This window comes from Sorex fumeus, unplaced genomic scaffold (assembly GCF_029834395.1).
Source record: "Sorex fumeus unplaced genomic scaffold, SorFum_2.1 ptg000161l, whole genome shotgun sequence".
NCBI lineage: Eukaryota > Metazoa > Chordata > Mammalia > Eulipotyphla > Soricidae > Sorex > Sorex fumeus.
In genome coordinates, this window is record NW_026606218.1 from 767,794 (window position 1) to 828,741 (window position 60,948).

General features: G+C 57.2%; 2 protein-coding genes across 2 annotated transcripts; both read left to right on the forward strand.

Moving 5' to 3' along the window:
- The first annotated feature begins 2,689 nt into the window (after positions 1-2,689).
- Positions 2,690-31,063, forward strand: TDRD5 (tudor domain containing 5). The gene is made up of 16 exons (XM_056107332.1): positions 2,690-2,921; positions 6,289-6,696; positions 7,886-8,064; positions 9,852-9,935; positions 10,867-10,923; positions 12,498-12,648; positions 13,556-13,746; positions 15,424-15,644; positions 17,996-18,208; positions 20,446-20,512; positions 21,924-22,124; positions 22,822-22,980; positions 24,727-24,876; positions 26,025-26,189; positions 29,749-29,938; positions 30,813-31,063. The coding sequence occupies exons 1-16, from the start codon at positions 2,690-2,692 to the stop codon at positions 31,061-31,063; spliced, it is 2,919 nt and encodes a 972-aa protein (XP_055963307.1).
- A 6,101-nt stretch (positions 31,064-37,164) lies between these two features.
- Positions 37,165-60,138, forward strand: LOC130016606 (protein FAM163A). Its single transcript, XM_056107315.1, has 4 exons — positions 37,165-37,370; positions 57,251-57,350; positions 58,060-58,173; positions 59,759-60,138. Exons 3-4 carry the CDS (start codon positions 58,081-58,083, stop codon positions 60,122-60,124), a joined length of 459 nt encoding a protein of 152 aa, XP_055963290.1. The 5' UTR covers positions 37,165-37,370; positions 57,251-57,350; positions 58,060-58,080; the 3' UTR covers positions 60,125-60,138.
- The last annotated feature ends 810 nt before the right edge of the window (positions 60,139-60,948 follow it).

The following is a 60,948-nucleotide window of genomic DNA, read 5'->3' on the forward strand; positions in this document are numbered from 1 at the left end:
CAATTTTCTTTGAGTTAAGAGTCGCAATCTTTGATCAGTTTTCTCACTTGATTTTGGGAAGCAAAAAATTTGGTTTGGGGGGAGGAGATTTACTCAGCCATGTGGGGGAAAGAGGCAGAGAGGAATGTGCAGTTAAGTGAGGAACGTGGGCTTCTACGGAATGGAAGAAGCCCACAAGAGGGAGGGAGGGAGGGAGGGAGGGAGAGGGAGAGGGGGAGAGGGAGAGAGAGAGAGAGATGCATGTTGAGCGTTGAGAAGGGGGGGGGATGGTGTGTGTTTGTGTGTGTGTGTGTGTGTGTGTTTGTGATGTTGAGGAGTGAGAGAAGGAACAGGTGGGGGGTGCGTCCGTATTTTCAAACCCGGAACCCTCATCATGTGCTGCCTGGGAATAATTGAGCATAAATTGAAGCCCCATCATCAGCGCTGGAGAAACCTGTATCCTGTTATCTCGGCTAATTGGGGACGAGAGCCTACGCTGAGCTCAATTTTTTGTGTGCAGAAGCTCTTCTCAGGCCCTGTAGAGGAGAACGCTGAACTTTCTAGAATGTTCGAATGGCCTGCTTGTGCCCCTTCTTCGTCCAGGGCTGCTTTTTTTTTTTCTTTTTGGGTCCCACCTGGCGATGCTCAGGGCTGACTCCTGGCTCTGCACTCAGGGATCACTCCTGGTGGTGCTCGGGGGACCCTAGGGGTTGCCGGGGATCGAACCCCGGGTCAGTCGCATGCAAGGCCAATGCCCTCCCTGCTGTGCTATTGCTCCAACCCCCTTCCCTTTTTATTTATTATCATTATTATTAATATTATTTTTATTATTATTATTTGACTTTTTGGGTCCCCCCCTCCCCCGTCCCCGGTGATGCTCAGAGTTGACTCCCGGCTCGGAATCACTCCTGGCAGTGCTCGGGGACCCTATGGGATGCCGAGGATCGAACCCAGGTCAGCCGCGTGCAAGGCAAACGCCCTCCCCGCTGTGCTGTCGCTCCAGCCCCCTCGAGGGCTGCCTTTTGCCCTGCTGGGGAGCAGGGTCCGAGGACGTGCGTTTCCCGCCGCCCGTGGTCGTTTTTATTCCCAGGCGTGGACGGCACTGCCCCCTAGTGGACGGCCCGGGGAGGGTCGGGGCGGCTGCTGCGACTTGGGGACAACTTAGGGACCGTTTTTTATTTTTATAAGGGGGGGGTCGGCATTCGCTTTCCAAGAGCGCGGTGGCCCCTGGACCTGTGCAGACCCCTTTCATGCCCCCCAAGGACCCTGTCACGGTCCCCAGGCGCGTTCTTCTCCGGGGCATCCTTTCTGCCCACCCCCGGGGGTCCTCGGACCCGGGACCCCCACCCTTACCCCAGCCCGCCGCCCCTTCCTCCGACCCCCTCACCCCTGCCTCGGGCCCTGGCCTCCTTGCCCCCCCCCCCCGCTCGCTGCCCCTTGTCCTCTGACCCCGCCGGGAGAGGGGACGGGGACGCCGGGGCCCCGCCCCAGGGGCCCAACGGTCCCACCGGCCGCCCCAGGGGGCTCCCCGCAGGCCTGGCCGCTGCGCAGGCGCGGACGCTGCTGGTCGCCGCTGTCCCCCCCTCCCTGGACCCTGGGCGACTCCCCACAACGGCCAGGTGAGGGGCGCCCCGCTGCCCCCAGCCTCGCCCCCGTGGGCCCCTTTCACGCTCCTTTTCACGCCCCGGAGGACCCCTGCCCGCTCCGCTGGGGGGGTCTAAGAGGCGTTGGGGGCGGGGTAAGGGGCGGAGCCCGCGCCCCCCAGAGTGGGGTGGGGGTGGGGTGGGCCGCCAATGACCCCCAGGCGGCCCTGGGACCCCCGTACTCGCCCCTGGGGAGTCCTGGAGACCATCACAGCTTGGTCCCTGGGCACTGGTGGGGAGGTCAGGGTCGGATGGGGGGTTGAGGGTCCCCCCCACTCTTACCCTTTATCCACCAGGGTTTGTTTTGACTGGGGGGGGCGTGGTCACGCGCTGTCAGGCCCGGGGTCACGGCCAGGAGAGGGGTCACTTGAGGTCACCAGTCGGGGGGTACACGGGGACCTGCCTCATCACCGACACCCCCCGCCCCTGCTGGACAGTTTTGTCTGTTTTCTTGTCTCCTTGCTTTGGATTTGGGGCCGCACTTGGCTGTGCTCAGGGATCGCTCGTGCCGGTGTTTCGGGGACCAAATGCTGTGCCAGGGACCGAACCCCGGGCGGCCGCGAGCAAGGCCCGCGCCTTACCGGCTGTACCATCTCTTCGGCCCCCAGAGGGAAGGTCAGAGATTTTTTTTTAATTGTTGTTTTTTTTTGTTTGTTTGTTTGCTTGCTTGCTTGGGGGCCATACCCAGCGGTGCTCAGGACTTACTCCAGGCTCTGTGCTCAGGAATCCCTCTCGGAAGTGCTCGGGGGACCCCATGCTGTGCTGGGATCGGACCTGGGTCAACTGTGTGCAAGGCAAGCGCCTCTCCCCTCCCCACCCTGTCCGACCTCGCAGGGCCCCTGACTTGGATTTGGGGGTTCCCAGCCGTGTTTAGGGGTCACCCCTGGGGGGGTGGTCTGGGGATCATACCATGCTGGGGATGGCATGCATCCCTCCCCCCCCCCCACACACACACGGGTCTCCTTCATGTTGTGCCCACACCCCATCTTGACCTTGCCCCCCCCCCGTCCTCACCCCTGCGTGCTCGGCTCTGCCTCCCCCTGCCCCCCTCCCCCCCGCAGGGCGCCATGTCTGAGCAGGAGCGCGTGCAGGAGTCGGTGCGCAAGGAGATCCGGGCCCTGCTCATCTCGGCCAAGGACGGCCTGAGCCTGCCCCAGCTGGAGAAGGAGTACCTGCTGATGATGGGCGGCCACCTGCCACTGCGCGCCCTGGGCTACCGCTCCACCATGGAGCTGCTGCTGGACATGCCCGACGTGGTCAGCATCTGCCCCTGCCGCGACGGCAACGTCATCCTCAAAGGTGGGCTCGGGGACGCGCCCCACCTCCGCTGCCAAGCATGGCTCCGGCGTCGCAGGAAGCACAGCGGGGAGGGGGAGGTTGGCGGGGGCAGCCCCAGGGAGGCAGACGTGCAGAGGGCCCGCAAGCGAGAGGCCGGAGTGAGGGGACAGGGGGCTGACAGGGGGAGCTGTTGCTGCGCTCACTCCATAGTCATGGCTCTAGACCAACAGTCACTCACTTCCGGTCTTCATTGCTCTACACCAACAGTCACGCTCCGTAGACACAGCTCTAGACCAACAGTCCCTCATGGCTCAAACCAACAGTCACTCGCTCTCCACAGTCATGGCTCTAGCCAACAGTCACCCACTCTCCATAGTCACAGCTCTAGACCAACAGTCATTCTATAGTCAGGCTCTAGACAGGCTCTAGACCAACAGTCCCTACTCCATAGTCAAGACTCTAGGCCAGCAGTCGCTCATCTCTCCATAATCAGGGTTCTAGACCAATAGTCTCTCTCCATAGTCACAGCTCTAGACCAATAGTCACTCTCCACAGTCATGGCTCTAGACCAACAGTCACGCTTCATAGTCACAGCTCTAGACCAACAGTCACTCACTCTCCATAAGCAGGGTTCTAGACCAACAGTCACTCACTCCATAGTCATGGCTCTAGACCAACAGTCACTCACTTCCGGTCTTCATTGCTCTAGACCAACAGTCACGCTCCATAGACGCGGCTCTAGACCAACAGTCCCTCACGGCTCAAACCAACAATCACTCGCTCTCCATAGTCACAGCTCTAGACCAACAGTCACTCTCCACAGTCATGGACCTAGACCAGCAGTCACTCATCTCTCCATAATCAGGGTTCTAGACCAACAGTCACTCTCCATAGTCATGGTTCTAGACCAACAATCACTCTCTACAATCATGGCTCTAGACCAATAGTCACACTTCGTAGTCACAGCTCTAGACCAACAGTCACTCACTCTCCAAAATCAGGGTTCTAGACCAGCAGTCGCTCTCCACAGCCACAGCTCTAGACCAACAGTCACTCACTCCATAGTCATGGCTCTAGACCAACAAGTCACTTCTGGTATTCATTGCTCCAGACCAATAGTCACGCTCCGTAGACACGGCTCTAGACCAACAGTCCCTCATGGCTCAAACCAACAGTCACTCGCTCTCCACAGTCATGGCTCTAGACCAACAGTCACCCACTCTCCATAGTCACGGCTCTAGACCAACAGTCATTCTATAGTCAGGCTCTAGACCAACACTTACTCCATATCAGGGCTCTAGACCAACTGTCACTCACCCTCCATAGTCAGGCTCTAGACCAGCAGTCACTCTCTGGTCACAGCTCTAGACCAACAGTCACCAACAGTCACTCGCTTCCCATATCCATTGCTGCCGCTCAGTATTCTTCGCTCTAGCCCAGCAGTGTTAGGAGAACCTGGGCGTTGTCTCAGTTTTTACATATGGAAGGGCGCCTGCAGCTTTGGGGCTGAGGTCTCTAACCTCTGTAAGCCCTTAGCTTACAGATCCCAGAGAAACACCCCCCCCCCCAGCTGCCCCTCTGCCTTTCCCTGGGGGAGGGGAGGGCTGTGGGCAGGGCTGGGCCGGCAGCAGCTGGGTGGGAGACTCAGACCTGCGCACGCCCGGGACAGCGTCTTCAGCATCTTCAGAAGCATCGGAAAGGGGTCTTGATTTATTTTGGGTGGGGGGAGAGCCTGGGAGCTCAAGGACTGCTCCTGGCTCTGTACTCATGGTCTGCCCAGGCCTGTGGCATCGACGATCGAGCCCGGGGCCTCCCATGGGAACTCCGAGCTGTTGAACGCTTGCTCTCGCTCTCTCTCTCTGTGTCTCTTCCTCCCTCTCTGTCTCTCTCTTTCTTGCTCTCTCTGTCTCTGTCTCTTGCTCTCGCTCTCTCTCTGTCTCTCTTGCTCACTCCGTCTTTCTCTTGTGTCTCTCTCCCTGTCTCTTCGTCTCTCTTGATCTCTGTCTCTCTTCCTCTCTCTGTCTGTCTCGTTTCCATCTCTCTCCCTCTCTCTGTCTCTGTTTCCATCTCTCTCCCTTTCTCTGTCTCTGTCTCTCCCGCTCTCTCTGACTGTCTCTTTCTTGCTCTCCTCTCTCTCCCTCTCTCTCTTTCCCTCTCTCTCTTTCTCTTTCTCACTGTCTCACTCACTCTCTCTCTGCCTGTCGCTGTCTCTTGCTCTCTCTCTCTCTCTCCCTCTCTTGCTCTTCTTGGACACTCTGTCTCTGTCTCTCTGTCTCTCTCCATCTCTACCCCCCTCTCCCTCTCTCGCTCTTTCTCTCCATCTTTTCATCACTCCATCCCTCCATCCCGGTGATGGGAATGGTGACTTCCTGTGGTTTTCTGGCCAGGACTGGGCTGTGTTCAGGGCTCACTCCTGGCAGGGCTCGGGGTACTGTGTGCAGTGCTGGGGATTGAACCTGGGCCAGCCAGGTGCCAGGCAAGTGCCTCCTCCACACTATACTCTCTCCAGGGCCGTAATGGGACCTTAAAATGGTCCTTGCAGGATTTGAGAGCCTGATGCACATGGACCCCGTAGGGCAGACCAGTCCGTCCAAAAGGTTCAGGGTCTTTTTGTTTTGTTTTGTTTTTTTGCTTTTTGGTTTTTGGGTCACACCTGGTGATGCTCAGGGGTTCCTTCTGGCTCTGCTCCAGGAATCACTCCTGGCGCTGCTTGGGGGACCCAATGGGATGCTGGGAATCGAACCCGGGTCGGCCGTGTGCAAGGCAGACACCCTACCTGCTGTGCTATCGCTCCAGCCCGGGTTCAGGGTCTTTGAAGAGGGAGTGCTCCGTGATGATCTTGACCTTTTTGTTTTGTTTTCCTTTGGGGGGCCACACCCGGCGATGCTCAGGGCTGACTCCTGACCCTGCACTCAGGGATCACTCCTGGCAGTGCTCAGGGGGACCCTAGGGGATGCCGGGGATCGAACTTGCGTCGGCCGCGTGCAAAGCCAGCGCCCTCCCCGCTGTGCTGTCTCTCTGGCTCCACAATCTGTTCTTTTGTTCCCGTGTCGGCCGCAGAAGCTGACAGCTTCTCACATGCTCCCAAGCGGTCACCAGGCCCCATCCCTGCAAGGAACGGAGGCCGCAAAGGTCCACCCTTCCCCCAACACCCGGCTCTCCGTGGAGAGTTCGAGACTGCCCAGGGTTCGAGAGAGCGCAATAGGAAGGGGTCTTGGCTTTGTGCCCCTCCCCCCCACGGTCCCCCGAACCCCGCCAGGAGGGATTCCCGAGTGCAGAGCCAGGAGGCCCCCCCCCCCCGAGCATCTGCAGGTGTGGCCACCACCCCTCCCCCCCAGAGGTCCCCAGGGCTCTGCACCGAGTGAGAGTGTGTCCCGCCTCTCCGCAGCCATCCCCGATGAGGCCACCAAAGGGATGGCGAGCTTGGTGTCCCGACAGCGGAGCAGCCACAAAGTCCGCAGCTCTGTGCAGAGGGCCCGGGCCAGCATGTGCCCGGGGCCCGGCCTGCCGCGACGCCTGCCGTATCGGGGCCGCGTGCCCCCCATCCTCCCCGCCGTGGTGAAGAGCGAGCTCAAGGACCTCCTGGCGCTCTCGCCCGTCTTGCTGTCGGATTTTGAGGTGGCGTTTGCCAAGCGCTTCGGCCGCTCCTTCCAGTACGTGCAGTATGGCTTCCTGTCCATGTTCGAAGTGCTCAGCGCCGCCTCCGACGTCATCTCCGTGGAGCAGACGCGGGCCGGGTCGCTGCTGATGCTGAAGAAGGGTGTGTTGGAGGAGAGACACCGCCGGTGGCCGGCAGGTGGGCGCGGCTGGGGGGCAGGGGTGAGGGGCGCCGATCGTGGGTCCACACTCTCTCTCTGTTTTCCTGTTTGTTTTGGGGGGGTCACACCCGGCGGTGCTCAGGGATCACTCCTGGTGGTGCTTGGGGGACCCTATGGGATGCCGGGGATCGAACCCGGGTCAGCCGCGTGCCAGGTAAACGCCCTCCCTGCTGGACTATCACTCTGTTTTCCTGTTTTTTTGGGGGGGTTCATACCCATCGGTGCTCAGGGATCACTCATGGCAGTGCTCCGGGGACTCTAGGAGGTGCAGAGGATCGAACCTAGGTCAGCCCTGTGCCAAGCAAATGCCCTGCACCCTGGACTATCGCTCTGTTTTCCTGTTTGTTTTGGGGTTCACACCCGGCGGTGGTCAGGGATCACTCCTGGCAGTGCTCAGAGCACCCCAGGGGATGCCAGGGGTTGAACCCGGGTCAGCCATGTGCCAGGCAAATGCCTTCCCCGCTGGACTATCCCTCTTTTCCTGTTTGTTTGGGGGTTCATACCCGGCGGTGCTCAGGGATCACTCCTGAGAGTGCTTGGGGGACCCTAGGGGATGATGGGGATCGAACCCAGGTCGGCCATGTGCCAGGAAAACGCCTTCCCTACTAGACTGTCTCTCCCGCCCCTATTTGCTTCTGCCCTAATGTAAATTTTCCCAGCGTCAGAAGGGCCCGTCATCTTCATTTTACTTTTTTTTGGTGGGGGGGCCACACCCAGCCAGTGCTCAGGGCTGACTCCTGGCTCTGCACTCAGGAATCCCTCCTGTCAGTGCTCAGAAGACCCTAGGGGATGCCGGGGATCAAACCTGGGTTGGCTGCATGCAAGGCCAACGCCCTCCCCGCTGTACCATCGCTCGGACCCCTATTTCATTTTGAATTCAAAAGTCGGGGCTGGGGGGCTGGAGTGATAGCACAGCGGGTAGGGCGTTTGCCTTGCACGCGGCTGACCCAGGTTCGATTGCCAGCATCCCATAGGGTCCCCTGAGCACCGCCAGGGGTAATTCCTGAGTGCAGAGCCAGGAATAACCCCTGAGCATCGCTGGGTATGACCCAAAAAGCAAAAACGAAAAAAAAAGTCAGGGCTGGGCCTCTGCAGGTCTGACTGTCAGAGATATAACCGAGACGCTGCCTGTGACAATTTTCCTGTCTTCTTCTCTCCTCCGGGAAGGCAAAATCTTCGCCCAGCCCTTCCGGATGAAGCCGGGGCCGTACCTGAGCGGCGGGCCCATGGCCAAGGGCCGCTACCCCCCGTCCGAGGCGCCCCGGCAAATCCTGGGGTTGGACAGAACTGCCAAGTCGAACGCGGGGGACTCCTCCAGGCTGAGTCATGCGGAGAAATTAAACCAGGTGAGTGGTTGGGAGAACAGTTTGGAGTCCCGCTAGAGGTTGACCTCTGAGCGGGTGATGTCGCCCATTCCTGTGACGCTTAATTGAGCGTTTCCCTCTGCTCCGTGGGTTCGTTAGAAGCCAGAGGCTTCGGGGGAGATGACAGTCGCCTCCACTCCCCCGGGTGACCGTCTCTGCTTCGTGCTGGTCACCAGCGGTTGGACACAGGCCCGCCGCCGTTGTGTCCTCATGAATAGCGTCCCCTGCCTGGCTGGCCCCAAGGGCCACAAGCCTGGGATTGTTCTAGGACTGCGATGATGAAGGACAGTGGATGAAAGCGGCGAGACAGTCCCACACAGGCCTCTGAGGCGGCAGCTTGCGTAGTGCCCAGAATAACACGACGGGGGCCGGAGCCACAGGACATCAGGGAGGGCACTGGCAATGCACACACTGACCAGCCGCCTCAGAGGGTTCCCAGAGACCTCCTGGGGCCAGGACTCAGCCTGAGCACTGCCGAGGGCCATCTGTTACGAGGCCACCAGCTAGTAGCCGCCTGCTGGCCCAGCATCCCACAGGGACCCCCGAGCACCGCCAGGAGTGATTCCTGAGTGCAGAGCCAGGAGGAACCCCTGAGCATCGCCGGGTGTGATCCAAAAAAGAAAAAGAAAGAAAAACCGACCAGGTTAGGGGTCAGGAAATATCTGTACAGAATCACAGTCGGACACCGAGAAGGGGCCAGCATTGCATCAGTACCCAAGTCGTCTCCTTCGAGCACCTCTCCTCAGCAACACCGGCATCGCATCGCCCCTTTGTTGTGCATTTGGCCTCATTAAGTATCTGCTTAATAATCACCTAATAACGGGCTGGGGATAGTACAGCAGGGAGGGCGTTTGCCTTGCACACGGCCGACCCGGGTTCGATCTCCGGCATCCCATAGGGTCCCCCATGCATCACCAGGAGTGATTCCTGAGCACAGAGCCAGGATTAACCACTGAGCATCACTGAGTATGACCCCCGCATCCCCCCAAAAATCACCTAATATCTCTCAGAAAAAGAAGAATATTGATCAGAAAAATTCCTTCCAAAGAAGAGTATGGAGTAATTAGATAAAAGAGTATCTATCATCAGTATAGATCAGGAGTTCCACATCTTTTACAGCTCTCAGCTGGCCCTGACTCGTGGCCCTGTGGTAGAGAGAATGTTGATTATTATTTATTGATTTATCTATTTTTGCTTTTTGGGTCACACCCGGCGATGCTCAGGTGTTACTCCTGGCTCATGCACTCAGGAATTACTCCTGGCAGTGCTCGGGGGACCATGTGGGATGCTGGGAATCGAACCCGGGTCGGCCATGTTGTCTGTGTGCAAGGCAAATCCCCTACCTGCTGTGCTATCGCTCCAGCCCCAGAGAGAATGTTGATTATCCTGGAAAAATCCAAAACGTTCCTTTTCATGAAAGTTTCATCTATCCTGGACGTGGCATGGTATGAAATGCCGTAGGACTTGATCTCTCTTTTGTTCTAGTTTTGGGGCCCCGCACGCAACAATGCTCAGGGCTGACTCCTGGCTCTGCACTCAGAAATCACTCTTGGCGGTGCTCGGGGGACCCCATGGGATGCCGGGGATTGAATCAGGGCTGGCTGCGTGCAAGGCCAACGCCCTCCCTGCTGTGCATCATTCCAGCCCCAGTACTTGATCTCTTTGATTGAAATAGATTTCCTCGGATGCTTCCTGTCTGTGCTATTTAGATTGATCTTGTGTTTCTTCTCATGCTCTCACTTGAGATTTTTCCCTTCCTCCTTTCATAGTTGGAGAACACATTCAAATCCGTCATTGCACAGATGGGACCAGGGAGCACTGTCAGTTCGGAACTGAAGCACAAGATCAAGTTCGTAAGTGTGTTCTGCTTCGGGGAGTCAGAATACTTGGTGGCACTTTCAGATATCGTGTTAAGACAGTTTGTGTTTGGGGCTGGAGCCATAGCACAGTGGGGAGGGCATTCGCCTTGCCCGTGGGCGACCCGGGTTCGATTCTCAGCATCCCATAGGGTCCCCCGAGCACCGCCAGGAGTGATTCCTGAGTGAAGAGCCCGGAGGAACCTCTGTGCATTGCCGGGTGTGACCCAAAAAAGCAAAAAAAAAGCAATAAAATATGAAATTTATCTTATGTGCATATGAAAAACAGTAGGTAATATATGTGGGTGTTTTCTTTTTTGTTTTTTTGAACGTGTTTTTTGGGGGAGTCTCACTTGACAGTTGTTATTATGACCTTTTAAAACTGTGACTACAGGGGCTGGAGTGATAGCACAGTGGGTAGGGCGTTTGCCTTGCATGCAGCCAACATGGCCAACCCTGGTTCGATTCCCAGCATCCCATATCGTCCCCTGAGCACCGCCAGGAGTGATTCCTGAGTGCAGAGCCAGGAGTAACCCCTGAGCCTCACCGGGTGTGACCCAAAAAAGCAAAAAAATTAAAAAAAAATAAAACTGTGACAACAGTTCCCTGGATGGTCATGTCATCACCTACCTTTGTGACTGAGTTTACAGGGTCTCACTTGGATATTTCTGTGGTCTTATTTTGATATTTTTTTTCTTTTTGGGTCACACCCAGTGTGGCTCAGGGCTGACTCCTGGCTCTACACTCAGGAATGACTCCTGGCAGTGCTTGGGGGACCCTATGGGATGCTGGGAATCGAACCCGAGTCGGCCACGTGCAAGGCAAAAGCCCTACCCACTGTGCTATCGCTCTGGTCCCTATTTTGATATTCTTCCCCCAGCCTTCCAGTGGGTGTTTCTCTGTTGTGCTCATTTTCCCCTGTTATTAGGTCGTGTCCAAATTCCCGGACGGTCTGCTCCTGTCTAAACTGCTGGGGGAGTTTGAGGTGAGTGTGTTGCTTTTTGTGGGGTTGCTGGCTTGGCTTTGGACTCAGCATACACAGATGTTTTGTGGCCACATCTCAGACCCCGGCCCCTCCTCCGCCCCACCCCACCCCCACCCCAGGTCTCCGCTCTAGAACCGACACATTTGGGTTTGCACTTTTGTGGAGTTTTCCTTCACCAGAAGCATGAAGGCACATGGTCCTTATCAAAAGACTCTAGACGCTGGTACGATAGCACAGTGAGGAGGGCGTTTGCCTTGCACGCGGCCGACCCAAGTTCAATTCCCAGCATCCCATAGGGTCCCCCAAGCACCACCAGGAATGATTCCTGAGTGCAGAGCCAGGAGTAACCCCTGAGTGTCGCCAGGTGTGACCCCAAAAAGCCAAAAAAATAAAACCCGAAAGACTCTCGTATTCTAGGGAGGGTGTTGCTAGCACTCAGCCCCTCCATCAGTAGAATAAATACCGACCCAGTGGCCAGCCTGGTTCAGGCCTCAGCTCTGCATGGACATCGCCAGGGTTTGTCCCGAAGTACGGACTCAGGAATGGCCACGTGACTCCCCAGAACCCCCAATTAAGATAAAGCATTGGTTAAATGACCCACCCTAACTCGGGAATGTCAGGTAACTCATAAAATAAAAAAAAATGGTGTCTATTATGTGCAGGAAGTCATAGAGAATCCTTTTCTCTGAAAATAGAGAAACACCAACCATTTTACGATGATTTCTATATCCGGTGTGCACCCTCCTATCTTTGGAGAAGAAAAAAGATTTTGCTTTATGTTTTTAGAATGAGGGCTGGAGCAATAGCACAGTGGGCAGGCCGTCTGCCTTACAAGCGGCCAACATGGGCGACCCGAGTTCGATTCCTCCCCGTCTCTCAGAGAGCCCCACAAGGCACCAAGAGTATCTTGCCCGCACGGCAAAGCCTGGCAAGCTCCCCGTGACGAATTTGATATGCCAAACACAGTAACAAGTGTCACAGTGGAGATGTTACTGGGCCCATTCGAGAAAATCCATGAACAACGGGAGGACAGTGACAGTGACAGTTTAGAATGAAAAATAAAACGCCCCCTCGTTTCCGCTTTGATTTGCCAGGGTGGGTCGATTGCCTTAAAGGAACTTGAAGGGGGCCTAGAAGCCTTGGGTGGGGGGTCGGGGGGAACAAGGGTGCTCCTGATCTGTCCTAGACCTACCTGGAATCAGTCTGGCCTGTAGAACCTGAGCTCATGGAACCTTCCAGATCAGTTGGGCTGAGACAGTCTCAGATGTCCCAGGGCATCTGTGTACGTTTTCATGGATGTGCTCTATGTTTTGTTTCATGTTACCGGTGTGTGTGTGTGTGTGTGTGTGTGTGTGTGTGTGTTTGTGTGTGTAGCAGATGATTTTTTATGGGTTTGTTTTCTTTTGGGGACACACCTGGTGGTGCTCAGGGCTGTCTCCTGACTCCTGACTCTGTGCTCAGGCATCACTCCTGGTGAGGCTCAAGGACTCTATGGGATGCCGGGGATCGAACCCAGATCTGCGGTGTGCAAGGCAAATGCCCTACCCACTGCACTATCTCTTCGGCCCCTATAGATGACTTTCAAAGAGCAACTTTCACCCAAAACCTTGGGCTTCTTGAACGTGACGGAACTCGTGGGAGCCCTCAGCGACATTCTGCGGGTGGAGTTCCGGGAAGGGGAGCAGGACCTGCTGGTGTTTGATGCCGACGTGAAGCCACTGCCCAGTGGTGAGTGGACCCCGTGGGCCCCAAGCCTGCCTCTCATCAGGGTCCCCGGAGGGGTCAGGAGAGAGACTGCGTTGGCTCTGTAGCACCGCCTCCTGGGTGCTGTCTGTGTCCATAGGGCTTAGTAAGAACCAAGACTGTGGGGCTGGAGCGATAGCACAGCAGGGAGGACATTTGTCTTGCACATGGCTGACCCGGGTTCGATCCCCGGCATCCCCTAGGGTCCCCCGAGCACTGCCAGGAGTGATTCCTGAGTGCAGAGCCAGGAGTCAGCCCTGAGCATCGCCGGGTGTGACCCAAAAAGCAAAAAATAAATAAAAATAAAACGAAGAATGGGAGGAAGGGAGGGAGGCAGGAAGGATGGAAGGAAGGAAAAGGAGGAAGAAGGAAGGGAGGGAGGGAGGAAGGAGGGAGGGGGGAAGGGAGGAAGGAAGGAAGGAGGGAGGAAGGGAGGGAGGAGGGAGGGAGTGAAGGAGGGAGGAAGGGAGGAAGGAAGGAAGGAGGGAGGAAGGGAGGGAGGGAGGAAGGAGGGAGGGGGAAGGGAGGGAGTGAAGGAGGGAGGAAGGGAGGAAGGAAGGAAGGAAGGAGGGAGGAAGGGAGGGAGGGAGTGAAGGAGGGAGGGAGGAAGGAGGGAAGGGAAGGAGGGAGGGAGGGAAGGAGGGAGGGAGGGAGGGAGGAAGGGAGGGGTTGGTCCAGACTGCCCGCCCCACCCGCTCCCACGCGCAGGTCCTGTGTGATCTGTGTGTTGCGCTTCTCCGTGGTCGGTGTGTGCTGAGGCTTGAGGCTCTGGCGTCCGCATCTGTCCCTGTGTCCCCCACACTTGGCACCCGTGCCCAGTACCCCAGAAGCTTCCGGGTTTCCCTCCCGGAGCCCACAGACCGCCCCGTTTTGACCCTTTCAGATGGAGCCGCCCCTTCCACCCAGGGCCAGGCCGAGCAGAAGCCAGAGGCCAAAGCTCCCGTGGCCAGCCCTCCCCGCGCCCCGCTGCCCGCCGCGGCCACCAAGGGCACCCCGTGGGATTGCTCTTCCAAGCCCCCCCGGGAGCCCGAGACTAGGGTCTGCAAGAAGCCGAACCTGGTGGTGAAGCCTTTGCAGCTGGTGAGTAGGGGACCGGGGATGTGTGGGGGGGTCAGGCTGGTGGGGGGTCAGTGACACGCAAGGCAAGCTGTCTGTCCGCCTATGAACCAGAATTCTGTACAGACAGACAGTCTCCGGGAGAGTGGACCCGGGGCCGCGGTGGCCCCCCACCCCCACCCCCGTCTTTCACTCGGGGTTCCTCGAGAGAAGGAACCGGGTCCTGGGAGTCTGCGGAGGGTCCCTGTGGGGTCTCAGGGTGTCGCCTCAGGATGTCAGCCCGCCTCGCGGCCAGGGAGGGCTGCGTGTCCCTACCCCGGGGACGGGCTCGCTGGCCATCTCTGCTTTGTCCTTCAGGCAGGCGCCTCTGTTCCCATGGCTCCAGAAAACTCCCTGCCCGCCCCCTCCCCCCCCCTCCTACTTTCCCACTGTCTCCCTCCCTCCCTCCCTCCTTCCTGCCCTCCCTCCTTCCCTCTTTCCCTTCTTCTTTCCATCATTCCTCCCTCCCTCCTTCCTTCCCTCCCTCCCTTCCTCCTTCCTTTCTTCCCTCCTCCTTTCCTTCCTTCCTCCCTTCCTCCCTCCTTCACTCCCTCCCTTCCCCCTCCCTCCTTTCTCCCTCCCTCCCTTCCTTCTTCCTCCTTTTCCTTCCTTCCTGCCTCCCTCCCTTCCTCCCATTCTTCGTTTTATTTTTATTTATTTTTTGCTTTTTGGGTCACACCCAGCGATGCTCAGGGGTTCCTCCTGGCTCATGCACTCAGGAATCACTCCTGGAAGTGCTCGGGGGAGCCTATGGGATGCCGGGGATCAAACCCGGGTCAGCCATGTGCAAGACAAATGTCCTCCCTGCTGTGCTATCGCTCCAGCCCCACAGTCTTGGTTCTTAATAAGTATTCCTTCCTTCCCTCCTCCTCTACTTCCTTCCCTCCTTCCTCCCTTCCTTCTTTCCTTCCTTCTCTCCCTCCCTCCCTCCCTTCTGGCTCCCTCCTGACCGTGAGGCTGGTGTGAGATGGAAACTGTTCCCCAAGGTTTCCTGGGCCGGAGGGTTTGAGGCTCCCAGCCCTCACACGATCAGAGAAACTTCGTACTCAGACTGCAAGAATAAATGACCACGAGGGGTCTGAAGCCCCTGGTTTGCATTTGCAGAGAATAGTCGTATAAGATCCGAACTCAGGGGCTGCAGTGATAGCCCAGCAGGGAGGGTGTTGGCCTTGCAAGCGGCCAAACCCGGGTTCGATCCTCGGCATCCCATAAGGTCCCCCGAGCACCTCCAGGAGTGATCCCTGAGTGCAGAGGCAGGAGTCAGCCCTGAGCATCGCTGGGTGTGGTCCCCCAAATAAGACCAGAACTCAATGTAAGGGGCAGTTTTCCCAGTTGAACCAAAGGAAGGGCCCACCCGGGGTGTCTCTTTTTGGTGCTTTGGACTTGGGGCTGTACCTGGGACTTCTCCCTTTGTGGTGAAGAGGGGGGGTGCTGGCTGTGCTCTGGGGACCTGGTGGTGAAGGGATTGAGCCCCAACATCATGGGCATGTGTGCACGCAACCCACTGAGCCATCTCACTGGCCCCCTGAGGAGGCGTTTGGAAAACGCCCGATCATGGTCCTCATCGGGGAGAAAGGCTGAGAGTGTGTAGTAGCAGAGTCTGAGGATGGTGGCCCCGATCTGGACCGGCCTCCCGGGAATCACAGTGTCTCTCTACCCTAGCAAGAAGAAGCCAACAAACCCCAGGTGAGCCGGGTCGCACCCATCCCGGACATCCCCCCTGACGCAGTGCGGGACAAAAAGCTGAGTCGGCTGCCCCCGCTGGACACCAGCACGCTGGTGGGGGTCTTCGTGGAGTACATCATCTCCCCCAGCCAGTTCTACGTCCGCATCTACAGCCGCGACTCCTCGGAACTGCTGGAGGACATGATGATCGAGATGAGGTAGGTCGGGCCTGGCCTCCCACTTCCCGCTCATCAGCGAAAACAGTTAACTCCCCACGGGGCCGGAGTGGTAGCACAGCAGGAAGGGCGCTGGCCTAGCACGCAGCCGGCCCGGGTTCGAATCCCGGCATCCCATAGGGTCCCTCGAGCACCGCCAGGAGTGATCCCTGAGTGCAGAGCCAGGAGTTGGCCCTGAGCATCGCTGGACACGGCCCCTAAAGCAACAAACAAACCCAAGAAAAGAACTCGCGGGGCTGGAGCGATAGCATAGCGGGTAGGGCGTTTGCCTTGCATGCGACCGACCCGGGTTCGATTCCCAGCATCCCATATGGTCCCCTGAGCACTGCCAGGCGTAACTCCTGAGCGCAGGGCCAGGAGTAACCCCTGTGCATCGCCGAGTGTGACCCAAAAAGCAAAAGATAAATAATTTTTTTTAAAAAGTAAAAAAAGAACTCACCAGGGTCACTGTTAGACATTTATGCTAATCAGCTTTAATCTTTTGCTTAATTACGGAGAAAATTGTCTTTTCATCGTACCCGCTCTCTCTCTCATCTGTTGCAAGATACCACGTTCGTAAAAGTGTTTAAAGACGTCTGGCTGGGTACCACACGGAACCTAAGGGGACTTTCTTCCTCTCTGTGTGGGGCTGGTTCCCGGGCCTCAGACGCCTGAAGCCTGGGTTTGGCCTGTTGATGTCAAGCCTTGGTGAATACATTCAGTTAGAAATTTCTTTCTCTGGGCTTTTTTTGGGGGGAATGGGTGGGAAATGTCTCCCACGCAGTACTGGGGGCCAGGCATGGGGGCGGCTAGGACGCTGTGGTGTGGGGACCCTTGGGGCCGCTGTGAGGTACTGGGGGTCTGTGGCTCATCCTGGCTGTGTGCTGGGATCAAGCTGGGGCCGCGCGCTCCTAGACCCTCTGCTGGCCTTTTTCCCTGTCTGCAACATCTAAATCAGGGCATCATAAAGAGTTTAGGGAGGGGCTGAACCATAGTAAAGTGGGCAGGGTGTTTTTCTTGCATGTGGCCGACCTGGGTTCAATTCCTGGCATCCCATAGAATTCCCCCGAGTACCACCAGAATCCTAAGTGCAGAGCCAGGAATAACCCCTCAGCTTCGCCAGGTGGGACCCCAAAAATCAAAAAAAGCAAAATAATAATAGTAAGAGTTTGGGGAGTGGGAGAGACTCCCTTGGTGGTGCTGGAGCTCTCCTGTCACCGTGCCCAGACTTCCTGTGCGTACTTGGGGCCGAGCTCACTGCACATGAGACATGAGGGCGCCTCCTGGCTCTGTGCCTGGAACTGCACCTGGAAGTGATGGGGGGGTCGCGCACTGCTGGGGGTAAGGCCAGGGCCATTCCACCCCAGAAGCCTGCGTTCAGTCCACCCAGCTGTCTCAGTGCCCACATGCACAGACTTTGACCGAGACTGGCCCACGTCCCTCCCTGCACAAGGAGATCCCAGAGAGTGAGAGGCTGAGGTAGGATTTGAACCTGGTTTGCTGGGTTGAAGTCCCAGCGCTTATTTGGTTTATCCAGGAGAGGGCGCCCGAGAGCCAGCCATCGAGGACAGAGGAATACTTCCAGGAGGGGCGGAGGAAACGAGCTGGGAGGGCAGTGCAGGGCCCTCGCTCAAAGCCAAGGCTCACAGCTGCTGTTTGTTTGGGAATCAGCAACTCATGCCTTACAAATGTCCATTAGGAAGGGCTGGGCTGGGCGGAGTGATAGCACAGCGGAGAGGGCGTTGGCCTTGCATGCAGCTGACCCAGGTTCGACCCTCGGCATCCCATAAGGTCCCCCGAGCACCATCAGGTGTGATTCCTGAGTGCAGAGCCAGGAGGAACCCCTGGGCATCACCAGGTGTGATCCAAAAAGCAAAATAAATAAAAAGTGCTGGGGTGTGAGGCTGAATTACAGTCTTCACAGCAGAGAATGTGAGCAAGAATGAAGGTTCGAATTACCACGTGAAAGAATGTCGGGTAGGGCGTTTGCCTTGCATAGCCGACCCAGGTTCGATTCCCAGCATCCCATGGGGTCCGCCAAGCACCGCCAGGAGTAATTCCTGAGTGCATGAGCCAGGAGGAATCCCTGTACATCGCTGGGAGTGACCCAAAAAGCAAAAAAAAAAAAAAAAAACCCACAAAAATAACAAAAAAAAAATAAAAGAAAAAAGATGTTTGTTGATGAAGAGAAGTGATTTGAATAAGCAAAAAGCAAATAAACCTACTCGACATTCATAAATAGGCCTTGGCAGACCAGGAGAGAGAGGATTTTTTTTTCTCCGTTAGCCTTCGCTGCCCCTCACCGAGGTATCGGGTGGTCTCTGCTCTTTCCTGTCCCTCCCGGCCCATCCCAGGCGCTGCTACTCCAACCAGCTGGTTTCCGATCGCTACTCCATGCCGGAACGCTACATCCAGCCGGGCCATCTGTGTTGCGTCAGGATTTCCGAGGACAAGTGGTGGTACCGTGTCATCATCCATCGGGTGCTTGGCAAGCAGGAGGTGGAAGTGTTCTACCCCGACTTCGGGAATATCGGCGCCGTCCAGACGTCCTCCCTGAGGTTCCTCAAGTGAGTCGGCGCTGGGCAGGGTTGGGGGGGGGTCCCACCTGGTGATGCTCGGGGCCAACTCCCGGCTCTGCGCTCAGGAATCACTCCTGGTGGGGCTCGAGGGACCCTTTGGGATGTTGGGGATCGAACCCGGGTCAGCCAGGTGCTAGGCCAACGCCCTTTCTGCTGTGCTGTCACTCCAGCCCTATTATTATTATTTTGATCACCGTGAGATACAGTTACAAAGCTTTCCTGTTTGAGTTCCAGTCATACAATGATCAAACACCCATCCTCCACCAGTGCACATCCTCCACCACCAATGTCCCCAGGAAGCCCCCCATCCCACCTCTCCCCCCGCCTCTACAGCAGACAATCTCTCAGGGATCTTTTTTTTTCTTTTTGGGTCATACTGGCGATTGTCGGGTTATTCCTGGCTCATGCACTCAGGCATCACTCCTGGGGACCCTATGGGATGCTGGGGATCGAACCCGGGTGGGCAGCATGCAAGACGTGCAAGGCAAACTCCCTCCCCGCTGTGCTATCTCTCAGCAGCCCCGATCTATTTCATTTCCTTTTTTTGGAGGGGTTCTTCCTGGCTCTGTACTGAGGAATCACTCCTGGCGGGGCTCAGGGAACCCTAGGGGATGCCGGGGATCGAACTCGGGTTGGCCGCGTGCAACACCCTCCCTGCTGTGCTGTCTCCAGCCCCAGAGTTTCAGTGTTTAGGGGGTTCAATAGGCTCCAGATCAGAATGTGGGAGTTCTGTGGGGTCAGGAGCTTTCTTTGGTCCTGCCTTTCCCCCCTCTCGTTCCTGCCTTTCCATCCTTTTTTCTTCTGAGTACAGACATGGCAAATTGTCATTCAGTTTTACAGATAAGTTATAATCTCTCTGCCTGCCTTCATGTGGTCACTGTCACTGTCCTCCCATTGTTCATCGATTTGCTCGAGCGGGCCCAGTAACGTCTCCATCATGAGACTTGTTGTTACTGTGTTTGGCATATTGAATACGTCACGGGGAGCTTGCCAGGCTCTGCCGTGCGGGCGAGATACTCTCGGTACCTTGCCTTCATGTGGTAATATCCTGAATAGACCTTGACAATAATTGCAGTCTCTCTCTCTCCCTCTCTCTTCTTGATTTCCCTCTTTCCCTCTCTCTCTGTCTGTCTCTGAGTGTCTCTCTCTCTCTCCTTCTCTGTTTTTTTGAGCAGGGCTCAGGGCTTGTTCCTGGCTCTGTGCTCAGGGATCACTCCTGGTGGGGCTCAGGGGACCTGTATGGGGGGCTGGGGATGGAACCTGGGTGAGCTGTTTACAAGGTAGGTGCTTTCCTGCTGTGCTATGGCTCCGACCCTGTTGCAGTTTCTCAGTGCGGGAAATATTTATGGGATCATGGTAGAAGTTATAGTGAGAAGCACAAAGGTCAGACTCCTTACATATTTATTTTTTAAAAATGTGATTTTGGGGAGGGCTGGAGCAATAGCACAGCGGTAGAGCGTTTGCCTTGCACACAGCCAGCCTGGCAGAGCCGGGTTCGATTCCTCCGCCCCTCTCGGAGAGCCTGGCAAGCTACCAGGCTTGTATCTCGCCCCCCATGGCAAAACCTGGCAAGCTCCCCGTGGCGTATTCGAGATGCCAAACACAGTCACAACAAGTCTCACAACGGAGACGTTCCTGGGCCCGCTCGAGCAAGTCGATGAACAACAGGAGGACAGTGCTTAGTGCAGTGATTTTTGGGAAACTCCTGGCAGTGCTCAGGGATCATTCCTGAGTCTGTACTCAGGGCTTCCACCTGGCAGGACTCAAGAGTGCTCAGGAGTAATTCATTCCCTACCTCTGTAGGGTGGCGAATGGCACCAGGGTCAGCTGTGTGCAAGGCAAGAGCCTTACTTGCTGGACTTTCTCTCTAGCCCAGAACATCAGCTTTAACAGCGCATGAAGTAAAAGGCCCGAAATGACACGAATAGGGGCCAGAAAGATAGTTCAGTGGGTAGGGCACTGGCCTTGCATGCAGCCGACCAGGGTTCCAACCCCGGCATGCCGTGTGGTCCCCAGAGCACCACCAGAGTAACAGAGCCAGGAGGAACCTCTGAGCACATCGCCATGACCCCTCCCTCCCTCACCCTTCTCCACACACACACACACACACACACACACACACACACACACTTTGAAATCACGTGACTAGCCCAAATCAAGAAGTGAGTTTACGGTGGTTCTGAAGGGACCGAAACGCCCTTGTCTCTGCCTCTCACCCTTCACAGGTGCTGCTACACGAAGCTTCCAGCCCAGGCCATCCCTTGCTCGCTGGCGTGGGTCCGGCCGGTCGAGGTATGTTGGCTCATGTCCCAGGTTCTTGGGGCACACAGAGGCACCGTGGCCGGCAGCCCCGGACAGTGTGGCGGGGAACGCGGAGACATGGTGCTGGTGCTCAGTGGGGGCTGCCAAGGGAGTGTTCGTAGCGCCGTGTGGAAGGAGACGCCGTGCCTGTGGCCAGCGGGGCCCCAGCTCACAGAGGAGGTGATGGAGGGGAGCCCAGAAAGATCTGGAATGTGACAGGACACAGAATTCATCCCAGGTTGGGGGCTGGAGTGATAGCACAGCGGTGAGGGCATTTGCCTGGCACGCAGGTGACCCGGGTTCGATTCCCAGCATCCCATAGGGTCCCCTGAGCACCACCAGGAGTGATTCCTGAGAGCAGAGCCAGGAGTCAGCCCTGAGCATCGCCGGGTGGGACCCAAAAAGAAAAAAAAATCCATCCCGGGCAAAGGGGCTTTGAGAGAGGCTGAGGGTGGGGGAGCACTGTGGGAAGTGATGTGAGCCGGAGACCCCAGAAGTCAAAACCTGGGGCCCCACTCAGGAGCCGAGAGAACGGGCAGAGTTCTCCGGCGTTTCATCCGTACCAGGCTTGTCTGTAGTGTCGCCATTATGCACCTAATTGTGCATTTCTCTTGGGATTTTTTTTTGTTTGGGGACACACCTAGCAGTGCTCAGAGTTTGCTCCTAGCTCTGTGCTCAGGGGTCACTCCTGGCAGTGCTTGGGGTGCTGGGGATAAAATCAGGGTCCACCACGTGCAAGGCGAGTGCCTTGCCTGCCATTCTCTTTCCAGCTCTCGTTTTTCTTTCTTTCTTTCTTTTTTTTTTTGCTTTTTGGGTTACACCTGGCGATGCTCAGGGGTTTACACCTGGCCCCGCACTCAGGAATCACTCCTGACGGTGCCTGGGGGACTCTATGGGATGCCGGGAATTGAACCTGGGTCGGCCGCATATAAGGCAAACGCCCTACCTGTTGTACTATCTCTCCGTCCCCTCTTTTTTTTTTTCTTTTTTGGGTCACACCCAGCAATGCACAGGAGTTACTCCTGGTTCATGCACTCGGGAATCTCTTCTGGTGGTGCTCGGGGGACCATATGGGATGCTGGGAATCGAACCTGGGTCTGCCACGTGCAAGGCAAATGCCCTGCTCGCCGTGCTATTGCTCCAGCCCCTCGTTTTTCTTTTTGATTCTGGCTTTTTTCATCCTCAAATCTCAATATCCTTCAGAGTGTTGTCATTCCCCCGCTCCCTTGAATTCCTAGCCCACCAGCAGTTGTATTGCCATGGTAACTGCAGTGTCTGAGGCTGGGATGGAGCTCGGGGTGGAGGGCTGCATGTGTGAGCTCCTGGGCTCAACCCCCAGGGTTGCACCACCAACAGACAGTGAACACGACCTCCCACATCTAATTCCTCGGCTCCGTTGCAGGAACACTGGACAGCCAAGGCCATTTTGCAGTTCCAGAAGCTGTGCGGCTTGAAGCCGTTGGTCGGGGTGGTGGACGAGTACGTGGACGGGATCCTGAACATCTTCCTGTGTGACACGTCCTCCAACGAGGACGTCTATTTCCATCACGTGCTGAGAACCGAGGGCCACGCCATCGTCTGCCGGGAGAACGTCCCCTCCAAGGTGCAGTTGGCGCACACAGCTCCGTTGTGTGCAGTTCACTCTGCGCTCCCGGGGAGAAGCAGTTCTGACATGGAGGGCGTTCGGTTTCCTCGTGGACCTCAGACGTCCCAGATTGTCACCTTGGAGGCTGGAGGAGCCGGGACAAGCGCGCTCCACCGCTGAGCCACACCCTGTGCCCAGGGCTCCTGTCTTTGTCCCCTTTTGCTTTTGGGGGGTGGAGGCACCACACCCAGAAGGTCTCAGGGCCTGGGGTGCTGGCCTTGAACCAGGCCCCCTGCCCACTGTGTTTGCTTCCCGCCAGATGCCTGCCCGCTCCATGCAGAGTTCTCTCTCTTGACGTCAGCCACCCAGACTGGGCACTGTTGGTCTTTTAGACTGAGAGGGTTGGGGCTGGAGCAATCACACAGCGTTTGCCTGGCACGCGGCCGACCCGGGTTCGATCCCCGGCATCCCCTAGGGTCCCCCGAGCACCGCCAGGAGTGATCCCTGTGTGCAGAGCCAGAAGTCAGCCCTGAGCATCGCCGGGTGGGACCCAAAAAGCAAAACAAAACAAAACAAAACAGAAAAACTCACTGTGGAGATGTTTCTCGCTAGGATCTCTGAAGATAATAGTGCTGCGACCACACTTGAAAGCGCCGAAGAGCTTTTTCCCCCACTTGAGCCTGTGGCTGACGCCTCCTTCTCTTCACCCCCGCAGGGCTTCCGCGAGCTCAACCCCTTAGCTCTGTACACTAAAGCCAGCTCCGGACCCGAGGCTGCTGCTGTGACAGAACTGGGTCACCTGTCCCTGCAGCACTACTTCGGCGAAGACGGGGAGGTCAGCGCGCAGCCCAAGGAGGGCGAGTCCTGTGCCCCGGTAGGAGCTTTGCTGATATTACCTTTATGTTATTATTATTATTATTATTATTATTGTCATTTTTTCCCTTCTTGACAGGATAGTTTGGGGGTCACACCCAGCGGGGCTCAGGGATGACTCCTGGCTCTGCACTCAGGAATCACACTTGGCGGTGCTCGGGGGATCCCGTGGGATGCCGGGGGATCGAACCTGGGTCAGCCGCGTGCGAGGCCAACGCCGTCCCTGCAGTGCTATGGCTCCAGCCCCATCATTTTTGTTATTGCTAATAGTTGGGCACTTTCTCTCTGCAGAGCTACGGTGTTGCAAGTTCTGTAACTGTGACGTGTTATGTAGCGCTCCCAATCACCCCAAGAGCTTGCCTCTGTCATCACCTTTTGGTTAGGGCGGAGGCCATAGGCTTCCCAGCCCCAGGGAAGGTGGCCTGCACAGCGACCAGCATCCTCTCTGCTGCTCTATTTTCCTTCTGCCTCTCCGGCGCCTCTTAAATCCCGTTGCTGCCTCGCTGCTCTTGTGAATTCACCTGCACGAAGCCCAACGCTTCTCTTGACTCAATTTGGCATTTCTCAGTAACCCCCTGACCTGCTGGCAGGCCCCCCCAGCACCCACTGAATCACACCAGGGGCCTGCCCTGGGTTCCATCACGCTAGGGTTCTCTCAAGCTCTTCCGAGTCATTCCCGAGCCAGGAGTTAAGTCATGAGCTCTGCCAGGTGCGGCCCAGAAACAATCACAGTTCCGCCCCCAAAACAAATAAAACCTGTGATTCTGCAGATGGTGTTAGGCGATGCTCAGGGGTGTCTAGGGGTCCCTCCAGAGATTCCTCCAGCTGGTCGAGCAGTTCTGTGGGAGAACTCGGGGGATGCAGTGCTTGCGGGCCCTGGGGGACCAGGATGCTTTGGGGATCACAAGTTGAGTTGGGGTGCCAGTCTCGGGTAAAACGCTTGTTCACCTTAACTCCTGTGGCCTCTCTCTAGCCCCCATCTACATTAGAATGTTGCCAACCCCCCATTTGTGGCTTGGTCCCTGGAATACCCCGTGTCTTTTTTGGGGGGGTCACACCCGGCGATGCTCAGGGCTGACTCCTGGCTCTGCACTCAGGAATCACTCCTGGCAGTGCTCGGGGGATCCTATGGGATGCTGGGAATCGAACCCGGGTTGGCCACGTGCAAGGCCAACGCCCTCCCCACTGTGCTATCACTCCGGCCCCTTATTTCTATTTTTTTTCTTTTTGGACCACACCTGGCGATGCTCAGGGGTTCCTCCTGGCTCTTCACTCAGGAATTAGTCCTGGTGGTGCTTGGGGGACCCTATGGGATGCTGGGAATCGAACCCGGGTTGGCCGCATGCAAGGCAAATGCCCTACCCGCTGTGCTATTACTCCAGCCCGATACCCCGTGTCTTGAAGCATTCCAGGGGGTTCGCCCTCCCCTCATTGCACCCCAGTGCTGTTGAGATTTTCACACTCAGGTGGCTCTTTTGTTTTTCTTTTTGGGTCCCACCTGGTGGTGCACAGGGGTTCCTCCAGGCTCTGTGCTCAGGAATCACTCCTGGCGGTGCTCGGAGGACCCTATGGGATGCTGGGAATCGAACCTGGGTCGGCTGCGTGCAAGGCAAACGCCCTACCCGCTGTGCTATCACTCCAACCCCCTCCCTGATGGACATTGATTGCCGGGAGCTTGGTCAGTACCCCCAAAGGGGGGGTTCATGGCACAGATGTGGGGCCTCAAAGGGCTTCTCTGTCCTTCTAGCACGATGCCAGTGACGAGAAGGCCGGCAGCATCCGGAAGTCGGAGCCTCCGGACGGGCTGAGGGAGAGGGAGTCGGGCTCCGGGAAGACTCCTGACCTGGCGCCCCCGGGACCCATCCCCGAGCCCGAGGAACTGAGGGAGGAAACCGAGGTAGGAGGACGAGTCAGCGGGGGCTGCACACGGGCGCTGCCGTCCCCACAGGCCTCTCGGCTGCTCCTCACAGGGGCTCAGACAGAACTGGGGGGGGTGGTTTCTGGCTTCTGAGCATCCCTGACCCCCCCACCTTTCCGTGAGGACCAGCAACAGCCCAGCAGGGGAAACATTTATAAGGTGTTTTGAGGGGAAATCTTTGTTTTTTCGGGGCCACATCTGCACTGCTCAGGGCTCTCTCCTGGCTGTGCTGGCGGGGGTGGGGGACCCTGGGAGGTGCCGGGGATCGAACCCGAGAAAGATATGTGCAAGGCAGATGCCCTCCCTACTGCCCTGGATTGTCACTTTTTTTTTTTTTTGGGTCTCACACTGCTATGCTCGGGTTCCTCCTGGCTCTGCACTCGGGAATCACTCCTGGCAGGGCTCAGTGTACCCTAAGGGGTGCCAGGGATCGAACCCGGGTCCAACATGTACAAAGCAGCACCCCCATCCCCCATCATTTTTTGGGGGGGGGTCACACCCAGTGATGCTCAGGGCTGACTCCTGGCTCTGCACTCAGGAATCACTCCTGGCGGCGCTCGGGGGACCCTATGGGATGCTGGGAATCAAACCCGGGTTGGCTGCATGCAAGGCCAACGCCCTCCCCGCTGTGCTATTGATCCAGCCCCTGGATTGTCACTTCTGTCCACTGCTCGTGGCACCTTCATACTTTTGGTCACCTCCTCCAGGCAGTCAGAGGCTTCAAGCGGGGGAAGGACAGTCCATGACGACTCACGTTAACTTTGTGTGTGTGTGTGTGTGTGTGTGTCGGGGAGGGTTTGATGTCCAGGAGGGAACCCCAGAACCTGACTAAGCCCCAGCCTCAGCTGCGGCCCCACCTCCCACTGCGCCCTATGCCTGGCGGTCCTGGGTCTGAGCCTTTCCCATCTTGTGCCATGCCCAGGTCAGGCCTCTTGTGGCTGCCCTATTAGCTGTGTCTTCTGCCCCGCTGACTCCGAATGCATCATCCTCTTCATGGTCCCCTTCTCTTGACCGCGACCCCTGTGTCCCCCCTCCTCCCAGTGGCTGTAAACTGCCTCTCTCTGCAAGTCGAGGTGGGGCTGGCGTGCAGGGCCCCCAGTGAGTGTGTGTCCCCCACCCCTCCCCAGGAGGACATCCCCTCTGGAATGCCGCGCCTGGAGTCTGTGACCGTCAGCGGCGACATCTGGGATGACAGCTGGCTGCCCTTGCAGGCCGTGGTGGGCAGAGGAGAGGCGGCCACCCCTGGCATCCCCGGGTCGCCCCCGGCTGGCACGTGCGCAGAAAGACCCACGGTGAGAAAACTAAGGAGCCGGAAGTGGAGTGGGAACCCCGGGGGCCCTGTTGGGGTCCCTGCAGCCAGAGGCCGGGGTGCCCCAGAGCCTGCCCCGGTGTGTGACCCCAGACAGCAGCAGAGCAAAGAGAGGCGGTAGCGGAGAAGACCCCCATAAAAATGTGGAACTCCCAGGCAGCACAGACGCCATCCTGGGTTGCACGCGGCCGACCCGGGTTCAATTCCCAGCATCCCATATGTTCCCCCGGGCACTGCCAGGGATAATTCCTGAGTGCATGAGCCAGGAGTAACCCCAGTGCATTGCCGGGTGTGACCCAAAAAGAAAAAAAAAAAAGAAGACTCTTATCTTACCCTCACCACCTCAAGATGCTAACCTCTCCCTCCCTCCTTTTCCCTTCGGTGCTTGATTTTGGCCCTGTCTGGCCTCTGGGTCTTTGCAGGGAGAATATTGGCCAGTCTTGGGCACAACTGGATTCAAATCAAAATCTTTTCTCAGAGGAAGAAGAGTCGTGCTTAACTTGCCTCTTAGTATGTTTGCTGTTTGGTTTGTTTTGTTTGGGGGCCGCATCTGGCTGTGCTCCGGGCTGACTCCTGGCTCTGTGATCAGGGATCACTCCTAGGGGGCTTGTGGGACCATCTGGGGTGCCGGGATCAAACCTGGGTCGGTCGCCTGCCAGCCAAGCACCTTCCTCTCCATACTGTCTCTCCAGCTCCTGTGTGCTGTCTGGATACTAAATGTCTATGAAAAATCACCCAAGGGGCCAGAGTGATAGCACAGTGGGGAGGGCGTTTGCCTTGCACGTGGCTGACCCAGGTTCGATCCCCGGCATCCCATAGGGTCCCCCGAGCACCACCAGGAGTGATTTCCTGAGTGCAGAGCCAGGAGTAACACCTTAGTAGTGCCGGGTGTGACCCAAAAAGCAAAAAAAAAAAAAAAAAAGCTCAAGTTCAGAAACACAGAGGGCGGGTCCTGAGCATTAGAACAGTGGGGAGGGCGTTTGCCTTGCACGCATCTGACCAGGGTTCGATCCCTGGCATCCCATATGGTCCCCTGAGCCCTCCCAGGAGTGCCCCACCCCCACAAACCAAAACAAATAGCCCTAAAGGGTTGAAGGTGCCAGAGAAAAACTCAGGCATTGGTCACAGGCCAGTGCAGATGACTGGGCTATGTGCGGGGGTCCACGCATGCTCAGAAAGTGGAATCCTGCCCAGCGAGCCCCTCTCGGCCCTTGGCAGAACAGCCGACAGTGGGGGACGTTGGCTTCCCAGCTCGTTCATGTTGGGATTCCTCTCTTCCGAAGGAAAATTTTTTTCTCTCCTTTTTTTTTCTTTTTTTGGGTCACACCCAGCAATGCACAGGGGTTCCTCCTGGCTCTGCACTCAGGGATCACCCCTGGCGGTGCTCAGGGGACCATACGGGATGCTGGGCATCGAACCCGGGTCGGCCGCGTGCAAGGCAAACGCCCTCCCCGCTGGGCTATCGCTCCAGCCCCTGGAAATTCTGCACCAAACGTTGAAAGACACTTGAACTTCCAGGTGAGCAATAGAGCATATGGATCGAACGGTGGCTCGTTAGCGGAACGCATGCCTGGTGCGTGGAGCCCCAGGCTTTGATCCCCGGCCCCGGCCAGAGAGAAGAGCTATTCTCATGAGCTGAGCCGTGAAATGATAGACTCTGCTTCCATCCTGTCAGTTCCGTCTTTGATATTTGACAGAAAGCAGAGTGCTTTGCCCGTTAGGATTAACCCGAGGACAAAATCCACCGCTGACGGTTTCTCGGCTATATCACGAGTATCCGCAAAACAGGACAGCTGATAGAAATCAGGCTTCGGTGAGGAGGTGTTGAATCATAAGTACAGGAATCGGGGCCAGGCAGTGAGAACAGAGGAGAGACACACCAGATGACCCGGGTTCCATCCCTGCCGCACCTGTGGTCCTCAAGGCACCACCAGGAGCAATGCCTGCACCAGGAGTTAGCCCTGAGCACTGCCAGATGAGACCCAAATCCTCTCCTTCCCCCCTCCAAAAGAATACAGGTCTCAAATATGACAGACTTATTGGAGACAAGTTTATGGCAGATGAATCTTCTGGGCGATATATTTCCTCCAGGACCTGGTTACTGTGTTAGTGGTCATAAAACATGCCACATTACATAGAACATTCTTGAAATGTCGGCTGGCCTTGGCCCTGATGTCGACTTTCAGGTTTTGTTTCAGGGCTGATTCCTGGCTCTGCACTCAGGGATCACTCCTGGCGGTGCTCGGGGGACCCTATGGGATGCCGGGGATCGAACCCGGGTCGGCTATGGGCCAGGCCAACGCCCTCCCCACTGGGCTATTGCTCTAGCCCCTGATATTTTCTGAAACCAGGAAAGAGGTGGTCCCGTGGTTTTCTCCTCTTTCTCGGTGACATTCTAGCTGTGGGGTCCTTCTGTGGCTCCCAGGCCCATTTCAGGGTGCTGGGAGCTCTTGGTCGGGCTCATCTTGGCTGATAGGGACATTTCTGGGATGTAATTTAATTTATCCCACTTTTTTTTTAGCACAGCAGGAACGGCGTTTGCCTTGCACGTGGCCGACCAGGGTTCGATCCCCCGCATTCCATAGGGTCTCCTGAGCCCCACCAGAAGTGATTCCTGAGCGCAGAGCCAGGAATCAGCCCTGAACATTGTCAGGTGTGGCCCCCAAACAGAAAACAAAAATTTATTTTAAAAAAATTGGGGCGGGGCTGGAGAGAGAGCACAGCGGGTAGGGAGTTGGCCTTGCACACGGCCGACCCGGGTTCGATTCGCAACATCCCATATGGTCCCCTGAGCACCGCCAGGAGTAACTCCTGAGTGTAGAACCAGGAGTAACCCCTGTGCATGGCCAGGTGTGACCCAAAAAGAAAAAAAAATGGGGCTGGAGCAATAGCACAGCGGGGAGGGCGTTTGCCTTGCATGCAGCCGACCCGGGTTCGATTCCCAGCATCCCATATGGTCCCCTGAGCACTGCCAGGGGTGATCCTTGAGTGCAGAGCCAGGAGTAACCCCTGGGCATTGCCGGGTGTGACCCAAAAAGCAAAAATCAAATTAAGACGAGGGACCCCAGAGTGATAGCACAGCGGGGAGGGCATTTGCCTGGCACACAGTTGATCCCCGGCATCCCATAGTGTCCCCCAAGCACCGCCAGGAGTGATCCTTGAGTACAAGAGTTGGGAGTCATCCCTGAGCACTGCCAGGTGTGGCCCCCAAACAAAACCAGAAAAGAGCATAAAGCTGCAGGAACGGAGACGTGGGTACCAGGGTGTCCACAAAGGTGACCTTGTGCTGCGTCAGTGAAGAGACAGGGGCCGGTGAAAGAGAGGGTACGGGGGGCTTTCCAAGCTCTGTGTCTGCTGGGGCCCGGCCAGTGTCTTCTCTCTCCTTCCTCGGTCACGGGGCCATCCTTGAGGTCCAGGGCGTGTTTCTTGGCTGAGCCGCTGGGATGGCCCCCCCACCACTCTCCCCCTCCCCTCAGAGACAGTCCGGGGTCCTCCGGGTTCCTTGAGTGACGCCGCCTTCCTGTCTGCCCGTTTTCCCGCAGTCGGCCTCCCCAGAACCCCTGGATTTCTCGTCGCTGCCACAGCTGGAAGAATTCTACATCTCGCTCATCCAGGCCCAGCAGCCGGCCGGGAGCCCCGGGGAGCCCACCGCCCCGCAGAGCCCTGCACCGGACTCCACACCCACCTCCGCTGAGACCCCTGCCGAGACCCCCACCGCGCGCCCCGGCCCGGGTACGCCCCCAGCCCGGGGTCGGGGACGCCGCCTCCGACAGAACCTGACCTGGGTCTCCACCCGAGGGGCTCACGTCAGGGTTGGTGACCCCCCTGGGATGCTTGGCTAGCGAGGGTTTCCCTGGTGACCCCGGGGAGCGCCTTCTGGATCCTTCCTTCCCTCCTTCCTCCCTCCCTCCCTCCCTCCCTCCCTCCCCAGCGATGCTCAGGGCTGACTCCTGGCCCTGCACTCAGGAATCACTCCTGGCGGTGCTCGGGGGACCCTATGGGATGCTGGGAATCGAACCCGGGTCTGCCATGTGCAAGGCAAACGCCCTCCCCTGCTGTGCTATTGCTCTAGCCCCTCTTCTGGATTTTTCTAGAAGGAAGTTGGGCAACTGCAGGATTCTCTTCCTGGGATTGGAGTGCGAGCCCCTGTGGGGGTTGGTTGGGATTTTGATGTTTGGTTTTGGGGCCACGTCTGGCTGTGCTCAGGGCTGACTCCTGGCTCTGTGCTCAGCAATCACTCCTGGTGGGGCTTGGGGGACCCTATGGGATGCCGGGATCGAACTCGGGTCGGCTGCATGCGAGGCAAACGCCCTCCCCGCGGTCCCACCCCAGCCTCTGCTGTTTGCTTTTGGGGTGCCCTGGGGAAAAAAACTTCCCCTGCTCATTTCAGACCTGCTTCTCCTTTTCTGACAAGGACGTTTGTCCTTGTCTGCGTCTGATGCTCGGCCCTCACTTCTCTGTCCTTGTGGCCTGGCGTTGTCTGTGTCCCTACTTCGGTCCCCGTCGCCGCCACCCGTCAGAGGGGGCTTGTCACACGGGTCTTAGTCAGGACCGGGAGCGGGCGTGTGCGAAGCCACGCGAGACACGGCTTTTCGTTCTCTTTCAGCGGAAAGCCCCCCAGAGAACCCCCAGGACCCCGGGGACGGCGGGAGCAGCCACGCCATCACGCTGTTCACGGAGCGGAGCCCCGGCGCCATGGACCAGCTGTCCCTCATCCTGTCCCCCGATCCCCAGATGTCACAGAAGCTTTATATCCCCCGCAGCACCGCCACCGCCGCCCTGGGGGCCGCGGCGCGCCTGGCCACCTCCAGAAGCTTCCTGCACTGGTACCCCAGCGTGAAGAGGATGGAGGTGTAATGGGGAGGCAGGCTGGGGTCGAAGGACCGGAGCCGCGTGCACAGGGCGAGGCCGGGAGGACGAGGAGCCCCGGGCGGGGCACGGGGCAAGGCCTTCAGTTCTGGGGGTGTCTGTTAGCGGGGTGAGGGGCCGGCGGGTCGCCGTGTTGCGTGGGGATTGGGGTCTGGAGTTCATCTTCGTTTCTGTCGAACGTTCCCTATTCTGGGTTCGCCCTTGGTTAACGTAGTCACTTAAAGGAGGTTGGGTGGGGGTGGGCTTGGGGTTGGGTGTTCGTGGAATGTATCATGCCTTGATAAACGAAAAGTTGGAAAACTGATGTTCTGTGATCCGTGTTGAGAGAGACACAAACTGCCTGGCAAGCTCACTCCAAGCCAGCCCTCTCTCTCCTCTCTCTCTCTCTTCCTTTTGCCTCTCCCACCTGTGAGTGATAGTACCAGGGAAGGTACTTGCCTTGCATGTGGCCGACCCAGGTTCCATACCTGGCCCTTCATAGGGTCCCCCGAGCACCACCAGAAATGATTCCTGAGTGCAGAGCCAGGAGGAAGCCCTGAGCATCTCTGGGTGTGGCCTAGCCTCGCCCCCCCAATGTATAGATATACACTTATATAAAAATATGTGTGCACATAAATATATATGTACATATATAACACATATGTAGAAGCAACATTGCGAGTTGATTCAGCAGAAGCAGGTTCCCAGGAGGGTTTTGTGATTTGGGTTTGGGGGCTGGCGGGGTGCCGGGACCGTCTCCGGCCTGGTAGCAGCATCTGTGGCATCTTGTGACAAGGATGTGGCTTTGGGGCTGGCTTTGTCCCAGGTGGGGGTGGGGGGGAGGGGGGCTGTCTGAGTTGGTTCGTGGGTCGGACCCCACAGCTCTGGGCCACACCACCTGCCTTCCTGCTCTCGCCTTGTGACCCCCATCAGCCTCTGAGTTTTCTATGTGTGTGTGTGTGTGTGTGTGTATGTGTATGTGTCTGTGTCTGTGTCTATATATGTCTGCGTATGTGTCTCTCTGTACGTGTCTGTGTGTGTGTGCTTGTGGATATCTGTGTATGTGTGTTTGTGTTTGTGTGTCTGTGTGTATGTCTTTGTATATGTGTGTATGTGTATGTGGGTCTGGGTCTCTGTGTATGTGGGTCTGTGTGTATGTGTGTTTGTATCTGTATGTCTTTGTATATGTGTCTGTGTGTCTGTGTATGTAGGTCTGTGTCTCTGTGTATGTGTGTCTGTGTGTTTGTGTCTGTGTATGTCTTTGTATATGTGCATGTGTGTGTATGTGTATGTGGGTCTGTGTCTATGTCTGGGTATGTGGGTCTGTGTGTGTGTGTCTATGTGCATGTGTGTTTTCAGCACCAAGGACAGGTCTCACCACAACACTGGCCCTCCCTGCCCCACCTCTCCCAGTGAGCAGGAAACCCCCCACATGGTCATTTCCAAACTTCCATGCCAAGCCAAACCCATTCATTCTCCCTTCCTGGCACGCCCAGCCCTGGGTCTTGGGGACCAGCCCAGGGACAGCTGCCCTCTCCTCGGCCTGCGCTGGGCCTGCCCGTCCCCACTGGCTGGGAGGAGGGGTGCCACATGCTGGGTTGGGGGGCACGGAAGCAGATTTCCTGCTGGAAGTGCATCGTCCCCTCCCCCATCTCTCCCTGCCCATGAGTAACAGCCTCTGCTGCTGGTTGGAAATCTGGGGCAGCTCCCGAAGGTGGGAGGCAGCCCGGGGAGGCGGGCTCTGGGGGCGGAAGCGTCTGTGGGGGCGGACGGAGAGGGGCAGCCCTGGCCCTTCCTCCCTGCATCCCTCGTGGCCTCGCTCAGTGAGAGGCGGTTGCTGCCAGCAGGTGCCCAGTGAGGGCTGCCGGTTCTGACAGGCTCAGCGGGGCTGAGTGAGAGCAAGTGGGGAGGAAGCTGACGGTGCAGTTACCGACCCGGATTCTGTCCCCGGCACCGGGTATAGTCACTGAGCTGGCCAGGGTGATCCCTGAGCACAGGACCTAGAGTCAGCACTGAGCCCGCCAGGGTGATCCCTGAGCACTGAGTTCAGGAGTCAGCCCTGAGCACTTCCAGGGTGACCCTTGAGCATTGAGTCAGGAGTCAGCCCTTAGCACTTCTAGGGTGATCCCTGAGCACTGAGTCAGGCATCAGTTCTGAGCATTTCAAGGGTGATTACTGAGCACTGAGTCAGGAGTCAGTTCTGAGCATTTCAAGGGTGATTCCTGAGCATTGAGTCAGGAGTCAGCCCTGAGCACCACCAAACAAACCAGACAGAAATAACCAGCACACCCAGGGGCCGGAGCAATAGCACAGCGGGGAGGGCATTTGCCTGGCATGCGGCTGACCTGGGTTCGATTCCCAGCATCACATAGGGTCCCCCGAGCACCGCCAGGAGTGATTCCTGAGTGCAGAACTAGGAGTCAGCCCTGAATATTGCCGGGTGTGACCCAAAAAGAAAAAATAATAGTAATAATAATAATATAGAGTCACAAGGAGGCGTTTGCCTTATATGCGGCCGACCCGGGTTCGATCCCCGGCATCCCATAGGGTCCCCTGAGCACCGCCAGGAGTGATTCCTGAGTGCAGAGCTGGGAGTCAGCCCTGAGCATCTTTGGATGGGACCCAAAAAGCAAAAAAAAAAATTAAAAAATTAAAAAAAGAAATAACCAGCAAGCCTGGACACCAGGTGCCGTAGGAGCAGGGAGGGGCCGTCACTCAGCTACACATCTCCTCTGCTCTCCTATAAGTGACCAGGACAGTGCAGGGACGAAGGGACATTCCAGGGGTGGTGAGGGCACAGGCAGGCACCGGGTTCCGCTTGCTGTGAGCTGTGGGGACACCAAGGCCAGGTGGGCCGTGGGCCTGGGTGCTGGCACGGGGCCACTTCCCCTCCGGGAAGTTCATGTTTCCCTGAAATTGTTCCCGGGTTCGGGTGGGTGGGGGAGGGGCTCCTTGCTTTGGGCCTTAAATCATGGGGACTCATCACGGCTGCCACTACCCAGGGTCTCAGGGATTAAGAGGCAACGCACCCCAGTAGTAGGGGGGAGGGGTGACGGGCAGCATCTCCTTTCCCGAACTGGGTCTCCATCGTGCGTCTGGAAGCCAGGGCGTCTGTCTGGCACGGTGACCTCAGGGTCCCACAAACAAACAGGCCTCTGTACCCAGCACAGGGCTGGTGGCCGGGAGGGCGAGAGGGACCCTCTTCCTCACTCCTCTGTTGCCCCCAGGACCCTGCCTCAAGCCCACACACGTCCCTAGAGCATCAGTGGCCTTTTCAGAGTTGATTGGTGGCGGTGGCGAACTGTCCCCATCACTCAGCTCGGGTGTCTGTGTGTGTGTCTGACTTGCGCAGCCCTGCTAGCGAGCCCCTTCTCACGGGACCCCCTTCTGCTGCCACTAGCCCCTCTGAATAGCTTTGCAACCCTTCTGGCCGGTGGGGGTCCAGGCTCCAACTTGGGGGGGGGCTTGCTCTGCTGACCCCCGGCTGAGCGAGAGGCCGCTTGGCCGAACGGATGCAGCTAATGCAGAGGCACTTCCGCGATGACACTCTGTGTCCTCTCCCTGATCCCTCGGCATCGCGGGGAGTTTGATGTATAGACAGAGGCACCTACTTCCACCGCTCCCCGCCTCGTTCTTTTTCCCCCTCTCCAAACCTGTTCATCACACACACACACACACACACACACACACACACACTCACTCACATGAAAAGAGTCTCTTTCCGCCCAGCTCTGAGTGAAAGCCGGCTGCCAGGAGAATGGGCTCTAGAAAGCTCTGGAGGCTGCTTTTAATCCTGCAGCTGTCAGCGCGCATCAGTGAACGCGGCCTCAGCCTCGGGCCTGCAGGACGCCAGGGCCGGGCTGCGCTGGTGGCCAGAGATCCAGCCGAGACAGCAAGGCCGTCCCCTCCCCTCGCTTGCCGGCAGCTGGGGCCGGGGGGAGGGTGGCGGCTTGCCAGATGATGGGGCATCTCTGACTCCACAGTATGGGTCCTCGGCCACAGTCAGGAGTAAGCCAGCCCGAGCACTGCAGGGTGAGCCAGCCCACCTCCCACCCCCAACAAGGGCTCATTTCTGGAAAACACCCAAATAGCCTTTAGCTCTGCCTAACTACCAACATTTTTTGGTTTGTTTCATTGGCGTTTTGTGTGTGTGTGTGTGTGTGTGTGTGTGTGTGTGTGTTTTGCTTTTTTGGGACATACCCGGCAATGCTCAGGGCTGACTCCTGGCTCTGCATTCAGGAATTACCCCTGGTGGTGCTCAGGGGACCCTATGGGATGCCGGGAATCGAACCCCGGATCAGCCGCTTGCAAGGCAAACACCCTCCCCGCTGTGCTATTGCTCCAGCCCCCCCCCTTTTTTTTCTTTTTGGGTCACACCCGGTGATGCTCAGGGTTTTCTCCTGACTCATGCACTTAGGAATCACTCCTGGTGGTGCTCAGGGGACCCTATGGGATGCCGGGGATCGAACCCCGGATTGGCCGCTTGCCAGGCAAACACCCTCCCCGCTGTGCTATCGCTCCAGCCCCACAAAACTCAAGGATGTGATGATGAAGCCGGTCACTTGGCCATGACTAGTGGGGACAGAGATGTACCCCCTGACCCGGCAGAGACAGCAGCGTGCCCACCTACCTGTGTCTCAGAGGCGTGAGGGCGCATGGGACTCCCAAAACTGGTATCCAGAGCTTTGGTGCGGGCTCCTTTTGCTGGAAACGGTCCAGCACGTCCTCGGAGGGCGAGGAGAGCTGATGGCCGCGTGGAAAAACTGCCCGTCACGGTCTAACTCAAGGTAAATAGACCCACTCCCTCCCACCTGGCTTTTCTGCACCAGCAGAAAAAAGCAGTTTGGAGCAGGGAGAGAGGTCAGTGGGCTGGACACCAGCTTGGCGTGCAGGAGGCCTGGAGACCACGGGCCCTGAGCACAGAAGTGGGACTAGTTCGGGTCCCCCCACCCCACAGGACCTAGTGAAAGAGGTCACACACAGGAAAGTCAGATGCGGTTCCCTTCATCAAAATTTTAAAAACAGGCTGGAGCAGTAGTGGAGAGGGTGTTTGCCTTGCATGCGGCTGACCCGGATTCGATTCCCAGCATCCCATAGGGTCCCCCGAGCACTGCCAGGAGTAATTCCTGAGTGCAGAGCCAGGAGTAACACCTGTGCATCGCCAAGTGTGACCAAAAAAAAAAAAAAATTTCAGAAATAAAAGGAACCTCAGCGTAGAGGAGCTTAGAAAGTTGCTGGTGGGGCCGGAGCCATAGCACAGCGGGGAGGGCGCTTGCCTTGCATGCAGCCGACCCGGGTTCGATTCCCAGCATCCCTGAGCACTGTCAGGAGTGATTTCTAGATGCAGGTGTGTGTTCCCTCTCAAAAAAAAAAAGTTGTTAGAATTATTTAGATACATGGGAAGTTAGGGGGCTTATAAAAGAGATTTCAGGGGCATTTCCGGGGGTGCTGGCATGCTTTTACCTGTCCACACCAGGATTGGAGTGTTGATAACAAAATCACATCTCACCACACTTCGCTTGGGGTCTGGGTCGGGGGAGTAGGTGTGAGGCTTGAGGTTCCAGGGTGTGAGAAAAGGTGAAAATCTGAGGTCAAAATTAAAAACGTGTGAAGAGGGAGAAGGGGACTGGGCGGCTGGTCTTTGCATTTGTGTGTGTGTGTGTTTTTCCAGAAAGCGTTAGGAATAATAAAGGTTATTCTTGATACCACTGATACCACCCCTTATACCTCCACTTGCGCTCAGGACTTCTGGGCTTTCCATTTTGTTTCTCTACAAAATAAATTTCTCTACGAAATGAAGTTCCAACTGCCCCTGCTCCTCACCGCGACCCGGGTCCCCGCCCTCCGCGACCCGCGGCAGGGACAGCCTTGAACTTAAGGGATCGGATGGAAAACGGGCATCAGGGCTCACAGGAACCTCTGGTGACCCTCGAGGTCACCTCCCCGCGACAGTGACACACGCTGGACCTTGAGAGTCCCTGTCCCGGGCCCCCCCCCCCGGGCCCCCCCGCCCGGGAAGCCAATCAGGCGTCTCGGAAGCTGCCCCCGCGGGCGCTGGACCCGGGAAGGACGCGCGGGCCGAGGGGCGGGGCGGGGGCGGGCCGAGGACCCCGAGTGGCCGGCGGAGGCGCCCGGTCCGCGGCCACTCTCCGAGGGCGCCTCCCTCTCCGCGTCCGCCCGCGCCTCGGGGACGTTTGCGCGACTCTCGCCCGCGTCCCCGACGCGCCACCGCCCGGGCCGGGCCCTCTGCGACGCGGGGACCATGCGGCGGCCCCGGCCCGCGACGCTGCTCGCCCCGCGGGACCTCCCGGCGCGCGTGAGTGTTTGGGGGGCGCGGGAGGGATGCGGGGTGCGGGGCGTGGGAGTGCTGGGGGCGCGCGGGGAGTGTTTGCGGGCGCGTGGGATAATTGGGGCGCGCGGGAATCTTGGGGGGCGCTGGAGTGCTTGGGGGCGCGCGGGAGTCTTTGGGGGGGCGCGCGGGAGTGTTTGCGGGCGCGTGGGATTGTTGGGGCGCGCGGGAGTGCTTGGGGGCGCGCGGGAGTCTTGGGGGACTAGGGAGTGCTTGGGAGCGCGCGGGAGTCTTGGGGGGACTAGGGAGTGCTTGGGGGCGCGCGGGAGTCTTGGGGGGACTAGGGAGTGCTTGGGGACGCGCGGGAGTCTTGGGGGGACTAGGGAGTGCTTGGGAGCGCGCGGGAGTCTTGGGGGGACTAGGGAGTGCTTGGGAGCGCGCGGGAGTCTTGGGGGGGACTAGGGAGTGCTTGGGGGCGCGCGGGAGTCTTTGGGGGGCGCGGGAGTGTTTGTGGGCGAGCGGGAGTCTTTGGAGGCACGAAGGAGTCTTGGGGGGGCGCGGGAGTGTTTGGGGGCTCGGGGCGCACCTGAGTTTTGGGGCGTGTGGGAGTGTTTGAGGGCGCGGGGTGTGCCTGAGTTTTGGGGAGCACGGGAGTGTTTTGGGGAGCGCGGGAGTGATTCAGGGTGAGGCACGCCTGGGTGTGGGGTTGCGCTGTTTCGCGGTGCGCCCTGCATCTTGGGGCGCAGGCGTTGGGGGGGGGTCGGGGCGGGTGCGCATGAGGGCCTGATCTGCGGATGAATTGACAGGAGTTTGGGGGCACTCGGGAGGGCCGGCGTGTCCCCCCACATCCCCTCGAGGTCCCGGCAGTTGGTGTTTCCCAGGAGGCCTGACTTGCCCCTGAGTTTGAGGGAGGCCGGGGGTGGGGGAGCCCCAGTGACTTGAGACACTGTTTTATGGGGTCTCTCCTCCCGGCCAGCACTTGCACTCCTGGCCATACTGGAGGCGGTTGTGGGGATCCGTGGGTATAACCGTGGGTATAACCGGCAGAGGGTGCCCACCTGGTCTACACCCCGCCCTGCTGCAGAGGGGAGCCTGGCCTGAGCAGCTGCTTCTCCCCCAGGAGTGTGTCTTTGTGCCCACTTCTGCACACGCCTCAGAGCCATCCCTGAGCACTGGGCAGGGAGCAGCCCACACCACAACCGGAACTGTGAACCCCATCAGACCCTCCCTGTCCTGCCCAGGGGCAGCAGTGGCCAAGGTGCCTTATCTAAGAACCCAGTGGGCGGAGAGAGAGCACAGTGAGGAGGGCGATTGCCTTGCATGCGGCCGACCCGGGTTCGATCCCCGGCATCCCATAGGGTCCCCCGAGCACCGCCAGGAGTGATTCCTGAGTGCAGAGCCAAGGAGTCAGCCCTGAGCACTGCCCGGTGTGACCCAAAAGGCACTGTATCACTGTAGCACTGTCCTCCCGTTGTTCATCCATTGGGCTGGAACGATAGCACAGCGGGGAGGGCGTTTGCCTTGCACTTGGCCAACCCGGGTTCGATTCCTCCGCCCCTCTCGGAGAGCCTGGCAAGCTCCTGAGAGTATCACGCCTGCATGGCAAAGCCTGGCAAGCTCCTCGTGGCGTATTCGATATGCCAAAAACAGTAACAAGTCTCACAATGGAGACGTTACTGGTGCCCGCTCGACCCCAAAACAAAAATAAACACTGGGTGCCTCTAAGTCAGCCTGTGAGATGGGAGCATCCCGTGTCCCCCCCCCCCCCAAGCTCAGGCCTAGCTCCCCATTAAGGAGTATTTTCCGGGGCTGGAGCGATGGCACAGCGGGTAGGGTGTTTGCCTTGCACGCAGCCGACCTGGGTTCGATTTCCAGCATCCCATGTGGTCCCCCGAGCACCACCAAGAGTAATTCCTGAGTGCATGAACCAGGTGTAATTCCTGTGCATCTCCAGGTGTGACCCAAAAAGAAAAAAAATTAAATTTAAAAAAAAAAAAGGAGTATTTTCCGGGACTTCTCTCCTCGCACCCTAGGAGAGGAGAAAACCTTTGACTCTGGAGAACCGTAGCCCCAAATTCCTGGGATGGAGTCTGCATGGGGACAGCCCCTCACCCCCATCCCTGCTGCCCGCCTGTAGTCTCCTTCCGGCTGGGGGCGGGTGCTCGCAGGGTTGAACGTGGCTTCACATTCTGGAAAGCCGGAGTTTGATCCCTGGTACCACAAAGGGTCCCCCAGCACCGCCAGCGGTAATCCCTGAGCACTGTTGGTGGGAGTGAGCCCTGAGCGTCAGCCGGCTTGACCCACTCGAAGCCCCCAAATGAAAAGACGGTGATGGGTGGTGGTTGGGAGTGTCAGAGCCATTTCACCTTTTAAAAAATTTTTTTTGCTTTTTGGTCACACCTGGTGATGCTCAGGGCTGACTCTGCACTCAGGAATCACTCCTGGTGGTGTTCGGGGGACTCTCAGGGATGCTGGGAATCGAACCCAGTTCAGTCACGTGCAAGGCGAACTCCCTCCCCACTATGCTTATGCTCCCGCCCCAATCTTTATTTTTATTTTATTTTTTTCTTTTCACAATTTACGGATCTCTCCAGCAAGGCTAGTAGAAGAGCTGGCATGGTGGCACTGGAGTTGGTTCATGGGGGTGACTGTCCTGGAGTAGAGAAAAGTGGGGGGAGGTAACCCATCCTGACCCCAAGAAAACCTGGAGATTTCAGTCACAAACCCCGCCTACCCAAATTTTCATCAGATTACATTTTGGGGCTGGAGTGATAGCACAGTGGTGGGCGTTTGCCTTACAAGCGGCCAACATGGCCGACCCGAGTTCAATTCCTCCGCCCCTCTCGGAGAGCCCGGCAAGCTACCGAGAGTATCCGATATGCCAGACACAGTAACAACAAAGTCTCCAATGGAGACGTTACTGGGCCCGCTCGAGCAAATCGACGATCAACGGGAGGGCCTTTACCTTTACCTTTACCTTACATTTTGGCGAGGTCTGTCCTGAGACAGCGGAGTCAGGCCAAGGGTATGGTGGTGATTTTGGATTGTGGACCTGCCCTCCTCTGATTCACCCTGGTCTGTTCATCCATGCGCAGGTCTGAGATGAACTTCGGCTTTTGATCTCTTTTGAGATTTATTTATGAGTCTCTGGAGTAAGATCAGTTTTAGAGCTTGTATAGATGAGCCAGAGGTAGTTTGTGGGCATGGCTCCCACAAACCTAACTTTTTTTTCTTTTTTTGGGTCCCACCCGGAGATGCTTAGGGGTTACTCCTGGCTCTGCACTCAGGAATTACTCCTGGTTGGTGCTTGGGGGACCATATGGGATGCTGGGAATCGAACCTGGGTCAGCCGCATGCAAGACAAGCGCCCTACCCGCTGTGCTGTCGCTCCAGCCCCCCCCCAACCCTAACTTTTGACCGTTTAAATTCTCGGGAAATTTAGCCCCGAGTTGTTGGGGTCCAGCCAGAGGCACAGTGGCAATTTGGGGGTATCAGGAATCCTGAAGGCACCATCAGGCTGCTGATGCACTCACCCCGCGGGTACAGGGTGACCTCCTGGCAGCACCATGCCCCCATGTTTCACCTTTAGAAAATGATGAAAATGATTCCCCATCATCACCGAGTGTGACCCAAAAAGCAAATAAAAAGAGAAAAAACTTGTCTTGGGCTTCATCTGGAGAGTCTCAAACACTCTTGCTCAGGTAAGCCCCCTTTGCACCCCCCCCAAAATGGTGGTCCTTTGCAGAACACCAGGTAACTCTGAATTCCCTTGGCAGCTGAATCCTTCTGTGGATGTATTTGCTTTGGGATCACTCCCAGTGATGGTGCTCCCTATCACTCCTGGTGAGGCTCAGGGAATCGAACCCGGATCAGCAGAATGCTAGGTAGCTGCCCAATCCCTGTCCTATTTCTTCCAGTCTTGAATTTGTCTTTTTATTTTTATTTTTGCTTTTTGGGTCACACCCGGCATTGCACAGGGGTTACTCCTGGCTCATGCACTCAGGGATCACTCCTGGCAGTGCTCGGGGGACCATATGAGATGCTGGGAATCGAACCCGGGTCAGCCGCGTGCAAGGCCAAAAGCCCTCCCCATTGTGCTATTGCTCCAGCCCCAAATTTGTCCTGTTAAACTAAGTCACAGTGCAGCCTTGGGTCACTGCCTCCCCAGACACACAGCCACGCCGGGTTTCAAGGAAACTTGGAGAAATGCTCTTGAAATGTCTCGGAATCTTTTCCCAACCAGTGGCATAGGGGGACAATGCCAGAATTCTATTTTTGTGCTGGAAACCCTCAGCCCAGCTGGTGGAACACCCGGAACTCACCAGGAGTGCCCTCTTGGCCCTTGGAAGGTCGTTGGTGATGTTGGCACGGGGAATGACACTGTGGAATGTGCCCAGGAGCGAGAAGGATTGAAAAGCAAAGATAATATTTTTATTTTTGTTTTTTGGGTCATACCCGGCGATGCACAGGGGTTCCTCCTGGCTCTGCACTCGGGAATTACTCCTGGGGGTGCTCAGGGGACCCTATGGGATGCTGGGAATAGAACCCGGGTTGACTGCGTGCAAGGCAAACGCCCTCCCCGCTGTGCTATTGCTCTAGCCCCAAAGATAATACTTTACAAGACATCAGTGGTGTGGGCTGGAGTGATAATAATGCAGGAAGGGCGTTTTGCCCTGCACGCAGCCGACCCGGGTTCGATCCCTGGCACCCCACAGGATCCCCCGAGCACCATCAGGAGTGATTCCTGAGTGCAGAGCCAGGAGTCAGCCCTGAGCACCACCACCTGGGTGTGCAGGAGTAGGAGGGGGGGTGGGGAATAAAACAGAAAAAAGTCAAGTTTTGGTTTTGATTTTTAAAAATTTATTTTGGAGGCTGTAGCAATAGCACAGCGGGTAGGGCATTTGCCTTGCATGTGGCCGACCCAGGTTTGAGTCCCAGCATCCCGTAGGGTTCCACGAGTACCGCCAGGAGTGATTCCTGAGTGCAGAGCCAGGAGTGAGCCCTGAGCATTGCCGGGTGTGACCCAAAAAGAAAAAAAAATTAGACCATGAACTGCATCTTGCTCCCTGCTTCCTGCAATGGTGCTCCTCCCCAGCCCTGTTTTGGGGGTTCTGTGGCACAAACCCCAGTGCTGCTCAGGGCTGACACCTGACTCTGTGCTCAGGGATCACTCCTGGCAATAAGTAGAGATCTTCTATCTATAACAGAAACGCACATTAGTTTTCCTCATTGGCTCATGACCACAGAACAAAAATGCAGGCAATGTCACAAAATATTTCTTGCATTCAATTCAATCCAAACTAGCTGCAGAGAAGAAAGCTTTTTTTTTTCTTTTGCTCTTTGGGTCACACCCGGCGATGCACAGGGGTTACTCCTTTCTCTGCACTCAGGAATTACTCCTGGCAGTGCTAGAGGGACCCTCTGGGATGCTGGGAATCGGACCCAGGTCGGCCGCTGTGCAAGGCAAACTCCCTCCCCACTGTGCTATTGCTCCAGTCACAGGAGAAAGCGATTTAAACTCAACGAACCATATGGGGTGCCGGGGATCGAACCAGGACCCATTAGTATTCAGGACAAGTGTCTTAGCTCTGCTGTCTCGGGGTGGGGTGGTGGGTGCGTTTTTTTGGTCTGTTTTTTTTTTTTTCAGCTTGGAAACTGTCTTGTTTGTTGGGTTTGACTTAGAAGTCAGCCAGCACTGGGTAGACACAAGTGCTTTGCGGGATGAATGTGTGAAGGGACCTCAGGGAACTGTCCTACTGGTCACTGTGAGAGGCAGAGACGCCATCCCATTGGGTCCTGGAGGACTTCCTACTGCTCCTGACCCGGGACCAGGGACAGGCCAGATCCAGCGATGGCCGGAGACAGGCGGGGCATGCAGGGAGCACAGGGTCCCCTGAGCCTGGGGGCCTTCCGGGGTCCTTTCTCTGTGGGGGAGGGGACGCGCGTCTGGTGTCCTACCCTGACGCTGACAGTTGGCTTGTCTCAGTTGCAGCTGTTAATTCTGCTCCTTCTGAGGCCCCCTTGCTGGTCCCCTGATCTTGGGTCCAGGGGCAGGGCGGAACGAGGAGCCCCCAAACACCCCAACTTTCTGGACTGTGAAAGCTGGGCTTTTGGGGAGCTCCTAAGTGGTGCGATTCTCTTTTTATTTACTTTATTTTATTTTTAAATTTTTATTAGTGAGACACCATGAGGTACAGTTGTAGACTTACAAATTTTTGTGCTTGGGTTTCAATTATACAATGATCAAACACCCATCCCTCCACCAGTGCCCATTTCCCACCACCACGGATCCCAGTATCCCTCCCACCCCCCATCCCCCCTATCCCACCTTGCCTCTGTGGCAGGGCATTCCCTTTTGTTGTCTCTCTCCTTTTGGGTGTTGTGGTTTGCAAAAGAGGCAATGGGTGACAATCATGTTGGGTCTACAGTCTACTTTCAGCATGCTTCTCCCATCCTGGGAGGATCCTCCCAGCACCCTTTACTTGGTGCTCCCTTCTCTATCTGAGCTCCCTTTCCCCCTAGCATGTGTGGCTGGCCTCCAAGCCATGGAGCAAAATTCCTGGCACTAATCTCGGCCAGTCTTGGGTGTTAGTCTCCTATTTTGTTACTTTATGTTCCCCAGATGAATGCAATCTTTCTATGTCTATCCCTTTCTTTCTGAGTAGCTGTTAGAAAAGACGAAGTCGTTTTTTTTCTTTTTGGGTCACACCTGGCGATGCTCAGGGGTTCCTCCTGGCTCTGCACTCAGGGATCACTCCTGGCGGGACTTTGCGGACCCTATAGGATGCCGGGAGTGCAAGGCAGGTCAAGATCTGGGTCCAGGCTGCTTTTACTAAGAATGCTCCCCGCCAGGAGTCAGCCCTGAGCTTTGGGAGACCCAGAGGGATGAAGGTCGTGCGCCTGAGCGACATGGGGGTGCCCGGTCGCTTCCTTGGGTCTCAAGGACGAGTCTGCGCCTCACCCAGCAAACAGTCTGGAAACCCGGGCAGAAAGGAAGTCTCAGCTGCTGCCCTTTGGCAAGTCCATTAAAGGGAGGCTCGTGTGAGATGGAAAATTTCAAGCGCAGAGCAAAGAAGGGAGGGCCCTGCCCAGCGGCCGTAATCAGGCCTATCCTGGGGCCATTAGCTCGAGGCCGTGACGTCAGAGCCAGGCCCATGCGTGAGCTGGCAGTGTGGCTTCCTGGCTGGGCACAGCAGCGGGTGTAGACCCTTGTCCTGCAGGTGGGCTCCCCCCCCCAGAGCCCCTGCAAATATGTCAGAAAGGCACGCTAGGGGGCCGGAGTGACGGCACAGCAGGGAGGACATTTGCCTTGCCCGTGGCCGACCTGGGTTCGATCCCCGGCATCCCATACGATCCCCTGAGCACCGCCAGGAGTGATTCCTGAGTGCAGAGCCAGGAGTCAGTCCTGAGCATCGCCCGGTGGGACCCCAAAGAAATAAATGAAACAGGAGCACTTGCGTTTCAAGCCCATGTTCTCCCTTGATACACCCTGGCTTGCTCTGTCTCTGTCTCTGTGCTCATTTCTGCTCTGGAGAAGGCCTGAACACACGTTTCCCTCCTCCTCTCCTGTCTTCCCAAGCAAGTGTCGTTCTATAGCAACTGTCACTGTCACTGTCCTCCCGTTGTTCATCGATTTGCTCGAGCGGGCCCAGTAACGTCTCCATTGTGACACTTGTTACTGTGTTTGACATGTCGAGTACGTCATGGGGAGCTTGCCAGGCTCTGCCGTCGTAGAGATACTCTGCTTGCTAAAAAAAAAAAAAATACAGATGCTGAAAGATTATGAGTATCCCTTTACCTCATCATGAACAGCTTTATAAGGGTCAAAAAATAAATAAAATTGAGGCTGGAGAGATAGCACAGCGGGTAGGGCGTTTGCTTTGCACGCGGCCAACCTGGGTTCAATTCCCAGCATCCCATAAGGTCCCCTGAGCACCGCCAGGAGTAACTCCTGAGTGCAGAGCCAGTAGTAACCCCTGTGCGTCACCCGGTGTGACCCAAAAAGCAAAAAATAAATAAAAGTTGGGGGTCAGATAGTACAGCAGGTAGGGCATTTGCCTGGCACCTGGCCGACCCAGGTTCGATCCCTGGCATCCCATAGGGTCCCCCGAGTCCCACCAGGAGTGATTCCTGAGTGCAGAGCCAGGAGTCAGCCCTGAGCATCACCAGGTGGGACCCAAAAAGAAAAAAAGAAAGAAAGAAAAGAAAATAACTTGTGTGCATATGTATGCGTGTTGGGTCACACTCCGTGATGCTCAGGGCTGACTCCCGGCTCTGCACTCAGGAATCACTCCTGGCTGTTGCTCGGGGGACCCTATGGAATTGCGGGGATCGAACCTGGGTCGCCACATGCCAGGCAGACGCCCTCCCCGTGGTGCTATCGCTCTGGCCTCATTCTGATGCTCTTTCTCATGGCAGGAGGTGGGCTGGTGGGCTGGACTGGCTTCTAGAAAGGACAGACCAGCTGCGAAGGCCCCTGGAAGGTGGGTGGGCCCAGGAGCTGTCCAGCGGCCCGACAGACCAAGTGACCTTGGAGAGTCCAGAAGCTGTGGACAAAGGACCCCAGGAAACCTCGAAATCAGGGCACCTGGGATGCTCAAAGTGCCCAGCCTGTGTCTCTGCATACCCCCCTGGCGGGGCCCCTCTGCTCTTTCCCAGCCTCTGTCCAGCCCCCCCCACCACGCCCCTCAGCCAGTAATTAAATGAGTCCCAGGCCTGTTGCATTAAACCCGCAGGAGCCCGGCAGGGCCCTAATTGGAAAAACAGCCGCAGCCTCGTTGCATCAAAGCTGATTAGAGCCGTGCTCGGAGCGGCCTGGCCTTTGTCTGTCCAAGCAGAGAGGCCTGGCCTTTGTCCTGCAGGGACGGACGCTGGTGCCCACCCCACCCCCCAGCTCATGAGCTCATCCCCCGAACCCGGGGCGGCTGCGTCCAGAGCCCCAGAGAGGCGCCATCTCCACTCTGAGTGCCAAGAGCTGGCCTGACAGCTGTGAGCACTCAGACTGGAGTCAGTGGCCAGAGAGATAGCACAGCAGGGAGGGTGCTTGCCTTACACGTGGCTGATGTGGGTTCGATCTCCGGCATCCCATAGGGACCCCCGAGCACCGCCAGGAGTGATTCCTGAGCGCAGAGCCAGGAGTCAGCCCTGAGCATCGCCGGTGGGACCCAAAAAGAAAAAATAAAATTGAACTTGAGGGGCCAGAATGATAGCACAGTGGGGAGGGTGTTTGCCTTGCACGCGGCCGACCCCGGTTCGATCCCCAGCATCCTCTAGGATCCCCTGAGCACTGCTAGGAGTAATTCCTGAGCACAGAGCCAGGAGTCAGCCTGAGTATCACTAGGTGTGACCCAAAACACAAACAAAAAAGGAGTCTAGGGAGGCCCGAGCACAGCTCAGTTGTGGTAGTGGTGGCCCCTGGTTCCACGTGTCACCATAGGAGACCCCCGGAGTTCCAAGCACAGCTAGTGAGCGCCCCCAGCCCCTGAGAGGAAGGAACATTGGAACTGGAAGAAACCCACAAGGCCCAAGCCTGACCCTTCCTTCCGTGGACTTTTTTCTAGAAAGGCCCGGGCTCGTCAGAGGTCCACCGAGCACAGCGTCCCTGCACCCCTGTCCCCGGCACCTGGGTCTTCGTCCGTTCCTCCCTCCACCTGTCTGTCCACCCATCTCTCTGTATCCATTCATCTCTCTTCTCTATCTGCCTCTGTCTTTTTTCGGGGGCCCACCCCCAAAGGCTCTTGTTAAGCCCAGGGTTCTGGGTTCCCAAGTGGGGAGCGACCCCGACTTCAGGCAGCGAGCAGTTTACTTCGGGTTTGATGACATCATCAGTCCATGCCTAATTGTTCCAGAAAAAGAATCTTACTTAGCTATCAAACAAAGGTGTTTTGGCAAGTGTCTAGGGTAACAACGGTCAGGCAACAATTAAACAATAATTTCCAGTATCAGTACCAATTTTATGATTACATAGACTTCTCCTTCTTTTCGGGTTGACAAAAAGCGACTTCGGGGGCATTGTGAGAATTGATGGATGGAGCCCACTTGCTGGGTCCAAGGACTTCCCCAGGTGGGTTCAGGTTGGCCGGTTACATTGTTTCATTGCTGGGAAACTGAATCTGTTTCAGATTGACCAGTTACATTGTTTCATTGCTGGGAAACTGAATCTGTTTCAGATTGACCAGTTACATTGTTTCATTGTTGGGAAACTGAATCTGTTTCAGTCCCAGGAACTAAACTTGAGGCCTAGCTGATTTTTCTCATTTCTTAGCCCAGCGGGTAGGGCGTTTGCCGACCCGGGTTCGATTCCTCTGCCCCTCTCGGAGAGCCCGGTAAGCTCCTGAGAGTATCTTGCCCGTATGGCAAAGCCTAGCAAGCTCCCCGTGAGGTATTCGATATGCCAAACACTGTTACAATTGTCACCATGGAGATGTTACTGGTGCCCGCTGGAGCAAATCGATGAACAACACCATGACCACCTGTCATGGCCTCAGTTTCACCCTTACATTCCCAGGGGCTACTCCCAGCTCAGAGCTCAGGGGTCACTGATGTGGTGCCAGAGAGTGGACCCAGGCCTCTGGCGTGTAGCACTCGGGTTGCAGCTGGGATGACAGAGCGCTTCTTTGCAGGTGCGAAGTCCCCAGCTTGATTCTGCCAACACGTGTATACACACACACACACACACACACACACACACACACACACCAACTTTCCAGTGACATCATAGGAAAAAAAAAACAGGAAAAGTCAATCTTATGAAATCTAATTTTATACATGAGAAGAAGCAGAGCCTGAGAAGATTCTAGAACGTGCCCCTGTCACGTAGATAGAAGAGGCAAATCTTGGGGAGCTGGAGCGATAGCTCAGTGGAAAGGGCGTTTGCCTCGCATGTGGCTCACCCGGGTTCGATTCCCAGCATCCCATATAGTCCCCCAAAGCACCGCCAGGATCAATTCCTGAGTGCAGAACCAGGAGTAACCCCTGAGCATCGCTGAGTGTGACCCAAAAAAAAAGAAAAAAAAAAGAAGAAGCAAATCTTGGGGACTGGAGTGATAGTGCAGTGGGAGGGCATTTGCCTTGCATGCGGCCGATCCGGGTTCGATCCCTGGCATCCCCTACGGCCCCCCGAGCACTGCCAGGAGTGATCCCTAAAGTGCAGAGCCAGGAATCAACCTTGAGCATCACCGGGTGGGACCCAAAAAACACAAGAGGCAAAGCTCCAGCAGGAGAACTCGGTTCAGGCACTTGCCTTGCCCAGCGTGACCCCCAGCACCCCACAGGGTCCCCCGAGCCCCGCCAGGAGTGATCCCTGAGCACAGGGCCTGGAGCGACCCATAACACCAACAACCGGCATGGCCTGGACACCCTCCAGTGTCACAGTCAGCGGTTCCCTTGCTCGATGTCACTTCCACCCACCCTGGAGCAGGTCCACGCTGCAGAGAACTCTGGGGGAGATGGGGGGCTGCGGCCAGCCTGTGCGCGTGCGCGGGGCTGGCTGACACCAGGGCGGGGCTCCGGGCCACTCCTTCCAAACTCTCCTGATAGACTCGGTTTCCCCGTGTCTGGAAGAGGCGCTGCCCTTGACCTCCCCGCGTTCCCTGCAAGCCGAACGGGCAGGCTGGACGCCTGTTTCTAGGTACCCGGGCGCCGTTCCCCTCCCTGTCCTGCAAAGCAAAAGAAGAGGCGGCCGACCTTAGCCGTGGGCTGAGGACACCCCTGCAGGAAGACCCAGAAATAGAACATCAAGAGATTCTGTGCTCTGAGCTCGCTCCTACACCATGCAGAACCCAAGGTTCCCGGGGGCGGTGGGGGGCGGCTCAGCTTCTCCTCCCCCTCCCCTCCCCTTCCCCCTCCCCCTCCCTCTCCCCCTCCCCCCCTCCCCCCCTTCCCCCTGCTGTGCTCTGGCTGGTCTGTCACTCACGCTGCTGGCTTCAGGGGTGGCACTGTCCAGGCTATAAAAATATCCCCATGAGGGCCAGAGCAATAGCACAACGGGGAGGGCGTTTGCCTGGCACGCGGCCGACCCGGGTTCGATCCCTGAGCACCATTGGGTGTGGCCTCTGAACCAAACGAGAATCATTATTACGAAGGAGATCAGGGTGAGGCGGGCGGGGTTGGCTGCAGACCCACACGTACCCAAATCCCGGGGTCCCCCTGGGCCCTCTGCTCCCTGCTCACCCCACAGGCCCTCTCATTTCCGGTGGGAGATGTGGCCTGGGGAAGGGGCTGTGCCCAGCAGGTATGTGGGGCTATTCTTTTTCTTCTGCATTTTGGGTCACACCCGGCGATGCTCAGGGCTGACTCCTGGCTCTGCACTCAGGAATCACTCCTGGCGGTGCTCGGGGGACCCTATGGGATGCCGGGGATCGAACCCGGGTCAGACGCGTGCTAGGTCAACGTCCTCTCTGCTGTGCTATCGCTCCAGCCCTATTATTATTTTTTTGATCATCGTGAGATACAGTTACAAGCTTTCCTGTTTGAGTTTCAGTCATACAGTGATCAAACACCCATCCCTCCACCAGTGCACATCCTCCACCACCAATGTCCCCAGTAAACCCTCCATCCCACCCCTCCCCCCGCCTCTACTGTAGACAGTCTCTCAGGGATCTTTTTTTTTTTCTTTTTGGGTCACACCGGCAATGTTCAGGGATTATATTCCTGGCTCATGCACTCAGGAATCACTCATGGCGGTGCTTAGGGAACCCTATGGGATGCTGGGAATCGAACCCGGGTGGGCCGCGTGCAAGGCATGCAAGGCAAACTCCCTCCTCACTGTGCTATGGCTCCAGCCCTTCGGGGGTCTTTCTTTCTTTCTTTCTTTCTTTTTTTTTTTTTTTTTTTTTTTGCTTTTTGAGTCACATCCGGCAATGCACAGGAGTTACTCCTGGTTTATGCATTCAGGAATTACTCCTGGCGGTGCTTGGGGGAACATATGGGATGCTGGGAATCGAACCTGGGTCAGCTGCGTGCAAGGCAAACGCCCTACCCGCTGTGCTATTGCTCCAGCCCCATCGGGGGTCTTTCTTGAGGGAGAACTGAGTTTTGCATGCAGAGGCCAGTAACCTATGACTTCCCTGACCCCCAGGAGGGCTAGCAACGCTGTCCAGTAGCTCCCCCTGTCCCTAGCTGTGCTCAGGCACCCGGGGCCCAATGCCAGGAAAAGGCCCGACCAACGGCCCCATCTCAGCGGCTGAGAGATCCGATTAAAGCCCATTAGGCGGAAACGGGACGTCTTTTGATTTACAGAGCCGCATTGTCCGCCGGTTCGCAATGAGATTAGTCCCTGGGCTGTAAGTGGCCTCACAAGGACCAGCTGTCCAGCCCGGCCAACTCCTGATCCCTCCGCGGCCCCTGAAGTTCCCCTTCATTCATCCTGAACGCTGGGCTCCGGGGCTGGACCTTTAAGAACTGAACATGTGACACTTTTGTTCTCTTGGCTGGCTCACTCTGCTTTGTTTTATTTATTTTAGTTTCGGGGGCCACACTTGGCGATGCTCAGGGCAGATCTCTGGTTCTGCACTCAGGAATCACTCCTGGTGGTGCTTGGGGGACCCTAGGGGATGCTGGGGATCGAACCTGGATCAGTCATGTATAAGGCAAACACCCTCCCCGCTGTGCTATCACTCTGACCCCTCATCTTAGTTTTTTTTTTAATAAATTTTGTTTTGTTTTCTGTTCGGGGGCCACACCCAGTGATGCTCAGCGCTGACTCCTGGCTCTGCACTCAGGAATGACTCCTGGCGGTGCTTGGGGGACCCTCTGGGATGCTGGGGATCGAACCCGGGTCGGCCGCGTGCAAGGCAAACGCCCTCTTCGCTGTACTATAGCTCAGCCAGGAGGATCGCTCACTCTGAAGCTCTACCATCTCTCTCGGTCTTGTCTCCTACCTGCAGAGCCCCCCACCCCGATCCTAGCCCTGAGTCCTGTGTTCTGCCCCCCCATTTGTGCAATTATATCCTGGGGGGGCCCATTTGAGCTTTGCTCTAAAGGGAACCTTTGTATCAGTTCCCCGGAATCCACAGGTCTGGGAGAAGCTGCATGCAATTATTCATTCATTCATTCATTCATTCACTCTCTCGCTCATTCATTCTGTCGCTTGCTCATTCATTCATTCACTTGCTCACTCACTCATTCATTGATTCATTCATTTGTTCATTCGTTTTCTAATTCCAAGTGAGAGTACCCCATTTGTTTTTTTGTTTTTTTGTTTTGCTTTTTGGGTCACACCTGGCGATGCACAGGGGTTACTCCTGGCTCTGCACTCAGGAGTTACTCCTGGCGGTGCTCAGGGGACCCTATGGGATGCTGGGAATCGAACCCGGGTTGGTCGCGTGCAAGGCAAACGCCCTACCCGCTGTACTATCGCTCCAGCCCCGAGAGTACCCCATTTGAAAGAAGAATTGATTCTTTTAGGGGCCAGAGCCCTAGTACATCAGGTAAAGCACTTGCCCAGCACACAGCTGACCCAGGTTCAGTCCCTGGCATCCCCAAGGGTCCCCCAAACACTGCCAGGAGTGATTCCTGAGTGCAGAGCCAGGAGCTAAGCCCTGAGCAACACCGGGTGTGACCAAAACAAGAAGAAATTTGATTTTTAAAATGGGAGATAAATTTTTAAAATTTATCTCACAGTCCTCACAGTGCACTCACGCATCCTCAGAACTGCTTGTCACATTTCCTTTCTTTCACGTTAAGTTCCCGTTAAGTTTTTCTGCCTGGTTGGCGTCATATCCGACGTGAATTTATGTCCACGTCCGTCTGGGTCAGCGTTTTCCCGTGGCGAGAGGACGTCTTTGCAATTATAACCCGGTGCTTTATCTTGTGTCCGATGGCGGATGGACCTATCCATGGATCATTCCCCGTCACTGCATGTGTTGCTGATTTCCAATTTTCTCCTCAGTGATAAATAACTGCGGCGAGACCTTTTCTTGGCTTCCAGTTTTACCCTCGCTTTGGATCATTTTCTTTGGGACTTTTTTTTTTTTTTTTTTTGCTTTTTGGATCACACCTGGCGTTGCTTCGGGGTTACTCCTGGAAGTGCTCAGGAGAGCCATATTGGATGCCGGGGATCGAACACGGGTCAGCTGCGCACAGTCAAACACCCTCCCCACTGGACTATTGCTCCAGCCCCTTAGGACAGTTTTATAAAAATTTTTTTTGCTTTATGGGTCACACCCGGCCATGCACAGGGCTTACTCCTGGCTCATGCACTCAGGAATTACTCCTGGCGGTGCTCGGGGGACCCTATGGGATGCTGGGAATCGAACCCGGGTTGGCCGCGTGCAAGGCAAACGCCCTACCTGTTGTGGTATCACTCCAGCCCCCATTTTTTTTTAAACTTACTTTTTTTCTCCCTCTCTTTTTTTGCTTTATGGGTCACACCTGGCGATGCACAGGGGTTACTCCTGGCTCATGCACTCAGGAATTACTCCTGGCGGTGCTCGGGGGACCCTATGGGATGCTGGGAATCGAACCCGGGTCAGCTACGTGCAAGGCAAATGCCCTCCCCACTGTGTTATCACTCCAGCTCCTTGGGACATATTTTCTCAAAGCACGAGTATTGTGTCAAACGGTATGAACGCATTGAGGCTATGTGTGCCTTGATACACATAATTTTTATTTGTTTGGGGACCACATCTGGTGGAACTCAGGGCTGACTCCTGGCTCTGCACTGAGGAATCACACCTGGTGGGTTCAGGAGACCCTATGGGATGCGGGGGATCGAACCCAGGTTGGCCGCGTACAAGGCAAACGCCCTCCCCACTGTGCTATTACTCCAGTCCCTTGAGGAACTCCTGATCATTCAGATTTCCTACCAGATCTCTCTCTCCTTGTGCCCATTTACCTCTCACCCTGCCAACGTGGGTTAATTTTGCTTGTGTACATGACTTCCTGCTTTGGCTGCTTCTAATTGATTCCAATTTAATTATACTTCCTTCTCCTACCTGGGGTTCCAAGGCAAGTCTTTCTCCGTTATAATCATCATAATTTTGTACAGCTGCTGTCTTCTTAGCCATGAACTTCCTCCTTCATTTCCTCTCTCTGAGTTATATCCCTGGGGGGCTGGGGTGGGGGGGGCTTCATCTTTCTGCAGCTCAGAACTCTGGAATATGGAATTGCCCATGTTTTTTCTTTTTTTTTCTTCCAGAAATGCAACCAAGAGCGCTCTCTCTCTCTCTCTCTCTCTCTCTCTGTGTCTCTCCCTCTCCCTCTCCCTCTTCCTCTATCTCCCTCTTACCCCCTCTCTCTTCCTCTCTCTCTCCCTCTCTCTCGCTCAGAAATTTTTTGTTTGGGGACCACACCAGGGCTTATTCCTGGCTCTGCACTCAAGGATCACTTCAGGTGGGGCTCGGGGGACCCTGGGGTACTGGGGATGGGACCCCAGTCAGCCTCGTGCATGGCAAGTGTCCTGCCCACTGAACTATTTCAAATGCTCGTCTGTCTGTCTGTCTGTCTGTCTGTCTGTCTGTCTGTCTGTCTCTCTCTCTCTCTCTCTCTCTCTCTCTCTCTCTCTCGTGCCAGGTTTGACCTATCCCTTAGACATCCCAATGGTGGAGCTAGAGCCATAGCTCAGCAAGGAGGAAATTTGCCTTGCACGCGGTCGACCCAGGTTCGATTCCCAGCATCCCATAGGGTCCCCTGAGCACCGCCAGGAGTGATTCCTGAGTGCAGAGCCGGGAGTCAGCCCTGAGCATCGCCGGGTGGGACCCAAAAAGCAAAAAGAGAAAAGAAAAAATCCCAGTGGCGCAGCCTCCCAATCAGAGGGGAGGAAGGAAGGGAGGATGGGAGGGAGGAGAAGGAGGGAGGGAGGGAGGAGGCTTCTCAGGTGCCCCAGGGAGCACGGGGAGCAGGACAGCACCAAGGCTCCCCCTCCCCCTCCCTATTTCCAGGGAGAGCAAAGACTTTTCTGGATCAGCCTGTCCCAGAGGTTCCCCGCCAGGCTATGTGAGAACAAATTTCACACGGGATGAATTTGGGGCATGTGTGTGTGCGTGTGTGTTTGTGCGTGTATGCACATATACTAAGAGACTTAGCTAGATTTGTTTTGTGTGTGTGTGTGCTAAGACAGACACTTTGCTCCATATTAGATTTGTTGTGTATGTGTGTGTATGTGTGTGTGTGCATGTGTATATGTGTGTATGTGTATTAGCGTGTGTGCTAAGACACACATTTCACTCTGTGCTAGATTTGGGGCGTGTGTGTGTGTGTGTGCGTGTGGGTGTGGTGAAGACAGACTTAGCTCCATGCTAGATTTGTTGTGCCTGTGTGTGCGTGCATGTGTGTGCATGCATATATGTGTATGTGAGCATGTGTGTGTGTGCATGTGTATATGGGTGTGTATGTGTGTGTGAGCACGTGTGAGCTAAGCCAGACTTAGCTTCATGCTAGATTTGTTGTGTATGTGTGTGTGCGTGGGTGTGCGTGTGTATATGTGCGTGAGCCGCATGTGTGTGTGCCTGTGTAAATGTGTGTGAGCATGCATGTGTGTGGATATGTGTGTGCATGTGCGCATGGTTGTGTATGTGTGTGCATGTGCGTTTGTGTATGTGCATGTGTATATGTGTGTGAGAGCGTGCATGTGTGTGCATGTGTGTATGGGTGTGTACATGTGTGTGCGTGCATGTGTGTGCGTGTGTGCGAGCGCATGTATGCTAAGACAAACTTTGCCCTGTGCTAGATTTGCTCTGCATCTTTCTGGTCTGTTGCTTTCAGCCCCTGAGCTCAGGCCCAGGAACTGTGTCTGTTTCCCAACTCTGATCATCTTTACCATCCTCCAGCTGGGGATATGCAGGGGGCATGAGCCAAGCAGCCATGGCTACACCCCCAGCTCAGACCCTGCTGTCTCTCGTCTGCTCCCACCCGCGGCTCCCTCTGCCCCCTGACACCTAGTAATGCCATCAGGGTCCAGTGACAGCCATGCTGATGTCAGTTTGTGCATGTGTGTGTATGTGTGTGTGTGTGTGTGTGTGTGTGTGTGGCAGGGGAGGGGTTACTGACAGGAGCTGACGCCTCCTTAAGCCTTTTCAGGGGACTCTCTTCTTGCTCTACTTGATACATTTTTTTTCTCTGTGTTTTTGGGCTATCCAGTGATGCTCAGAGCGTACTCCCACACTCAGGGGTCACTCCTGGTGGTGCTCAGGGGACCCTATGGGACGCTGAGGTTGCAACCCGGGCAAGGCAGGTCCCCTCCCCACTGTGCTGTCGCTCCGGCCCCTCCTTCATGGTTTTTAAGGGCTACTGCCTCCCCCAGGGAGAACCCCCCCAGTCCACCTCATATGGAATGCCCAGCCGGGACCAGCTCTCCTCTGGGGTAGCCATAAATCACCCCACCACCACCTCTGACACCCTCTGGGGTCCCACAGAGGGTTGCAGACTCCCAGCTCAGTAACCAGGACAGAGACACTTTTTTTTGCTTTTTGGGTTACACCCGGCAATGCACAGGGGTTACTCCTGGCTCTGCACTCAGGAATTACTCCTGGAATGCTCAGGGGACCATATGAGATGCTGGGATCGAACCCAGGTCGGCCGCGTACAAAGCAAACGCCCTCCCTGCTGTGCTATCGCTCTGGCCCCCAGAGACACTTTATTAAAATTTTATTTTATTGAATCACATGGGCTGGGGGTTGGAGCGATAGCACAGTGGGTAAGGCATTTGCCTTGCACATGGCCAATATGGCCAACCTGGGTTCGATTCCTCTGCCCCTCTCGGAGAGAGCTCGGCAAGCTCCCGAGAGTATCTCGCCCCGCACAGCAAAGCCTGGCAAGCTACCTGGGATGTATTCAATATGTCAAGCACAGTAACAACAAATCTCACAATGGACAGTGCTACAGTGAATCACCGTGAGATACAGTTACAAGTTTTCAAGGTTGAGTTTCAGTCATACAATGATGGAACACCCATCCCTCCACCAGTGCCCATTTCCCACCTCCAAGGTCCCCAGTATCCCCCCTTTCCCACCCTCCCCCTGCTTCCATGGCAGACAATCTCCCCCAGACTCTCTCTCTACTTTGGGGCGTTATGGTTTGCAATACAGATACTGAGAGGCCATCACGTTGGGTCCTATATCTACTTTCAGGACACATCTCCCATCCTGAGCGATCCCTCCAAACATCACTGACTTAGTGATCCCCTCTTTATGCCAGCTGCCTTCTCCCCCAGTTCATGGGGCAGGCTTCCAGTTGTCACTGTAGCACTGTCCTCCCGTTGTTCATCGATTTGCTCGTGCGGGCACCAGTAATGTCCCCATTGTGAGAATTGTTACTGTTTTGGGCATTTGAATACGCCACAGGGAGCTTGCCAGGCTCTGCTGTGAGGGCAGGATACTCTCAGTAACTTGCCAGGCTCTCTGAGAAGGACGGAGGAATCGAACCCGGGTCGGCTGCGTGCAAGGCAAACGCCCTACCCACTGTGCTATTGCTCCAGTCCAGGCTGCCAACTATGGGGCAGTATTTCTGGCCCTTGTGCCTACTGTCCTTGGGTGTGAGTCTCATGTTATGTTATTTTATATCCCACGAATGAATGAGTGCAGTCATTCCATGTCTGTCCTCTCTCTGACTCATTTCTCATGCTAAATGAGACTCTTATGAAATTTGCTTGTAAGTGGATAGACACGCAGAGACGCTTTTTCTCTGCTGCTGCAAAGCCCGCGTCCACTCGGCGGGTTGAGTGAATGAGAAACTCTCAAAGGAGGATTAATTGCTTCGGAATAGATGGATTCTGAGATGGGCCGGGGCTCAATTAACTTGTGCCCTCATGGGGCTGAGCTTGTCAATCACGCATGCACAGTACCAGCTGCGGCTCTGTGGGGGCATCACACACCAGGGTCCATCGAAGAGAGCAAACAGCCGCCCCCATGGGGTCCCGGGACCACCTGTGCTGTGTGAGCTTCCCCTGACTCTTCCCTCTTCTCCTGCAGGGACCAGGTGCTTGGCCATGATGTGCTCCCCGGTGTCTCCCATGCTGCCCGCCGGGGCGCCCCCTGAGTGACCGGGCTTGCTCTGCCCCCACTGCTCCACGTGAGTCTGAAGGTCTCGGGGCTGCAGGCTGCCCCCCTTCACCCCAGCTACCCCCTGGAGGTTTCCTCTTTAGATCAGCCAGGCCCTGGGTCATGGAATCCCAGTTTAGTGCTCGCCATTGAACTGGAGGGTGGGGGTTGATAAGGGGGGAAAAACGAGTTTAGTCTGGGTCTGGCAGCCTGCCAAGAGGGTGGGGTCCCCCAAATTCCCGTCATGGGGTCAGAGTGATAGTGCAGTGGGGGAGGGTGCTTGCCTTGCATGCGGCCGGCCTAGGTTCGATCCCCGGCATCCCAGAGGGTCCCCCGAGCACCGCCAGGAGTGATTCCTGAGTGCAGAGCCAGGAGTCAGCCCTAAGCATCACTGGGTGTGACCCAAAAAACTGAAGCTCCCAGAACGCTGTCTCTGAAGCTGGGTGGGTACTCTGGAACCCTGCAGTGAGGGGTCACTGCAGCCCCTCAACTCCTGCCGACCCACCCCCGCCTCTCTATCTAATTCATCTTCCTGTCCTACGTCCCCTTGGCTATTGGTAGGATGAAGGGGCGGTCCCAGGGTTCATCCTATGTGACCCCGCTGGGGAGACAGTGTTCTGGGCCCCCCAGCTTGATACTGGGGTGCAGGCTGAGCCCGGGCGGGGCCCCCCCGGCATGATACTGGGCTGACCCCGGGTGGGGCCCCCGGCTGCCCCTCAGCGCCGCGCGCCTCCCTGCAGAGTTGATGGGGCGCCGGGCGGATGACCGCGGGAACGGTGGTGATCACGGGCGGAATCCTCGCGGCCGTCATTCTCCTCTGCATCATCGCGGTGCTGTGCTACTGTCGCCTCCAGGTGTGTCCCGCCCCACCCCCACCCCACCCCGTCCGGCCACGCCCCCGCCACGCCACGCCCAACCCCAGTCTGGCCCGCCCCGCCCGCCCCCCGTCCAATCCCAGTCCCTGCCCCGCCTCATCCTAGTCTCTGCCCCGCCCCCGCCACGCCACGCCCAATCCGAGTCTCTGCCCCGCCCCCTCCCCGCCCCCGTCCGATCCCACTTTCTGCCACGCCCCCACCCAATCCCAGTCCCTGCCCCGCCTCATCCTAGTCTCTGCCCCGCCCCCCGCCACGACACACCCAATCCCAGTTTCTGCCCCGCCCACGCCCCGCCCCGTTCAATCCCAGTTTCTGCCCCGCCCCCTCCCGCCCCCCCGCCACGCCACGCCCAACCCCAATCTGGCCCGCCCCGCCCACCCCCCCGTCCAATCCCAGTCCCTGCCCCGCCTCATCCTAGTCTCTGCCCCGCCCCCGCCACGACACGCCCAATCCCAGTTTCTGCCCCGCCCCGTTCAATCCCAGTCTCTGCCCCGCCCCCTCCCGCCCCCCCCCCGTCCGATCCCACCCTCTACCACGCCCCCGCCCAATCCCAGTCTCTGCCACGCCTCATCCTAGTCTCTGTCCCGTCCACGTCCCGCCCCATTCAATCCCAGTCTCTGCCCCGCCCCCGCCAGGCTCCCGTCCGATCTCAGTCTCTGCCCCGCCTCTTTCCAGTATTTTCCCCGCCCCCTCCCGCCCCCATCCAATCCCAGCCTCTGCCCCGCTCCCGCCAGGCCACGCCCAATCCCAGTCTGCCCCGCCCACGCCCCTGCCCCCGTCCAATCCCAGCCTCTGCCCCGCCCACTCCCCGCCCCCGTCCAATTCCAGCCTCTGCCTCGTTCCCGCCACGCCACGCCCAACCCCAGTCTGGCCCGCCCCGTCCGCCCCCCCCCCCCCCCCCCCCCGTCCAACCCCAGTCCCTGCCCCGCCTCATCCTAGTCTCTGCCCCGCCCCCGCCACGACACACCCAATCCCAGTTTCTGCCCCGCCCACGCCCCGCCCCGTTCAATCCCAGTCTCTGCCCCGCCCCCTCCCGCCCCCCCGTCCGGCCACGCCCCCGCCACGCCACGCCCAACCCGTCTCTGCCCCGCCCCCCCCCCTTCAATCCCAGTCTCTGCCCCGCCTCATCCTAGTCTCTGCCCCGCCCCCGCCACGACACGCCCAATCCCAGTTTCTGCCCCGCCTCATTCCAGTATTTTCCCCGCCCCCTCCCGCCCCCATCCAATCCCAGCCTCTGCCCCGCTCCCGCCACACCACGCCCAATCCCAGTCTGCCCCGCCCACGCCCCTGCCCCCGTCCAATCCCAGCCTCTGCCCCGCCCACTCCCCGCCCCCGTCCAATTCCAGCCTCTGCCTCGTTCCCGCCACGCCACGCCCAATCCCAGTCTGCCCCGCCCACGCCCCGCCCCCGTCCAATCCCAGTCTGCCCCGCCTCATCCCAGTACCTGCCCCGCCCCGTCCCAGTTTCTGTCCCTCTCCCATCCTGTCTCCTGTCCCTGAGACCCCTGTGTCCCCCTGCCTCCTAGTATTACGTAGCCCCCTGACACCCTGTGTCCCCTCCCCAGTATTACTGCTGCAAGAAGAGCGGCGTGGACGATGCGGCCGAGGAGGACGAGGAGGGTCCCCGCGGCCTGGCCTGCAACGCCTGCAGCTCCCGGGCGGACCCCCTGGGCGGGCTGGCGCCCCTCCCCAGCGAGCCCCGCGCCAGCCCCTGCCCCACCTGCTCCCCGCACGGCTCGGCCTTCTACATCCGCACGGCTGACCTGGTGCCCAACGGGGGCAGCGAGCGGCTCACCCTGGCTCCCGCCTACTACAAAGAGGGGGCGCCCCCGCCCTTCAAAGTGGCAGCGCCCCAGCCGTTCCCGGTGACGTGGCCGAGCTCGGCGCGCGACGCCTTCACCAACCCAAGGGCTGTCAGCACGGATGTGTGACCCCCGGACCCCCGCAGCCCCCGGGGGGCCACCTCCCAGGGGGCCGGGCTCGCGGGGGTGTCTGGGCTGCATTTCGGGGTGTGCTAAGGACCAGGGCTGGACCCGTGCCCTGAAGGTGAGGGTCTGGGGGCACAGTGGGCAGTGATGCCCAGCTCTCAGCCAGCCCAGCACACGCCCAGCACCCGGCACTACTGGATGGACGAAGGACAGGACCAGGGCAGAGACTCCGAGACCTGGGGGCTTGCAGAGTGACCAGGAGGCTGCAGGGCCCCTCACGATGGACTCACTGTCCAGTTACACACCCCTCCCGCCCCCCTCCCCCCGGAGGCGGCTGCGATTTCTCCATCCCGGATGCTTCAAACACAGTCACGTTTGGTGACACCAGCGATGTTCCCCGGGAGCACAGCTGTGACCCCTCCCCACGCGGCTCTGAGCCTGCACCTGGGTCCCTGTCCCCGTTTCTCAAATGGGGTTCACTGCAAAGCCACAGCAGAGCCCAATGAGGCGACACAGATCCCATCTGCGTCCCCTGGGAGAAGTTGAGGTCACTTAAGCAGAGCTGAGCTGGCCCGTGGCCCGTGGCCTGGTCATCTGTGCTGGACCTTGTCCACTGCACCCCCCAGGGCCCTCGGCAGCCTCAGGAGCTGCAGATGAGAAGCAGGTTCGAGGCAGCTGTTCAGAAACAGCTGGAAGGTGACGGGGTGGGGTCACTGAGCCACATTCCAGAGTGTGGCAGGCGGGAGGGGGTGACTTAGCAACTGGGGTCCAGGCTTTCTGTCCCCCTCTGCACCCCCACACTTCCCAGAACCCCTGGATCACTGTCC

Bases quoted from the DNA above. Each gene is read 5' to 3' on its own strand.
- LOC130016606 (XM_056107315.1), top strand. From the start codon at position 58,081: ATGACCGCGGGAACGGTGGTGATCACGGGCGGAATCCTCGCGGCCGTC. The intron at 58,174-59,758 runs GTGTGTCCCGCC...TCCCCTCCCCAG, and splicing joins TGTGCTACTGTCGCCTCCAG to TATTACTGCTGCAAGAAGAG.
- TDRD5 (XM_056107332.1), top strand. From the start codon at position 2,690: ATGTCTGAGCAGGAGCGCGTGCAGGAGTCGGTGCGCAAGGAGATCCGG. The intron at 12,649-13,555 runs GTGGTGAGTGGA...TTTCAGATGGAG, and splicing joins CGACGTGAAGCCACTGCCCA to CCGCCCCTTCCACCCAGGGC. The intron at 22,981-24,726 runs GTAGGAGCTTTG...CTGTCCTTCTAG, and splicing joins AGGGCGAGTCCTGTGCCCCG to CACGATGCCAGTGACGAGAA.